This window comes from Ambystoma mexicanum, chromosome 12, assembly GCF_040938575.1.
Source record: "Ambystoma mexicanum isolate Mex_15411 chromosome 12, UKY_AmexF1_1, whole genome shotgun sequence".
NCBI classification, from domain to species: domain Eukaryota; kingdom Metazoa; phylum Chordata; class Amphibia; order Caudata; family Ambystomatidae; genus Ambystoma; species Ambystoma mexicanum.
This window is the reverse complement of record NC_090936.1, coordinates 683,399,116-683,471,204: the sequence shown is the minus strand read 5'-3', so window position 1 is coordinate 683,471,204 and position 72,089 is coordinate 683,399,116.

The following is a 72,089-nucleotide window of genomic DNA, read 5'->3' as shown; positions in this document are numbered from 1 at the left end:
CAGAGTCAGTCCAAACAAGACTCAATTACAGAGTAGACAAAGTGCACAGCGGAATTCAGCTTTATTATCATCAAACCAAATCTACAAATGTGTCATCAATGATGTCATAACATGATCTCAGCCTACAAAACCTATGGGAAATGGGGATAGGTCAGTGGGTTTGGCTGCATATAGATTCCATAAGGGTCAGACATTTCATTGAGTTGCAAGTATCTGATGGCTACACCTGGACCCACCCCATAATTGATACAGGTTAAAATAAAAAAATCTCCATGACAAGTGGTTGGTTGGCATACTACTTTTTGGGCCGCCTGACACAAAGGATTCTAATAGGTTGGCTCTCTGCTAACCAACCTTGGACACTTGACAGGTCATCAAGACATGAGCCAAAAGTAGAGTAGGGGGATAGAGACCCATGGAATGTTCTGTCTTCAATTAAAATGTTAACATCCCTCATTCTCAGGCCATGAGACTGGGCAATCCCTTTTTACTTGGCCTGGTGTGGCAATTTGTGTTTATGTGTGATTGTAGGAAGTATTGTAGATGCCATATCTGTGTTTGCATTTCATTAATGGCCAGTGATTTCCATGTCTAGGTCATTTGTGAAGAGACTGTGTGGATGAATTCGAATTACCTTGTATTTATTAAGGTTTTAGCTAATGTTAACATAGGTGTCATGGTTTCTCTTGCCACCACGAACACCTGAGTTATTCTTCATGGAGTCTTTTGGCTTACTGTTGTACTGCACCTGACTAACAAAGGTTGGTTGCGCTCTTATAATACCTTAATTAATCTGGGAGTGCACTGCTTGTGTCTTGGGAATTGCTTTCTCATGTCTGCATTCCCTGCTTGTGTCTTGGGAATTGCTATCTCATGTCTGCGTTCCCTGGTTCCGATCCTCCCTTATTTTACTCTAACCTTGGCACTAGTTGCCAGCTACTGTCTGAGCTCTGCATGGATATATATTTGTGTGGATTCAGCCTTTTGAGTTTTCTCAAGGTCTTGAGCCCGGTGCTCATTCATAGACATGCTCTGACTTTCATTTTTAAGAATATAGCTGCCCAATTAAACTCTTACTTCTGTGTTTAGTAAGGTATATTTGTGTGTTGTTCATGTTGCATTCCCCTTATATATTGGTCCTGTTAGTGTTAGTCATGTCTTTGCATGCTGTGTTAATTTTCTTCATATCTAAATGCATATTGTGATGAATCTGATGATGTCATCACTCCTTTCCCAAGGATAACCTCACTTCATGTGGCCAGGGGACAGCAGCTGCTACCTGATCCTGGTCCTGGGAGCGGTTACATGAGGGAGGACCACATGGGGGAAGGTGACCCTGAGAGTGGTGAAACTTCATCCGATGAGACATGGTATCCCCCTTCCCCTTTTATGCATATCCCCTCCATTCCGCAGGCCTTGATGGTATATTGTGCTGCTTCCTTTCAACCATTTACAAGACCTACTGGGAACACCTTCCAATACTCTACACATAAAACACCAAGAACTGCCAACAACTCCCATAGAAATCCAGGGAATACGAGGCTGAGAATGGTGTAATGTAGATTACCAGGATCGAGAAACACCAGATATGCTCTAGTGGTTGCGAGCATATGATAAGTGCTAAGACATTTAAAAGCTTTGCCCAGCACGAAGTGGGAGAAAGCTACCTGGGAAAGCCGATTCCTATCGGTGTTGACTGAGGGACTGTGAGGTCATCAAAATGACAGTGGAGCCACCAGGGTCAGGAGGAAGGCAGAAGTCAGAGGACTGCAGAGGCCTGTTCACATAGCAGCGAACGCAAGAGGGAAAGAAGAAGAAACTTCCTAGTGGCCACAGGAACCTGGAAACAGCATCACAGCCACCAGAACATGGAGCGGGAGCCCAGAGGAAGGTGGGAGCAATTAATGACGTAGAAGCTGTTCGATGGAGCGAGGGAGCCCGTGAGTTGGCTCTACCATGAGGGAATCAAAGGACGCCACAAGAAACCAGTGAGTCCTAGGAGGAGAGAATAGGACACTGGGGCGCTTCGGCAACACTGCCAAAGGAAAGCAAACATGTATGAAGTGAATGAGAAGGAATATGGAATCCAATATTACCCAAAAAGGGTTTACAGATGAATGTGAAGAAAAAGCAAGTTTGCAATTGTAAATCAGAAGAAAAGCCCTGGCAGGAGAATAAACCAGTCAAAAGTAAGTTTGCAATGGTATAAAATAAATCAGATGAAAAGCCCTGGCAAGTGAGTGAACCAGGCGGAAGCAAGTTCTCAAGTTTTTTAAAGTCAAGTTTTCAATTGTATAAAGTAAATCAGATGAAAAGCCCTGACAAGAGAGTAAACCAGGTGAAAGCAAGTTTTCAATTGTATGGAGTAAATCAGATGAAAATTCCTGTCAGGAGGGTAAATGAGGCAAGAACAAGTTTGCAATTGAATAGGGTAATCAGATGAAAAGACCTGGCATGTGAGTGAACTAGGCGAAAGCAAGTTCTCAAGTTTTATAAAGTCAAGTTTGCAATTGTATAAAGCAAATCAGATGAAAATTCCTGTGAAGAGGGTAAACGAGGCAAAAGTAAGTTTGCAATGGTATGAAGTAAATCAGATGAAAAGCCCTGGCAAGAGAGTACATCAGGAGACAGAATGTTTTCAATTACATAAATTCAAGTTTGAAATTGTATAAAGTAAATGAAAGGAAACGCCCTGCCAGGAGAGTAAACCAGGCGAAAGCAAGTTTGTATAAAGTACAAATAGATGAAAAGCACTGGCAGGGAATCAACCAGGCACAAGCAAGTAAAGCAAAATCTGTAAGCGGATTCAATTCAACACTACAGCTAAATCAATGCCTAGTCTGGGATGCTGATGTAAACCCTTATTAATATATTTGTATGTCCAGTTCATGTACACTGGATGACAACCCGTATATCACACCCCTCTCTTAGAATCCCCCTGACCCTACTGAGCCAAGAAGTAGGTTTGTTTCGCAAATTAAAAGGTTTTATTTGAATAATTAAACAATATATATATATATATATATATATATATATATATATATATATATATATATATATATATATATATATCACACTTCTATAGTAAATTAATATTTGATAGCACACTTGAGAGGATGATAGTGATCAACAATGGATAATGTTACAGTGGTACACTCTTTGATGGCTTAGAAGTGATATAGAGAGGATGAAGTAGCTGAGAATGCTTTTATGGCTTCAAGGACAATGCAATGATGAATAAAATGCAGTACAGAAATAACTTGATATGATTTAGCAAAAGATAATATAATCACTTTTTCTCTGGCAATTCCCCCCCCCCCCCTTTTTCAATGTAAGAAATGGAAGGAGAGCACACAGTCTTCAAGAATCCCAACAAAATGCAATACGAAATGCAGTTCCCCCCTAGCAAGCTTAGAGAAAAACAGGTATGATTTTAAAACACAGGCCCAAAATGCTTTGAATGTGGTGGCAATGAAGTGAAATTATGCTAAAATTGATTTTAATTCCCTATAGGAGGTTCAGGGTGAGTGATATCTTGTTTATATTAGTTCAGGCTAACTTTAGCAATGCTCTATGAGTAACTAGCAGGTTAAAATGAATTTTAGCAAAGGAAAGCAAGGAGCTGCTGATTTTTACACGTGGCTGAAATTGTGCAAAATGTCAAATCAAATTGCGGCAAATTTAATCGTGTGCGTCAAGTGTAATTACGGAGGCCCTATAAGGAGTAGCAAGTCGGTTCTAGGTTTGTTGGAAAGCCTAGAATCTTAGCTTTAAGTTAAAAGTTAAGATACATTTTGCTCCTAGCACAAACGATTCCGGAGATACGGCCAATTTAGTCAAGGTAGTTTTTCGGATTTGAAATTTTAAAGCTCAGAATGACAGATGACAGTTTTCAGTTTTAAAGATGACAAAATGACACGATTCTAGGAGGCAGTACTAATAGGTTAAAATAGTTTGGATTAGATTATTTTAAACTAAGAGATTAGTCTGGCACAGTGAGTACTCACACTATATTTTTGAAATAAGCCGTCCAGATCTGGTCAGGTTGGACGGGACTTCCGGCGGGTGGTTCTGAAGTCCCGGCTATCTGGGTCAGTTCTGCTCTCTGTGTCTGTCAAGCACCGGTTCTGCTCACAACGGTCTGGTTTGTGGTTCTCTCTGGTTCCGGATGCAGCACTGCTTTCTGGATACTGCTACAGGTTCTCGAAAAAAGTTATTGGCAAAAAATTCAAACAGCTCGCCCGGCTGTTGAATAGTTTGGTTGGTTTTGAGGCCTGCTGAAGAGGATTCAGCTTGTGGATTCAGGCCTCTCTGCTACAAATTCTGGAGTTAATTTCTGCTACAGGTTCTGGAGATTGATGGATTTGAAGTCTGGATCTCTGGATCTGAAGTCTGAAGTCTCCCGGCAAAGCGTCCCGCAAGAAAGTGGAAAGTGAATGTCCCTACCTGTCCTGCACGGTCTGCTTTTATGTGTTTAGAAAGTGGGTGTGTGCGTGGCATAACTGAGCCTGCCCCTCTCTACTTGACATTGGCCCAATTGTCCCCTCTCCCATGATTGGGGGAAGGAAATGGATTGTCATCATGATGAGGTATGTTTATGGGTCAGAGGACCCTCCCCTGTTCAATTTGCCCACAAATCTATATTTGATTCAAATACATGTTTCCCAGATACACAAGTGGTTGACATTACATGTACATATTACAGATGAATTAAGACAGGTCTCTGTTCAAGCCCCATGTTCCTGCGAGCTGGGATTCAGAAATGACAACATTTTGCGCTTTTTGGTCGGTTTACCAATATTGGACATTTACCAAAAATTACACAAATGTGCGCAAGGAGTATGGACATTAATTGATGAAGTGTCAGAATTTTAACATGCAGACATTTGGAGTAACAACCTTATTTCTGCTACTACTCCCTAGAACATACCACAGGGTCCCAACACCTCTTAAAATGTGCACCGAAAAATCACAAGAATAATGGTATTAATTATATAATGTTGACAGGTCCGTACTATGAATTATCCATCTTTTTAAAATTATGCTCTGGCCCAGATGGGCTTGGTTTAGGTTCCAAAGCACATGGGGGAAGCTTCTGTCTATCCCCGCCTCCAGCTCAGGTGGCTCCCAGAGGCACTGCCCCTCCCAGTTTCTCCCAAGAGGAAGCCATTTTACGACCCCCCAATATAACATTTGCCTGAGTCCAGGACAGGGCTTTGTTCAACTTCCTGCAGTCCCCAGGTGCCCCTCCCCTTACCCAATCAGGGAGGTGTCATCTCCTTTTGGCAGGGGCAGCAGGATGCAGCTGGGCCTGGGAATAGTGGCTGAGCCAGATTCTCCTGTCGGGGGTAGTTGTCAGGCAGAATTCAGCTAAATGTCACTTTAGTTCCCAGTTTTCTACATTCAAATCCAATTTACATGCAGCTATTTCTTTATATATACATTAAATAATTACTTCCTTCAAGTCATTTCAGAATATAGTTTTACATTGTATCCACCTCTTAGCAAGTCTTTCCTTGGCCTGGTTTGGGTTCATCTGTTCAGTTTTACACAAAAGTCTGGTGGTTTTAAAACGCCGGCTTCCTGATAGTGGTGAGCACCAGTATTGCATCCATTTTTGGCATTAAGAAAATGAATTCCCCACAGTTCTGGGTTGCTTTTGGCAATCAGCATTGCCATTCCCAATGGTTTCAGGCTACTGTGTGTGTAGCCCAATGGTGGTTTTAGGCAGTGCCCTCCTGTGCACACAACATAGGCAAAAATGGGTGGCAGCCTATTCTTCATGTTTTCCTTGTGCACTCTCTGGGGAGTTCTGGCCATCATGATGTTTTCAATGCCAGTAATGCACAGTTTTATGGTAGGGCTTGGATGCATGGGTAAAAACATCCCACAAATCAGATGAAAAGCTCTGGCACAAGAGTAAATCAAGAGACAGTAAGTTTTCAATTGTATAAATTCAAATTTGAAATTGTATAAAGTAAATTAAATGAAAAGCCATGTCAGGAGTGTAAACCAGGCGAAAGCAATTTTGAAATTGCATAAAGTACAACCAGATGAAAAGCACTGGCAGGGGAATAAACCAGGTGCAAGCAAGCAAAGTAAATTCAGATGAAAAGCTTTGGCAGGAGAGTAAACCAGGTGAAAGCAAGTTTGCAATTCTATACAGTAGAGGCAGCAAAGCCCTGACAGGAGAGTAATTCAGGAAAAGTCAGGTCTGCAAGGGTGTGTAGTAAATCCCACTAAAAGCCCCAGCCGTAATGTACACCAGGCCAAGGTCACGTTTGCAAGTGTGCAAAACCAATCACATAGAAGAAGACCTGGCAGATGATTTAACCAGGCAATGTCAAGTCTGAAAGCAAAGTTAAACAAAGTGAAAAAGAACCTGGCAGGGGAGTATACCAGGTATTCCACCAGTTTGTAACTTATGTCCACGTTGGATTTTGTATACAACTATTTTGTTGAACAAAGAGGCCTAATTGAGATGCTTGCACTTAGAAATGTGCAGTGTCTTGAAGAGAAACCTGGGTTAAAAGAGTAGCTCCCTGGAACTGTGAACTTTATCCTTAAGAGAAACCTGGGTTAGGAAGTTGTCTGCTGGTACTGTGACCTTTATCCATCGGGAACTTTTGTGTTGGAGTTATACATTTCTTTTGAACTTGAACTTTTTGGCACTTACAAGGCCAAAGACATTACCCTTCACATATTAGAGTTGTTTTGTAGACCGTGAGGGTGCGGATAGGGTTTCAGACACTGGACATTTTGCTTTGGACATTTTGACACTGGACAGACCTTCAGTTGGTTCTATGCTCTTTTATCGACAGCTATTTTTTGACTGATTTTTTTACAAACATTTTTCACTGAAAAAAACCATCAGAATGTATTTTGTTTTGATGGGGTTACCTCACACAGCTGCCGCTAGCCTATCATTGTTTTACTATTCCCATCCCCCCAACCCTTTATATGCCCTTTGCCACCCTCACCTCCTATATTTTTCGAGTGGTTTTTGCGTCACAATATTTTCATTAAAAAACCCATTAAAAAAAGCTGTTGAATAAAGAACGGTATATGCTTTTGTTTTGGTTGAGGTTGGGAAACACCTCCTAGAGCAGGGATAGTGAGGCCTTATTCCAACCCCCCTTTTATTTTGAATAAACGTTTTAGCCAAAACTATGAGCTCACTGTCTCCGCATCTCATTCCTGGCTCCTCACAATATATTACCTATTATACGTGTTCTTTATGTGGAGTACATGTTTGCATTCTGTCTACTGCATGCTCTTTTACGGTTACAACGTTAGTTTGAATGCTCTTATCTTCAGCTCATATTGCCTCCAAACCCTGCAGTACCTGTGGGGGATAAGGGCAGAACGGCTGGCTCAGTGAGTAACGTCTCACACCTTTGCGGTATTAGAGGGGGTGGAGCAGAAGTTACAGATGACACATTCATCTGCCTCCCAACACTAGGACACTGGAAATCCAAATACAAATAACAATTGCTAGCCAAATACTATTGCAAAAGAGATGCCAGAATGTAGACCTATGTTTCAGGAGAATGATCCAGCAGTGGAGGTAGATGTCAGGGAAGTGGGCAGACCTAAGGTTCCACAAAACAAGGAAAATCTGGCAGTTAACCAGACCTGACGACACATCGATGCAAAAGATTGCAGGGTGGTTACAGTTCATAATCTGAAGGTAAGAAGACAGAAAGTTTACAGGCTGTTGACAGTCGAGAACCTGATGACATGTGGACAGAACAGTTCTGGAGTCAGTTGTGGAGTTCCAATAATGGAAGTTAATGGAAAAAGTAAAGTTAAAGAATGAAAACACAAGGAACAAGAGTGACACTGGGACTGGGATGGGACAGATAGTGGGCGATGCAATAGAATCAGATCTGGGCAAATCCAATCAGTTTATTAATGTGGTGAATGACTGGGAAATATATAGGCTATTCCAGGAAATGGTAACACACTGGAAGCAATGGCTGAGGCCAAAGGAATAAGAAAGGCCAGTTCAAGTGTGCTCCGTGTCACCTACATTACGGGCCCTGACAGCAGATGAAGCGATAAGACAAGGCAGTCCAGGATCACTGCAGTTCACAGACACTATGGACAATACTAGTAACAAGTGAGCATGACTGAGAAGGTCTAAGCACACTTTGAGGTCCAGAAACAAAAGATCTACAAAGATCAAAGGAATAGGGAAAAAATGGCAGCCTCTGAGTAGCACTCTTGGAGTGCTGCAGTACAAGTCTCCTGAATCTAAAACTATGGTAGTATGTCTGAGTTCCGCAAATTTACACTTTAGGTGAGACATGTTAGAAGTTGAAGCCAGATGTTGTATGGTGAAAAAAGTCTGAAAATGTAACTGAAGCCACATAGGGAGACATGCTGCACAAAATGCCACTCCAAGTTGCCATACTGCTTGTGAGGAAAGGCAGCCCATACTTGGCCATGAGGAGCAAGATTCGTGACAGGACATCACTGAAATTCTCTATGAAGATGTGAAAATCCTATGTCTGATAACAACTCAACATTTGTGGTTCATCATTTGGACTATATCTTGCATGGATTCTTTCATCAGAGCAACCTCTGTATGAGACATCATTACTGGTTCTTCATGGTCTTTCCACACCTCACACCAAATTATATGATGAATTTGAGACTGTTGTCTAAGATATGGTTCTGTGATCACTCATTCCATCTGTTACCAGATAGGGTAGAGGCCATTGGGATAGAAGCTTGTTCTGCAAGGATAAAGCAAGGATACGTCAGCACCATGGCTTTATCACTCATCTGGAATTTCCAAATGTATTCTCTTTTGCTTGCCCCAGGCTTCTTGTAGGTGTTTGATGACCAGATATCATACCAAAGACATTCTTCCTTTGGTTCCCTGCACAAACCAGGCTGTGTTCAAGGTGGTGTCCACTCGGCTCTACTAACTCTCTTTTAGCATATCCAACGCAGGTTGGGATTCAAAAGACTGGGATTCCCTTTTGACTCTGTGCCCTGACAGTCAAACAAAGTCATTTACATTATTTTGGGTTTTACTGCAAAGATCTAAAAACCTGGCTGTTCAGCTGGACTGAGTAGTCTTCAGTCCACATGCCATCCACCTTGTAATGTCTTTATCACCTATACTGACTCTGCATTTATATCACAACTCCTGTAAACTGTATAAAATGACTATGTAATGACACTGTAACAGCACTGGGATGCTCTTGGGCTGCTGTGTGCTTTATAAATAAACACATCAAAAAGGGGAAGTTGGTTGATGCGTGTGGTATCTTGCAGATGGTCAATAAGGCCCAAGGCAGCAAGCAGATCAACCCAATTCTTACATCTCTGTCCACAGGCTTCCTTAACAGGTTACTCAAGGTCTGATTTATAGCATTATAGTAAGCCATTGATCTGCAGCCTGTATAATGAAGTGTGGAGAATTTTAATATGCAGTAAGCATTATATTCCCCCTGCCGCCCTCCATGTTAGTCGGGTCATAAGCGTAAAGCCCTGATCCATAGCGATTTCTTTGGGAAATCCCATCCAGGAAAAGGTGGCAAAAGATGATGCAGAATTTTCTGGTCTGTATCATGAATTTGCGTGAAGGCCTCTGGACATATGGTGTCATAGCTGATAGCTACCCAGGTGTAGTGGTCTCCAACGTTGTAGGGGCATAGCAACTCTCATATCCATGCCTTGGCAAGAGAAGTGTATTTCAATAATGAACAGAGGCTGCAATGGAGCATGTTCCACAGCAATATGGGAAGACTTCTGACATGGGGTCAGCTTTCACAAACTGTTTAGTCTGCTGGCAAATCCTTGGACAATTAAACCAATGAATGACATGCTCCTGTGTTTTTAAATGTGGTGTAAAGTGAGGTAAAAATGTGCCAGCTCCAGGACAGTTTGTCTCATAGGTGTGACTACCAATATCTGATACCTAGTGACTAAATTCCACTTAACATTATTCTCCACCCTGTATAACAAATCCTTCCATTCAATAAAATATGCTCCTTGTTACTCCCAGGAGACTACCTGTGTAAAGGTATGACAGAGAGACAAATAATGTACTCCAATTTCTATAAAATAAGGAGTTGATGTTAAACTGAGTCCCACCCACCCGCACTTTGCCTACAATTGGGGGAAATACTGGGATGGGCAGAACCAAGTATTTTGTCTGAACTGTTGGTCGGGCCCACACCTTGTAACACCTCTACCTTAGCATGATAGATCATCTGACAAAAAATATGTGCAGCTGGGACCCTTATTCTTATTGGAAAACAATCATATTCCCAACTGATTAGTATAAGCAACACATTTATAGTGTAGTCCTGTCACTGATCCCTGCTCCACATCAGTCTCATTATGCATAGCTATACCTGATTAAAAGCAATTAATCAATAGGCTCCCCGGAGGAGCACAATCCTAAGTCTCATGTGCATCAGGGCCCTTCCACCTGTAGAAATTGATGCATTTTCACAGCTATACAAATCATACCTTCAGGGACACTGTGGTGTCTCTATGAGACAGTCTTGCTTGGGGTAAATTCTAACTCACTTATGTCACCATTTGTCACAACGGTGGGGTCACCAGGCAACTCAACACCCAAAAAATGTGATGAATAGGAATTTATTTTACAAAGGAAATGTGCCAAGGGTTTAGGGTTGGCTTAAATTAGGGTTGTATGATACCGGAAAAAAACAAGGATTGCAGTTTGACTAAGGACCATAGTCTGCCGGGCATTCCCTATATCCCTTTTGGCTCTGCACCCTGGCAATCAAATGAAGTCACTTACAGTCTTTTGGGCTTTAAGTACACCAGCACTTCTTCTTCAATGAGGTGTCATACTTCATTTCACTTATCAAGATAATGCTCCACTTGCCGTCAAGTTCCATCAGTTAGGACTCAAAAGGGCCTGTAAGTAATGGGCAGAGGTTCTCACTTGCGTCATGTTGTGCCAGATCACGGTCGGCCTAACACTGGCAAGTCTCTGTCACAGTTTTTGCCAGCATAGTGTTGCAAGGTGTCTTACTAGTCGGGTGACCCTTGAATTAGACACTTGTTTTTTTTAATAAACTCACTTACCCTCACATTTGCTGCTCCACCTTCTACGGTTATTTTGTTTATGACCTGAATCGATTCACTTCTTACCTTGGCTTTCAGACCAATCACACTGCTTTCTCCTCATCATTTCTTATTTCCTTCTTCCTCCTCTTTGGAATACAGATGGTTGTTTATAGTATTATTATCATTCACACTCTTTTCTCCAGCACCTACTCTCCAACCTCCTCCACTCTTATATTTTCTCTCCCCTTTCTCCTCCTTATGCTCCATTAAGCTTCTCTGATCCAATTCTCTCAGTTCCCTCTGTGTACCCCTCCTTTGGTTTTAGAAACTCCTCTTCCACCGTTACTGCTCTTACTTGTTTACATTCTTCCTCCTCCTTCTGCTCTACTCTTCCCGGATATTTGTTATGTTAAGGATTTCAATAAGGCACACACCCGGGTCTGGCCTAGCATGTAATGCACAATTGAAATACTTATTTATTATGTCTCTAGGTTCAATATTCTGAGTGATATACCACTCATATCACACCCGTCTCAAAATACCCCCCAGGTCACAGTGGACCAGGAATCAGGCTGGTTGATAAAGGCAAATATTTATTTATTTATTTAAAATTCAAATCAAATACACATTTTAATATATATATATATATATATATGGAGGGGCAATCACCAATGTGGTGACAAAACAATTCAGAAATTAAGTAAAGCAATTGAATTCACCTATAGTAATGCAGAATAGAAAACACGGGGAAAAAGAACAGTTATGGCTTGTTAAATTATAGCGCTTAGATTAAGGTTTCCGCCTGTAAAGTTCTCAATTCACAATTAAGCAGTTCTACAAAGATGTCAGTAAGCAGCAGGTATTTAGGAAAGAACAACATAATGCAGTGTTTCAATGCAGTCTTCCTTCCCCAAACAAAAGAGAAAAGCGGTTTTGGGAATTGACTCTTTTTAAACTGACAGTTGAAAATGGCTTTGTGAAACTTTGAAAAGTGTGCAAAAATCCTTAAGTTGATAGAAATTCTTATGAGAGCAACACAGAGCAGGTCCTAACAAACATGAGCTACAAGATGAGCAACAGAACACATAATAAATCAGAATGGAAGTTAAGAAATACTTTGAATGGGAATTTACACGTGGAAAACCTTTGCAAAATGCGATTTTGCGCCTCATTTCTGCTATGCAATTTTTAATAAAAACGGGTCAAATATACTGTTTAGTAATGTGGTTATGGATGTAGCTAAGGGTCTTAGGTTTAAGTGAGAGTTGAAATTACGTTTCTATCTATAAAATTGAAGAAGTTATGTAAGTTTTAATGAGAGGCATTTTTGAAAAAATAGAACAGAGAAAAGCAGAAATTCTGTTTTAAAAATGACAGATTGGTTTGATTTAAACTATATTAATGGCTAAGAAAAAGAAGAATGCCACCCCTGAATCTCCACAGTTACGCACGGCCGCTTGTAACTCTTCACGTGGCGGATACTACGTTTTCTTTATGGGAATTACTTTGGGATTGTAAACAGGGTTGCAAGAATGGTTCTGACAAAGTTAAAGATTCTTAAGTTAAAGATGGGATAGGATGAGATTGGGATAGGACAAGCAAGTATACTATGGGTTACTATGATTCCTGTTGATACTTACAGTCTCCTGTAAATTAAGATTGGACCGTTAGGGTTCTGGTCATCTGGATTGGGTCTACCGGTAGCAGGGCACCTCTGGAAGATGGTCAGCTGGGCGGTTCTGGTCAATTGGACTGCACCTCAGATTGGATTAGATTGTATTGGCCCTTCTGGTCACTGGATACGGTAGATTAGCGGGATTGCAAGTTCAGTAGGCAAGCATAAATGGTAGCAAGCCAGACTGGATCAGTATTATTCTTTCCTGAAGTTTGGGATGGTTCAAGAATTGGGCCTAGCTGAGGAAGAGTTCAGCAATCGCTGAGGCCTGGGTTTTGCAAAGAAATCTGGAACAGGAACAAGATGAAGAGTTCGAGAACAAAGCACTGCACGGAAATCTGGATGAAGTCAGGAATCAGTGTGTTCCTGTGTGGTGATGTTCCTATATTTCCAATGCCAAATGACATCACAAAGTTTATGGTAGGGACAGAATTACAGTCCAAACCCACTCGGCTGCCACAGTGGCACTTGCCTTGTTCTGGTTGGAAGCCAGAAAGAGGTGTCATATTTTAGGAGGTGATTTAGGAACTCCCACAGTGGTTTTGACCAAAACTTTACTTTTCCACACATTTTTATAATTATGCCCTCTACTAAAATCAGACACATGCATGACCTATTTTATGAGTTATCTTTATATCCAATCTCATCTCAGTGAGAGCTGGCTTTGTCATTCTGTGGAATTTCGTCACTTTTAATCATAACGGTTTGGCCTAACAATTCCTAATTCAAAACATATCTGGGCAATCATGGGTATACAATATTAGACTTGCAGCGATAATAGTTTTGGTGCAATCAGTGTTTTGGTGTATCTTTGGTTCCTTATGCAGTACAGGGTTCACTCACGTCTCCGAAGAAAGGGCATAGAATTAGATTTACATCTACTAATTTTTAGATTTGCCCTCCTTCATGTTGCAAAGTTAAAGAGTTTCAAAACTTAATCACAAATAGGCATTTAAACAACAGATATCTTTCAGCAGTTTTTTTCTCTCCTTTCAACAGGCAACAGCTGTCACATTCCTTTGATCAGGGTGGGTTGTCCTCTTCCTTGAGAGAGAAGCTCCAAGCCCCTCCCCTGTAGGGATCAGTAGGCAGCCTGCGTTTGTCCTTGGCTCAGCCAGAGACAAATGTATAATCAGTTCATTGTTGTCAATATGCGAGAACCTCCAGCATCAATTAAGCCTTCCTGTAGCAGCAAGATGTTAACATGAAGTGTCATCTTTCCCAGGCTCTGCACTGTGAAGTCAGATTTATTTATTTAATTCTAAACTGGGTTTTGACTTTAAAGAATTACCTACAGCTTTCATTACAACATATAACTTGAACACAGTTTATAGGTAGATTTTGATATTTAAAGAATTAGCCTTTCCACAAAAACATACTTTTAAACAGGCAATTTTTGCACTTTCTTCAGGTAAAAAGCACATTTAAACTGAGTCTTTTACATCAGCTTTTCCTCTGCAGCACCAGTTCTTTCCTGAATTGCTGGGATTTGTTTTTCAGATTGGAGATATGTATCCAGCCTTTTGTTTGTAGTTTCTCGGTACAGCTGAAATTGTTACATGTTGCTACTTTTAGCCGCATTTTCCCATGTAACTGAACCAAATGTTATTCAGCTGGTTTTTCATAAGATACATTTCTTAGCTGCTGTCATTCAATGAGGCCCGGCTTCTCTGGCCACACTGGATGATCTGTAATTCTTTTACTCTCAATGATTCACTTAAAAATGAATGGATCTAGTGCCAAAACAGCACTGTGAAGGTTGCAAAAGCTGCATTTTAAAGGCATTTTTGGTTTTTAGCCAAATTCTGTGGCCTTGCTTCATGTTAACTGTAACAGTACCCACTGACATTCCCCTTCACTGAGAATTCTGTTGTCACCCCCACTTTGACTGTGTGGCAGGGGGGTGCAGCCTTTGGTGAGTGTGACCCATGCGCAGTTTTGCAGATTTTTGCGCGCACCAGGGTTAACGCATCAATTTTTGGCTGTTTCTTTCCCCATTTGTACAGGGGTGCAGTGGGGCAGTGGGGCACATTGGCATGGGCAAAAATATCCTACAGTTAGCTCAAATGGAAACCTTTGTGTTCAGAAAATTATCTTTGTCTAAGAAATCCCTAATAAGGGTCAATCCAGGTACGTAGGTGTCCTGGCAGCCTTGCAAATGTCTGTCTTGGGTTGATTAAGTTATGTATAAAGTAGCACTGCCCTCTTAGACAAAGACAATTTCATGGAGAAAAAGGTTTGCATTGGAGCTAATTGGCATACCCACAATGCCTTGCGGTTGTGGCTCAGAACTGGAGGTGAACTTCCAGTGATGGCTACTGGGTGGTGCTGTGGAATGGTTGACTTGGCTCAAATGGACTTTCCTATATTACAGTGATATATTTGACTTAGTGTGCTGAGGAACAATGCTGTGTGATGCCACTTACTGTTCTGTCAAGGAGTGAAAGGTCGTGTGCCATCAGTTCCCATGATGCCACTTGGGGGTGGCGTCAAATTACATTACTTCCTGTGATGCCATCAGCTACCCCTGGCATTTTGGAGAAATGATGTCGCTGACAAACTGCTGCATTGAGATTTTGTGAAAGGGCCACCCAGCCATAGAAGAGAGCCTAATGTTACCAACGAGGGCCATTGCAATTTTAGACTGTACAAACCCTTGGTGAGGGCTTCGTGAAGGAAACTCCAGCAAGCCTTTAATAGGAGTTCAGGGTCCCACACTGGATTGTGTGGTCTCTGGGGCGCTTATTCCCCAAAACAGATGTTTCCCAGATGGTGTGCACTAAATCTCGGATACTTGATGGTCAATCATTAAACCCTCCAGAGCCTCTTTGTGTGGATGCTTCGGCCATAGGCACAGGAAAGCTGTGCACTCACAATTAAGTGCAGACCAGCAACAACATTATGCACGCATTTGACAAGACCACGTCTGTAGCGCCTAACTCCTGTCACTTTGTGGCAAACGGCATCAGGTGGTGTTTGTGCAGTCTGCTGCTTTGATGGTGCAGCCTTTGATGTCCCATTACAGTACACCGTTACTCCCACTGTAGCATTATGGAATGTTGCCCTCACATGGTGCTGTCTGTGCTTAATGTGAGCACCTCTAGTTCAGCATAACACCATCACGTTTTCACAAAGTGGCACCGCTCTCGTCATCTCTGCTCTGTGCACGCCATGGGTGGCTCTCTGCACCTTCTGTGCGCAGACAGATTGATATGCAAATGACACAGATGGCCGCAAAAGGCACAGTCAATTATAAAAGGGTTTTGCCAGTGACATTAGTATTTTATCTTAATGTGTTATTAAAATAGCACTGCCTGGCATTCATGTAATGCACTCCGGCAGCCCAAAATACTCGAAGCCCTTTTAAACTATTTTTAGTTTGCTAAAACCATATGCAAAAATAAACAATTAAGTTGTCACGTGATCTCCGTCGGCAATTTCTTTTTGAAGCATCTTTCTACCCAGCACCCTTCCTGTCCATTTCCAAGGCAACATAGGGGGTTCAATCATGGTCCTCTTTTTTTACTCAGTGTTAATCCAACGCTCACGTCCTGATCATTGATGAACATTAAGCCAGTTGGATCCCATTTACACGCGTGCATGTCCCATGCATAATCAAAGATATTTCATTTGTATTTATTTATAACAGGCTTAATACTGCAGTTCGGCTTCTAAGCACGGATGCAGGATTCAAACCTCTGCTGCTCTGCATGGTTTTGTTTCCAAGACCAGCACACTGCCCCTGTGCTATCCTCTGTTCACACATAGACATGTATGGGACCCACTGCTAGCAGTTAAAACAAAAGTTATCCCAGGCCTCTACAAGGGCAGTCATTATTAATGCGGTAAAGCAGTTTCTGATTCAGTATTCTGTCAACCTGCTAATGGGTCGTTTAGTAAACGCTACCTCCCTAGAAAATAATGTGCTCGTATAACCCACTAGCACCAAGCCACTGGGCCTGATTCATGGAAGTGTTTTATAATCGCACAATCCCATAGGAAAATGTTCTGTGAAACAGGGCCACTGGGTCAGTTTCAGTGTGTGGCAGCTACTTACTATGCGGATTTTTTGAAGGTACAGTAAACATTTCTTGCCTATTTTCCTCCTTGCAAGGTACAGTGCTTGCATCATTACCGTCTGCTTTTCTCTGTTGTCCTTTACAGGGGTGGGTTTTTGACAGTTAAGTATACAATTGATTTGTGTAATTAAAGTATATATTTTTTCAGAACCTTGATTGAACATTCTTTTGTTGCAACACTGCTGAACTAGTGCTGTTTGGTTTGCTACTAGTACTAGCTCACAGTCTCCCCCTTCTGAGAGTTTCGCCTTCGCTCGGCCCAAGAATCCACAGAAGGCAAAGGAGGTCTACCTCTCAGCTGTGCCTGGTTTAACTGTATGATTGGGATCAATGTTGGATTGTCTGGGCTAAGTAGGCATTTTAGCTACTCACTACTCACTCTTGTACTCCTCCAGAGCAGGGGGTATTGTGATACTCCTATGGCGTAAGAATAAAAGTATACGAATAAAAGTAATGTGAGTTGTTTAGATTCCGGTGATAACATATCGTCATGAGTATGCAAAATGAAAAAGTCCAGCAAAGGTTCCACTGTAGACGTTCCATCAGAAGGGGCTTCGCAAAGTTTTACACAGAGGTGTTTGAACTTGCTGTATGCAAATCATGCAGATGGCATGCTCTCTAAGTGGGTCTTTTTTCTGATATATTCCCAAATAATAAGCATATGTTTCACTCTTTACCAGCTAGAATATCACAGATTTGTACCGTGATAACAAGCTTGGGAACATTCATCACTGAACATCCCTAGTGCTTAATTTGCCATAAGGAATAGGGAATGGTGCTCTCTCTTTCAGCATGATATTGGGGGAATAAAATCTGCGATTTAGTCTTCTGTAAGGATTGAAGTACAGTTGTTGTCAACACTCTGCCACAACATCAGTAAATATTTTTAAATATTTCTTCATTCCAGATTTGCACAACTTAATTGAGCAGTGGCACACATTAATTGTATATGCTTGCACTAAGGGTACTTCCAATTCCGATAATGTTTTTATCGAAGCACTTGGAAGGAGGATATTGCTTGTTGAACAATTGTCAAATTTCATGACCTCCTTAACTGCTGGGTTATTATACCTTTTTATGTGCAGTGGATGAAAATACACAATCTTAACATTTAAATCGGATGTACTAGTGAAAGTCTTTTAGCTGGCCCTGAAGTCTGGAGGACCTGCCACACTGCATGCAGATCATCTTGTGACGAATCAACTTCCGGGGCACCAGTAGTCCAGGGATGAATATCGGTTTGTAAACCATCTATCAACCCCACACCTCTAGTACACCAGAAGGGATCCAAACAGATTGGAATACAAGTAAATTATAAGAGCTCCTCGTCCAATTTTGGTAACGTGGATGGAACGGCAGGCTTATCTCCGCAACGTCGTGGATAGTTGGTTAGTTGCAACACAGCAAAAATACAATTCTTAGCCAATAATAAAAGGGACTGTCCAGTCAAGGTTGTATAGAAATATCTACTTTGTTATTGCTACAACAGACAGTTGTAGCACACTACAATTACAACCCACACTGTAAACGAACACAGAGGACAGACAGTTTCACAAAGGAAAGGGATGCACTCTGGATACTGACAGGAAGGTGGTTGGTAAAGTAATCAGTCTTATAGTTCAAGATTATTCGTTTTCAATGCCAAAGGGGCAAACGGTTGTAACTGTCTCTAGGGGCCTTCGGAGAAGGACCAGGGGGGCAGAACCACAATGTACCTGGTACTGAAGAAGTTCTTGGTGCTCAACAGTGTCAAGGCGATTCCAGGACGCTTTGCAGCCGTGAGACAGAGTTAGTGGTGGGAGACAGCTGCAGGTACCAGGCGGCAGGCAGTTCGGCAAGCAAAGCTGAATGAATGTCTGCAGGCTGTCCGGCGCGGTGGCTCAGGGCCAAGAATCATTGTCTCTGTGCTGGTTGGCGGATCTGGAATGCTGGTCGAGGCGTCTCGGACAGCTCTGGTAACTGTGGCATGACAACAGTCAGAGGTGCAGCCATATGCGGTTTGAAGACTCGGCTGTCTCAGAATTGTCCTTAAAAAGATGGACGCTGGATGATGCTGGTGTGGCACTCCTCCTAGCTTCTTCACAGGTCTTGTGTCCTTTCAAGGCAGACGGCCCAAAGCTCTGGAGGGTGTTAGCAGGCAACGGCCTTGTCCTTTGTCCAGAGACTCTCCAGCACCCAGGAAGCTTGCTGTCAGAACCTAGCAGGGCATGCTGTGTGTCGGCTGGCTACCGGTTCTGGAGCTGCTGGACGGGTCTTCTGAATCTGGTGTCTCCCTCTGTTCCCTGGGAGATGTTTAGGGGAAGGATCTTGCTTCCCTCTTGGAACTCCTGGCCTTTCTTCACTGGTGGAAGATGTAAGGTAGACTGTACCTTTAGCTTGAGTCCAAATGAGTCCTTCTTCTTAGTCCTTTCAAAGTCTTCAGATGATCTGATCAGTGAAATGCTCAGCCCTCTTTTAAACCCAAACTGGCCCCAGTGATTGGTGTAGGCTAAGCGACCTTAATGAACCAATCCTGGATGCCCACCAACATGCTTCAGTGATGCTTCAGGTCAGAATCAGGGCACTTGGCAACAGACAGGGGAAGGATGACAAAATATACTTCGAAGTCCCACCCATCTTCCTGTCTGCTGTACATCAAAGTTTCTCCCTAATTAACTGAGCCCTATGCAGCGCTTGGTCACAACATGGGCCTTCTCTGAAGTAGGGGTTGCAGTCAGACCTTTGTCTCCTACAATTCACATACTTCCCTGCTCTGAAAGGAGTGTTTCCAGACAGGACATTCACTGCCTTTTCATACCAAGGAGGTGTGTTAGTAGCAAGTTGACACATTGCATTACAAAGAGGTGTTGGCCTTTGGTCTCCATTGTCACTTCCTGCACCCTGGCCTTCCATGAGACCTGCTAATTAACATTCTTCAGTATTCACCACCACCAGCAAGGCATAACAATGGAGATGATATTCCATGTGGCCTTGAAATGCTAATAAGGCTGGCCACGGCCAGAGGCATTTGATGTACCCACAGCTGTCAGGTGTCTGCTACACAGGACATGACAGGACAGGGCAGCGCTGGTAAGCTGTGTCCTCCCAGAGAGACTCGTTTTGTAGGAATTAACTTGGTTGTGACCCAGGGCAATAGCCATCCCTTGAAAGTTTGACATACACAGCACACCAAAAATTAATTAAGAAAAGTCAGTTGATTTTCTCGTACAAGTGGGGAGGAATCCAACCCAAGATAATGTACATTCTTGATTGTAGCTGTTTTCTTTAAATACTTGAGCATGAAAATATTGTTTGCTCTAGTGCTGATACGGAATGGTATTAGCACTACGACAAAGTTTGCTTTGATGCAAAAATGCATCAAAAATGTATCTTTTTTGCACTAGGGCATTTTTTGACTTTTGGTAATACTATATCAAACTGCACTTGCCATGGTGCAATGGTTTTCTAATATGTCCCAGTGTTTTTAGAAATAGGGCAAACTTTGCCCTAGTGCTAATACCGTGCAAATGTGCACTTGCTCCAGTGCAAAGTTTCTATAATCTGTCCCCTAATGTTCAAACGTTTGGCTAGAAATAGACTTATTGGGTTGTTGCAGTTGTCTACACGTTTTGTACGGTATCGGAGGATAGCTCAGCATGCGCCTTACTTCAAAACAGGTCATCTGGGCCAAAAGAGATGTTGTGAGTATTATGGGTTGCAAAGTCAGGTTCACACTCATGGGGCAAAACGGGTATGCCACAGTTTACAGAGCTGGAAAGTAAATGGGAAAGGAACAATATGGGTATAAAGATTAAGAAGGACAAGGGTTGAAACAAAAAACCTGTTGACATTTCAAGAATTAAAGTAGAACTTTTTATTTCGAGCTCATGAGTTTCATAAATATTTACAATTGCAACATGCTATACAGATGCAATTTGGGAGACATCTTGACTTGCTGCATGATTCTAATCTGGACCCCAATTTTTATAAGATGCAACCTATGAGATACCAACTTTGACTCTCTACTGAATAATGTGCTTCACTGTCGGACCATTAAATAAGCTTTGGGGTAGGCCTCAAGTTGTCTTGGGCCCTTTGACCAAGGACGACTGGTGGTCAATAAGGAGATAGGGATTTCTAGCAGGTTTATGTCTGTAGGGAGCCCCCCTTGCACTTGCCATGCTGTTTAAGCGGGGGAGGTTCCTTCTTCCACCTCATATTGGAGTGGCCGCAGATGCAAACACACAGGGAGAGATTTACAGAGAGATCATGAGAGCATGTGGTCCTCTGTTTGCAAGGGATGCCAGGTTAGGTACTGGGGAATCTCAGGTGAGCTAATCCTTCCTACATATGAGAATGCTTCATGTCCAAAATATGTCAAGAACTATAATGAATGTGATCTGTGGTGAATCAAAACCAAAACAGACGTCCATAAGAGCACAGGCTCAACGGAAACATACACATCACGATCAAATAATTGGCTCGTTGTTAGATGTGTCCATGGCATATGCACTTCAAAACATGTGAATAAAAGAGCTTATGGGTTGTGCTTATTACAATGTTAAAAAATGCAATCGAAATCTTTAGAAAAATGTCCATTTGTGGGAAAATGTGCTGGCAGATTTAGAAAAAAAGCACTTGAAAATATTTTCTTCTCCACCACCTCCTATGTTTTTTACCATACCCACCTTTAGTATTCTTGCCTCTGACCAAGCCCTGTTATATAAGTCGTGTTGTAATTTGCCAATGCTATCAGGATTCTTGGAAGTTTAATTAGGTTGTTGCACAGAAGTGGGCATGATCTTAATCGAATACGTCTGTTGATGCATGTTATATATGACTTCTTTCTTTCTTTCTTTCTTTCTTTCTTTCTTTCTTTCTTTCTTTCTTTCTTTCTTTCTTTCTTTCTTTCTTTCTTTCTTTCTTTCTTTCTTTCTTTCTTTCTTTCTTTCTTTCTCTTCCCTGCCAGACTTCTTAGCTACTGATTGTTATGGAGTTTGGCAAAGGAGGCAGAAGCAGAGGTCTTGACGTGATAGTCGTAGCTCCTGTTTGTATTGACTTATTCCAATGGCTGCTGGTGAAATGAGGGCCAAGCATGCTCATCTCTGCTAACATTTCAGCCCCTACCAACGTTGGTTGCAAGGCCAAAGTGGAAGAACCAGGATCTAAAACAAAAGCAGGGGAAAGGAGGGCCCCCACCGCTCCCTTGCCTTCATTTCAGTTCCTGCTTCTGCGTCAAAGTGTGGCCAGGGCTGGGCAGTAGCAACAGTCTTCCACTACTTTGCAACCCGAGCTCAAGCTAGCACTGGATGACAGTTCCAGCTCAAGCTAGCACTGGATGGCAGTTGCAGCTCAAGCTAGCACTGGATGACAGTTCCATCTCAAGCTAGCACTGGATGGCAGTTGCAGCTCAAGCTAGCACTGGACGGCAGTTGCAGCTCAAGCTAGCACTGGATGGCAGTTCCAGCTCATGCTAGCACTGGATGGCAGTTGCAGCTCAAGCTAGCACTGGATGGAAGTTGCAGCAGGAACAGCGTACTGTCATGCAATGCTCTGCAGTAACTCATTTTGAGTTATACTCAGTCCTACTCCTGACATCATCTTAGGCTCCCAGATTTCCCTGTTCCAAAAGTCTTCATTGAGGGATATTCATCTTCACCCTTGTGAAAGGCTCTTGCATTCAAATCAGGATGGCTAGCCTTTGAAGCAGCCCCTCTCCCATGACACAGCCTGTTGAAAAGTTCACCATGTCTTCAATACTGTTTGGTCTCTGATTAAAGGCATTCTCCACATAGATAATGATCTGAATATGTCAAGTACAACGTTTTTGTGGAAACAACTAGACATGCTTTAAAGCTAGTGACAGATTGTGAGTGTAAAGATTAAAAAATTGCGGCGTTCAAACACATTCCTGTTTGCACGTTCTAAAATTCATTCTGGGGAATAGGCACCCTTGAATAAAAGCAAGATTTAAAGACACATCTGTAGTAATCTGCCATTAATCATCGGATGCTCATAATTAACTTTTAACACAGTGAATGTAGCAGCACAGGGCAGTCACTACAACACATCATTCTTCAATAACATATTGACACATTTTAAGCCATTGGATTCTTGCTTTGTTGCTAACCCAGCAGTCAGCCCCTAATATCCTAGTAGTGTTTCCATGCCCACCAATCCACTTATTGTTTCCCACAAAACCATGCACATTAAATGTACCTAATAAATACATAGTCTACCTAATAATCATGGATTGGAGATATGGCACTGTTGCCTCTGCCCTTTATTGAACTACTCCAGCAACCTCTCATCATCAGCTCCAACTGAACCAGTCTGACATTTGCTACAAAGGTGAGGGAGGCAAGACCTGGCTGTTCCTGTGATGAGTTATGACTATTTTATCAATCCGGAACCCAAGTACCACCAGCACATGGACTGTTCTGCCTGATCCCACACTCTCAGGAGCACTGATCAATGCATGATTGTTAGTCATTAAGGTAAACACATTTCATGATAGAGAATTGTCAAAGTTTGCAGGCAAATGTCAATCCATACAGCAAAGAATCTTCATATGCTTGGGGGTGCCGTCGCACAGTGAGCCTCTGGGGGAAAGTAAGAAAAGGAGGAATACCTCTGAGGAGTTGCAGCTGTAGTAGGCCTTCTTGGCAAGGTCTGTGAGGAGAGAAGGAAGGCAAAGGAAGAGGGCCCAAGGAGGGCAGCCAGAGTGAGAGAGGGAAAGCGGGAGCAGAGGTTCCAATGAGAAGGATCTCCATTTTAATGGCATTAAGGCAGAGATCATTGGAGGTGCACCAATCCTGAATCGTGGGTAGACAATCAGGAATGAGCAAGAGAGAAGGGGAGGCTAAGGGGAGCCTGAAAGAGAGCTGAGTGTCATCAGCATAACATGTTATGTGGGAAGCACATTTGTCAAAGGCCAACTAAGACCAAGGCCTAAACCTGAAGCCTTTACTCAAATATTACCTTATTAGTATGACACTTGTTTGCCAAGTGTCTAAAATATTGGGAATTCTCAACCATACCATTCCACTTCTACTACAACCATGAAGGAGCAACGTCTTGTTTCCCTCATAGTAGTAGTAGATGTCAGGCTGGTACAGTCTTAGCTGATGATAAAACATTCATGGAAAAGGTCAATCAAGGGCATACTATGAGGCTTTGGCTATTGCTGTATTCATCAAATTCCATAAGCCTAACACTGTATTTGCACGTGTGTGAACCCAGCTGTAACACAGCACAGCATTGTGCAACAAGGAGCTTCAGTATTTGGACACAGTAATATGGAGGATCCGCAGCTATATGCCAGCTAAAGCTATATTTCTGTAAGTTTCTAAAGGCTAGATCTTCCTAATTGCACTTTAAAAACTCTGGGTTTGAATCAGCAATTCCCTCCCATGCCTTCGCCGGCTCTAAAGTCCAATAAAGCCAATGGCAACAATTGATTTAACAAGGATTAATTGAAGCATGGTAGGAGGGCTCAAGAAAAGATGTGGAGGAAGTGCAAACTCCTCTCATTGCACATGCTGTCACATAACAAGCTTGCCACGTGCTGAAACAAAGCATGAGTGGACTGCTTGGAGGAGCATTTGGAATAACAAAGCCTGGGCAAATGACCTCTTCACTGAACCCACATGCCGAGCCAAATCCCGTAGGTGTGATTCGGAAGGCTCACAAGATTGTGGGATCTGCTGGCAGTGCAAAACAGGTCCCAAATCTGCATGAAGTCCAACTTAAGCTGATTAATCCAAGCAACAAAACCTCTGGGAGAAAGTGAACCATATGCAACTCGGAATGTTGCACCAGTGGTCCCCAGAGAGAAAAACAGTGTATCTGAAATCAATATTAATTATCGAATTCCACTGAGTCAGATTGTTGGCCCATGATTGCATGTGGCCGGGATGGTATGCAATAAGAATCGCAAATGCATCAATTGAGAATTTCACATATCATGACTTAAAATGCTTGCAATGACTTTAGATAGTCATGTACATAAACGCACCCGTATAAACCTCAACACTTAAATGTTCATTCCCTTTTCTCTGGCCTATTCCCTTTTTCATTCACCCCTTTCCTTTCTGAGATGTTTCCTGGTCTTTCAGTGACCTCTCTCATTCCCATCTCTCACTCACTGTCACTTCTCGCGTCATGACTCTTTAGTCCTTTCACTTTTGTGTTATGTACATATTTTTATGCTCAGACATATTCCTTATCTTACCAACTCATGGTCTCCTTCTTTGAGTTCAGTTTCATCATCGGCGGATTTGCCTTCTTCTCTTGGCCCATCTGATTACTTGTTCCTTCTCACTGTGTCTCCATTTTCCATATTGCTTCATGTTTTCATTCTCTATTTTGGCAGGTCTTTTCATTTTTTGGTTTTCTTTCTCTCTCCCTCTCTTTCACTTATATTGCTGTTTTTTCTTGGTTTCACTCTCACCCTTCTTATGCGTGCTTTCTCTCTCTTTAGTCAGCCAGAATATTTCTCTCTCTCCTTTTTCCACCTCTAAACATTCGTTCATTAACTCCCTCTCTTGGCCTGTCTGATTATGTGTTATTTTTCGTTCTCTCCACCTTTCTTCGCCTATCTTCCTTTTTCATCATGTCTCCCTTTGTCAGTTCTTTTGTTCATTTTCTTTCTCTCGCCCTCTCTTTTTAGCATCTCTCTCTATACTCGCTTCATTTCAATCATCTGCTGTCTGTTTTGGGGAATAGCCAGGTGCCCCCTTTTTTGTTACATGTTCTGTGTCTCTCCATTTCCTCTTGGCTCTTCCCTCTGCCCTTTGCAATCCCTCACCCCCAAAATCACTCTCTGTGCTCTCTCAACACCTCCTTTCTGGGCCATTCTTCTCATTCCAATCAGACATTTCTTTTTTCATGTAGAATGTTCATGATTTAAAAATGTATACTTCATGCCCCACCACTAGACTGACTTGTGTCAGTAGCGATTGTTTATAATCTTGCTTTTAAAATGGACCGTAAGTTAATATTTAGTTCATATTTAGAATCAGGTGCCTCTTTTGTGTAACTTTGCTTCCGTTTACTGACTGCTCGTTTAGAATGAGACGTGTCTTTAGAATGTCTTTACATAATGAGGATTGCTGCCAACCTTTTGGTGTTGAAATCGTGGACCGTTCCCATGTTATGACTTATTTTCGACCTTTATGACAAGCGATCCAATAGTGTCTAACTATTTGATTGAGGATCTTAAGTTGATGAGTGAAAGATATGCACCCATTGCCACATGGTTATCTGTTCATCTCAAGGCAGACACCATTTGATGACATTCGCCCAGTTGTTATATTTCTGCACTTTTCAACCATAGCTTGTGAAATGATTCCAGTTAGGTATGGGCCAGTTGCAATATTCTTCAGTCAAGGATGGAACAAAGCACAATTCTATGATATGATAGATTATTTATAACACGCTTAATACCCAGAGGTTTCTAAGCGCAGACCGGGTTTCGGACCCGTTTTGCTTCTAAGGGGAGAACGTTGCCCCTGAGCTATACTCCCGAGAAAATGGTAGAAACGTATGGAAAATGCATCAATTCACTGAATCAAATGTTGATGTTAACTGGGATTATTGAAAAAAGGTCAAATAGGCTGTGAGGTGATAGTTACAACATGAGTTAGTCTATGCTGCAAGAACATCACACTTTGCTAGTTCTGTGAATTTGCTGTGTTATCATTGGTCAGGTTTATGGTGTGTAATCGGAAGCAGCTGTGAAGATGTTTACATTTCTTTATTTTTCAATTAGCGAGAAAGCCGTTAATGCTGTTCATGAAAATGCACCAGAGAAAAATACTGCAGGTGAAACTCACTGGATTTAAAATGAGGTAATGTGGACTAACAATATGTGATTGACATGTTTTGTGATAACAAAGTAGCACAAAACTCCTCCTAACATGTGTGCTCCAGTACTGGCCATACTTCGGTGGTCATGTGTAAACCTTCATATTTATGGCAACATGTTCACAGATCTCATGGACCAGGGAGAACCCCAAAAATCTCATGTTCTTAGCTTTTGTTTAGCAAGAGGAATCCAAAAAAAGTACTTGTTTGCGGTTATCTTTTAACAAGGTGAACACAAAGAATGGTCATGGAAGGAATTCTCATTCAACAGGGAGAGCAACAATTGTCAGGTTTGCAGCCATTGATTGGCAGGGAGAACCCACAAAATGCTCTTGTTTACTGCTCTTGTTTAACAGTGAAAAAGAAAAACATTGCTATGTTTGCAGCTCTCGTAAGACATGTATTAACAGAGTATCCGAGCTTAGGCCCTACTTAAATGTCGTTATATGTCCGATTTGTACACAACTATGAAATGATCAAAACTATAGAATTCTGCCATATTGTTTGAACTCGGATTCCGGAGCATTGCACATTGCACTTTTTAGGGGCTGGCAAAATGTTATAACGTTTTTAAAAATAAACGAGGTAAAGAAAGAGTGAGAAAAGAAAAAAATGAAAATAATGACGGTGATGATTTTAAAGTTGTTGTTGTCTTCAACTGATGTATGTTGATAGATTTATGCGATTAGTTATACATGTGTAAATATTTTAGTGAATAAATGATTTCATACACTAAATTGTAAAAGTTGTAAAAGTTTAATTGAACTAAATACAATGATAAATAAATAAATTGAGGACTGTAGTCGCAGCAGAGCTGCAGAGATCTCTGATGGCCTTATGTAACGGTGTTTGGGAGCCGGCATCGGTCAGTGAATTCCATTTGTCTGCCTTCTGTCCAATGAGCATCTAGGAGAGTGCAGGGTGATGCACTAATGTTGTTTGAGGTGCGGGCGCCGGCCGTTTTATCAGGGGGTGCTTTGCCTACACAGCAGTGGGATGGATCATGCTCCTGCATGCCATGGAGTCCCGATGAGGACTGTAGTCACAGCGGAGCTGCAGAGAGTTCCGATGGCCTTAGGTAGCGGCCTTTTGGAGATGGCTTCTCTATCCGGCTTCGGTCAGTGAATTCCATGTATCTGCCTTCTGCGTAATCAGCATTTAGGAGAGTGCAGGGTGATGCACTAATGTTGTTCTAGGAGTGGGCGGAGGTCATCTTATAAGGGGGTGCATTGCCCACACAGCAGTGGGATGGATCATGCTCCTGCATGCCATGGGGTCCCGAAGACTCAAGGTTTTATATTGTGTTACGCTTATATAACTTTTCACAAATGCACATTGCATAGAACATTTTTTGACAATTCTACAAATAGATACATTCAATACATAATAAATCAATGACTCTTTACAGTTTATATTTGTATAGTATTTGATCCTCAGATGCACACTAAAATAGACATTTATATCTGACATAAACACATTGAAGCAACATTTCCTGACAATTATTTTAGACAATAGGACTAACGGACCTATCAATTTGAATATTTGCTTGAAAAATCTAATCAACATCAGAATTAAAGACACCTGAAATCATCCTCTGAAATGGTGCTAACAAATTCCAATGATACAAAGGTTGGACAATGTACACATTGGTAAAAAACAATTGAGCCTAATTTGTTGAAGGGTGCTACAATGCAAAACGAGATGTTTCAGTGTTTCAGTTGTGTTTCTAGATAAACATAACCTACAAGTTAGCATATTGGCAGGTAGCCTCTGTCCCAGTTGGGAATAACTAAGTCTAAATTTAATAGACTCACTTTTAGCTTTAGGGAATGACATTGTACTGTATAATTTGCAATAGTATCATATTTCTTTTCTTCCTCAAGAAAATTGGCAAAGAGCCCATATTTTGATTATTTTTGTCTGTGCATTTCCAGCCAAATGTCCATAATTTCTTTTATGGATAAAGAATTGTCCAAAAAATTGTGACATTTAACTGTTCCAGTATAGACCCACAATAAAACTTAAAGTCCCTAATGAAAACACAATTTATTGTACACATCAGTACATTTAGAGGCTCATAAATTGTGTTCATCAAGGGTTCTAAATGTTCACCATAAAGTCATAATGATCCCCAAGATATAATTTCTTGAAGGGATAGTAGTCCCAACTCCTGTCTTATAATATTAACTAGCTGTCCCCGGCCACGCGTTGCTGTGGCTCAATCTGGTTAAATGGAAAAGAAAGAAAAGAGAAAGCGCACGTCTGTAATATGTTTAATTTCACAATGCTTGTGGATAGTTTTTAATGGCTCTGGCGGTTCCCCAAGTTGAGGCAGTTTAATTTTCCCGGCGGCACAACACATTCCTTTCGTTTCTCCATCAAATTTCAGAGCCTTTCAATAAGGCACATTTCAGTCATGGTGCCGATGAGAACATGCTGGCTCAAATTATAATCATCAGATGGGTTGTACCAGAATGCAAGGTCAGTGTAATCGCGTGATTGCTGAGCACGGAGTCGTGTTTGAAGCACAATGTTTGTGGGTAGTTTTTAACGGCTCTGGCGGTTCTCCATGTTGAGGCAGTTTAATTTTCCCGGCAGTGCAACACATTCCTCTTGTTTCTCCATCAAATTTCAGAGCCCTCCAATAAGCACACACCTCAGTCATGGTGCCGATGAGAACATGCAGGCAAACTATAATCATCAGCTGGTTTGTACGGAATGCAAGGCAATTGGAGTTGTGTTTGAAGCTGATCTGCTCAGCCACTCTCAGCCTGAAGCAGATCTGAAGCTGCAGAACGTGATCGTCGTGCTTGCAACCGTGCATCCTAAAGTCTGGCTGCATGTCGCTCTGCTGCTTCCTCAGCACGTATTTGAGCCAGCATGTGTTGCTTTTTCATCCAACAGATGGCACTGGTTTTCAGTAAAATGTTTAGTATAGCATGTGTTGTTTTTATGTCCAACAGATGGTGCTGTTTTTCAGAAAAAGCATGTTTTTACCTGTCAAAGGTGTGACATCTATGTATAGTAGGTATACAAAAACACACGCCTATCCAAATGCAATGTTGTGTCAAAATTTCAAAGCAATCGGTGAAGAACTTTCGGAGATTTGAGGTTTTGAACAAACAAACATTTACATTTTTATTTATATAGATTGGTGCACAGGATGGTAGTGACAATACAGGTTGCCAAATTAAGCCTTCTATCTATGCCAGGGCATACCAGTCATTATACAATTTAAATTCTAACATAGAAACTATTTTCGGCACAACTTTCTGCTTGTCTCGGGAGCATAGCTAAAGGGCAACATGCTCGTCTTGGAAGCAAGACGACACGGAGCAACAGAGGTGCGATCCCCGGGTCTGCGCTCAGAAACCTCTGGGTATTAAGCACGTTATAAATAACCAATCATATCATATTATAAAAATGTATCAGTTGGTGAAGTGAGAATTTACAATACTCTGTAAGGAACTCATGGTGGCAACAGTAAAGACAGACACAAGTGATCACAGTTCAAGGGTGTTTATTAAACTGTGGAAATGCCTCATCTAACCTAAATCTAAGATGGGAGCAAGCATCGACCATCAAATGAAAAGTAAGGCAGTCCTTGTGGCATTGTGTCAGAATAAAAAAGGCCTAAACTAAACAAAAACCTATTGCCAATTCCTTACAGCTAATTACAGAAAGAGTGTGGGATAGGGTTTCAATAAAGAAAGAAGTGTTCACAAATAATAAGTCAAGATGTGATTGCCAGGGTTCTCCCTTCCCCACGTTTTGAGCACGGGACAAGGCGGATTTCCTAAGCATAGCACACGCTCAAACTTTCCCAGCACGAGCCGACAGTTCAGCACAAGCTATCAGGTTCTTCAATGCTCAGGTCTCTTTTAACAAAAGTATCTTGTCTTCGAGGACCTGATGCTTCAACAAACAAACATAACATTCTTTTCCTAGTATACTTTAGGTGATGGCTTCAACCCTGGGGCACCCTCTTCCGGGCTTAGACAGCCACAAATCATTTTCCACAAATCAACTCAACAGTTACTTTCTCAATGAACTTTGGGTGATGACTCTTCACCCCTGGATCTCCCTCGGCCGGGCTTGGACCCCAAATGACAAGGGGGACTGTTCACTTCCCCTTATCTTGCAATAGCTCTTGTCTTCACAAATCTTAATGTCTTTTCAAACAATTCAGTGTGGACATCCTTCGATTGGGTTCACTCTTTCCAACCTTTGCAACACACTGTTCATGTGTTTTACTTCACCAAGCGGGATTCATTTCCTTTAGCTTTTCCAATCACCTGTCGGTCAGAGACATTCGACGGTGCAGAGGATTTTACAAGACCCTTATATGACCACTTTGACCTCTTTTACCTCTTTCGCTTTGTTTCCAAGACCTTCTGGTTACGGTAGTCTCTATCATCGGGTAATCGCCCAAAGATTCCTGGTGCTTGACTCCTCTGTTACTGCTTTTCCCCCTCCTTCATCAATTTTACCTTTCAGATTTTAAAAGTTCAAATTAGCCGTTGGCTACTTTTCGTGTAACACAGTTCGGTTTCTTATCGACACTCCTTTCGACTCACTGGCTGTGATGAACAGCGTTGCTTTCCTGCTCCTCGGTTGGTACCACAGAGCCAAACGTCTCTCCCCGGCTTGGTAATCAGCGGAGGAGGATCTTGTGTACCGTTGACATCTGTTGCAATACACGCTGGCTATTTTTCTCAGACTTACGTTTCCTTCTGTAGAGGTTCCACGGACCTTGGTCAGAAAGGGCAAGGTCGACACTCTCCTTGTCACCCTCTCGATCTGCGCCATCTTTCTCCTCCTCTTGAACTGCCGTGCTGAGTTAGCTCTCATGTTGTGCGGTCTGCTTTGCCCGTCCTGTGCTCCATCGTTTATGGGTTTAGGTCGAAATTACCTAAAGAAAATGGTCGCATTGACCAAAAGTTCTAAAAATGCTACCACCAAAGGTTCGAACACCAAAAGTTCGAACCTTTGGTGGTAGCATTGAAAAAAAATCGGGGCTGCTGGGGTGTCCCCCGCATCGCCTCGCTCACTATACTTGATGGTATAGTGAGCGGGGGTTGCTCCTTCCCTTACAAAAAAAAAAGAAAAGGGCCATGCAGGACCAGTTCCCGATCATGGAAGTGAATGGGAACTGGCGCTGCAGGGAACCAGCGTGAAGATGAAGGTAAGCAGGGTTTGTTTATGTTGGGGGTGTGGGTGTGCTGAGGGTGTGGGTGGGGTGTGTGCTATGGGTGTGTTGTGGGTGTGTTGTGTGTGTGTGTGGATGTGAGAATGTATGTGTGTTTGCATGAGAAAGGTGCAAACTTTTGATAGTTCGCACCTTTCTCATGCAAACGATTTGCCTGTGGTACTTTCAGCTGGGGGCAAATCACACGGATTCCCTTTTATGCCTGTGGGGAAGGGAAAGCGCTGTCAGGTGTGTGTGATTCTGATCAATTGCCTGACTTTGCCTGACCCTTGAATTGGAATATGTCAGGTAAACGGCTCTGGTGTTAGTCTGTTGTCATTCATGCTGCGTGAAAGTGTTTGTGTGGTAAAAGGGGGATGGGCAGTGTTTTGGAATATCCTACGTGGTAGGGTGGGGAAAAGGTGTTGAAAGAAGGGGGATGCTGTGTCCCACCCATCAGTCTGCAACTCCCACTCCCCAAGGACCCCCATCCAGGTGATCCTCCCTCATTGGTCCACCCCCAGGAATTGTATCCAATAGCGATGGCATCACCTGGCCACCTGGATGACAGATCCCCGTGGACTAGCTAGGGAGACACCTTCAGGTTTCTCACAACCCAGACCTAATCTTCTTAATTTGTGCAATGAGTGGAAAGACCTTTATTCGTCGATACATAGACAAAATGTTTGATCTTTTTCTAATGAGATAGACCAGATAAGTAAATCCCTTTAACACAACCAGTTTACTGCTATCAATATAACAACTTTGAAAAGCAAGACATTATTATTTTCTTGATGTTAGTAACTAGATCATTTTTACTTGCATAATCCTGAAGAGCATTTAACGATTTCTGCATTCCAACTGGTGTCTGGTCCAATAATATCAAGTCATCGGCATATGCCAAAAATTGGAAATGTATATTCCCCAATCTAGAAGGGAAAGCATGGGCAGTATTCGACACCTCACCGAAATCATAGAAATACAGATTAAAAAGGCACAGGGCCAAAATACACCCTTGTCTTAAACCTCTTAATGTCTCTACTGAATTAGTGAGACACCCTTTTGAATTTAATCTGACCTGAAGCAAAGTGCCTGTATGCAAAAGAATAATCAGTTTAAGTAGGCCATATGGTATACTAAGTGTGAAGCTTTTGCCATTACAATGCACAATTTAATTGATCAAAGGGTCCAGCAAGGTCTATGCTAGCAAAATGTATACAGTGTGACTTCTTCCTAAGTGCCTCCATATGTAACAAATTCATAATCAGACATTAGTCGAGGTGCCTTGAAAACGGCATAAACCACTTTGAAATGTTGAGACTCGGTTGGAAGCTAATATCCATTGTTCAAGATGTTGCAATAAAACAGAAGCAAAGACCTTGCTGGTGACATCTAACAATGTGATTGGACAAAAATGTCATGGATCTGTTCTGTCCCCTTTTTAATATATGGGGCTAATATGGGAAAAATGCCAAGAGTAAGTTATACTCTGTGTTACAATGGTGTTATTGATTGGGGGCTTCCTTAAGCATACAATTAGATATATTCATGTTGTATAGGGAGAGCTCATAAAGGCCACTATCCAAGTATAACTTTTGAAAACTCTGCTCCCAAATAGTGGCAGGTATGGGATTTATTACTTTATCAACTATGCATGTGCCCACTCCGTTCATCAATTTCCAGAAGTGTCTGGAATTTTTCTTTGCTATGACTGCTAACATATGTTTGCTATCCTGCAATACCATTGCTGATCTATGTTGCCTTATCCAGTTTTTATAATTACTCTTCAATTGCTTCATTGTAGTAATCAATCCTTCATATTTCTAAAGGAGCTTTTGGGCCATTAGTTAACACTCTTAAATGTCTCTGCTATTCTTAATTTTAACTTTTAAGCACCAAATCGAATACAAGGTATTGATGTCCATACAACAAAGCATCCCTATCAAAATTAACATGCATATTGTATTTGGATTCCTCCATCACAATATTTGTTACATTTCGGAAAGCGTTGTAAAGTGCTGCATCAGTTTATTACCTTACAGTTTTCACAGACAAATAGCTGATCATTGAATTTAGATATATCACACTATTTTGTTGCCAGCAGAGTTAAGCTCAAGCTCTGTTGGACCATTTCTCCCAAGTCCTTTACCAATTAAGTGTTCAAAACTACTTAAAATTAAGAAGGAATGACCACTCAGAGCTGTTCTCTATATTTCCAATGTTGGAAACTATTAACTATATCACCTCTCAAATTTCCATTAACCATATGCAGGGTCCGACTGTCTATATAGTTGTGCCATCTACGGCTCCTTATCATTTGAGACAGATGGTATCGGAAATTAATATGAGTGATAGTAAAAAGACACGAAACCCTGAATCTAAATTTCCAAAGTATTCGGTATAATCACAATTCAGATCACCTTCTCTATTTCCCAAACTTTGGCCCAATTCAGTAAAAGAGAATTGATTCACATAGGATAATAAATCCATAGTAAGAGAGTTAACATATAGATTATTCAACAAAAAAGATAGTGAGCATGATTTCCAAAGCCAAGATAAAGTTACAACTAAAATACCTTGACGCATATCTGGGCAGTGCAATGCCTTTGCAGGTAGACCGTTATCAATTGCTATCACCAGACCACCATAAGGGTGAACCAATTGCCCTTTTTGGGCTTTATGGACAAATGTGTGTACCCATCTTAAAACTGGAGGATCTCATAGCTAAGAGTCTGGTAAAAAAAAACAGGTTAAATTGTTTTAGATTTGGCAAATCAGCAATAAAAGTCATCAGAGTATAAAAAGCTCTTGAATCCCAAGAGATAGTAAGTTCAAGCATGGTAAACTAAAGAGAGGACAGGTGATCCTGGACCCCGGGAAACCTAGACAGTATTGTAGGCAGCCATGACCAGTCAGTCATTTGTGCTGCTTCCCCACTCCCATTTGTTAGATTAACAGGCCTCTGAGATGGACCCTCAGAGTTTTTATTTTGTGTTTATGTTGGAGCAAGGTTTGTATCGCTCCTCCTATGGTACAGTCCTCATGCATTTCTTTCTCAGATTTGTAGTACAAGGTTTATTAAGGTGAAGAAATATCTCAAAATCCATTTAAAGAAATGCCTCAGCCTCTTGTAACATTATTTTAGCTATGGATTTAGAAGACAAATGGAGGAGTACAAAGTCAACCCTCGCTGAATCCATAAAGTCCACCTGTTGAATATCAGCTGATAAAATTAGTCTTAGTTGGGGTATTTCAGCAAAGAGAGATAAAATATAACAGCGATTTAGAACTCATAATGATGTATGTGAAACAATTGCACAGAATACCCAATGCGTATTAAATGAAGCAACAAAGGAAGATTGTCAAGGCTTAATAATGGAAGTTCCTTCCTTTACAGGTGGTTTAAAGACTGGGGAGGCGCATGTTTGAACTTGGGGATATCCATCACGTTCCCATTGTGATAAAACTTGAATTCAACTTTCAGAACACTCAGGAACTGCACCACTTTGAGATTCTGTATAAGCGTATTCTCCACTGCTTCCATGGCTTCCTTGTTGATATTTGAATCTACCAATACCTGTGCTTTTTTAAAAAAATGTAAAATTCCTTCTGAATTATTGAACTTCTTATTTTTTAATTTTGATTTCGCATTTTGTGCTGTCTTTTTAGGACTCCTAGTGTTGTGATATTCTTGTACTGCTTATTTTGTGATGTACATTGTGGGTTTTTAGTTGGTGAACTTGCTCCGTGACATAGGGGCGAAACAAAGTTATTTGCTAATTCTTCGATTTTTTTATTGATGCTCACCCTTTCTGGTAGGTTTCCCACGCTTTTTCTGCTGAGTGACTTTCTTTATGGGGGACTTCTGTTCACTAACTGTAATGGGGTCCTAAAAAAAAAGATAGGTGATGTAAACATCCAAATGAGGGCTCAAAATAGGGCTATTGCTCCTTTTCTCTGCGCTAAAGTTGTATTGAATAGATTTTGAGCAAGTTCTTCTATTTTTCTTTTAATCACACATGATACTGTTAGTCTGTTAGTGATATATTTAGGGAAGTATCTTGTTATTTTAGTTGCTGCTGGTGGACATCCTTCTGAATGGGTACAAGAGATCTGGGGGCATTTTGCAGGAGATGGACACTAAAGAATCTCCTTTCCCCCTCTTCTGGTATTACATGTCACCTTACTTTGTAAATTATACATTTGTATCAACCATGAGTAATGCAAAGGCTTCCTTACAGTGTCTTTCTGGAGAGCTGCCTTCCTAGAAATCCACACTCCACAACAGCCCCCGCCTACGCCAACTGTTCTGCACTTAGCTGCACACTTCATGTAAGCTGCACGTACTGCACAGCTATTATTAAAAACTCCTCTCCCACTGCAATTAGCTTCCGCTGCGGTCACCTCTTGCTTGCTTATTAGCATCGGGTTTACGCTGCATTAACCTCTTTCTGGCTCAGTAACAAAGGGAGAGTGCTTCAACTGTTCTTCACTTTGCTTCATTCACTGGGATTCTCTCCATTACTAGTCATGAAAAGTTGGCCTATACTATTTCCATGTTCTGCCTAACTGTGATCTAAAGACTGATTTAATGCATTACCTCTCGTTAGATCAGGGGAGGACTGGCAACATTTGAACCGGGGGCAAGTTTACTTTTCTGGCCGATAGTGCAATGGCCCATAATATCTATTATAATAATTTTAGTGTTACTCTATAATTATTATTGAGTAACACTATAGAATATAAACCCATATGAGCGTTTCTCTACAGATACTTAAGGAAAATAAGGTGCCCTGACGAACAGTGATTTTCTCAGGATCACATATTGTATGCAATGTGGAAGGTGGGGATTTAAACACTGTCTGCCTGGTTCAACTGCTTCCAATTGAGAAAGCAGGGGAGACTTCATCTTCTCATATTCTTCAATATTAGAAACAAAAAAATGCTTTCTGCAAAGGTGTTATTCAAGGGCTAAACTGGTATACTGTTCAATCAATCTGGTTTTCAAAGAACCAATATTTCTAAAAGGTGGAAACCTAGTGCGTATCCTGAGGCAAAAACATATGAGAAACAGACAAAGAAACTTATGTTCAGAAAGCAAGTCTGTATCAGTGAGAAAAAAGAAAGGGCGTCAAGCCATCCCCACCATCAGGTGCACTGGCATGCAGGTCAGACTTAGATCTCAACAACAGTCAACCTACTGACCCACTATTCCATGTGTGTAGCTCTGTCTCATTTACCCTATTGTCCTGACCCATCTTCCTCTGGTATCCTTCCCTTTCACCGCATTCTCAATGCCCTTTGTTTTTTACAATGAACTGTTCCCCTTTTGCTCCATCCTTTTACTAATAGCACAATCCCCTTACCTTACCTTGTATGCACCTCCTTCCCTTGCCCACATTGCTCAGTCACCAATTCCTTGCCACTCACGCCCCTTAATTGCTCATCACACCAAGCCTATTCCTTGCCCCTTCTGTGGCGCTGGCATACAGATGGACTGGAGGCCATCTTGATTTGGCAGTCAGCTTCTGCCAGACATGACAAGAAGCCATGGTCCGGGTCTTGCTTGTAACTGTGGCAATGGGGTTTGCACTTGGACAACGCAGACCGAAGGTCAACAAGGGGACATAACCTTTTATGTGCAGCCAAGTTGCACTTTCTTGGAAAGTCGACTGCATATTTCAACTCACGGAAGCAGAGGGAAATGCAAGGGGAAACAGTCTTGTACCTGGTGATGAAGACGGAGCAAGACTGGCCTATTATATTAATGTGTGTTTTCAAATATGGCGGAGTGGTGTGTATTTGTGTTTGTGTTTTTATTTAAGTGCATCAGTGACAGTGTGAAGTATAGGTGTTCATGTGACTTTGTATCTATATATTTGAATGTGGTCTTGATTTGTATGTGTGTCTTTTGTTGGTCACATAAGAGAAGAGTGTTCTGGACAAGGCAATGGAAAATAATCACAGATTTAGGGGGTCATTCAGAGTTGGGTGATATTTGACAAAAACTGTTGATTTTAATGTCCACGCAGTTCAGAGTTTATTCAAATACCATTGTTGGTATTCCATGGTAATACATGCAGTGGTATTTTAGATGGCCTTTTTGCAGAAAATCACTCTATTTTCAACTCTGCATCGAAGGTGGAGGTAAACAAATCCAAACGGACCCCAAATGTTTAAAATCCTTCTTTTTACTGTACAGAATGGAAGCACAGGTGCTTCCCTTCAATAGAGTCAAACAAGTTTTTACAACGGGCATTGTTGAGGGGGTAAAAAGGTGTACATCTCTGATTGCCTCCTCTTACTGCCTGACCCATATAATGCATAACATGGCCATACCGTTTTGTTCATAAAGAAAATCAACAGTCTTGATATAAGCCAATACTGTATATAATCCTTTTCTCTCTTCACATTGATGCTGACAACGGCTGAAAATAATGTTAAAACACCTTTTAACATTACCACCATTGGAGGTGGTTTTTCTGAAATAGCACCAGAGGTATTCCAGAAATGCCATCTCTGCTGCTGGTAAACTTTGAGTATAGTGGATTTTCAGAAATACCACCAGCAGAGCGGTTAACAGTTTTTTCAGCGGTATTAAAAAAACTACCAAACTCTGAATGGCCACCTTCATTTGTAGTCTTCTAATAATTAATACCTGAATATTACATCTTTCTATGTGTGTTTTTCAACTGTGTAAAAATGTAAGTACCAGTCGGTTAGTCAACCCACTTTTATTCAAAATAGAATCTTGAAGTCAAGTACCATAAACAGGCCAACATCCATTTTTTAACCACTATATAAGTAACATCCATGGGTGATATTCAGGGTGCTATTAAACATTCACCAGAACATAGGGGAAGAATTCATACAGAATCAAGCTGAGGACAAACTCTCATAAGATATGGACCCTTATTTCCTTGGCAAATAGGCGTTGTGTAGGCTGCTGTGTATTTTCACAGGTCAATGCTGTGATGTCAACATTACCATCTGGGGTACAAAAGCTGTTATTTCAATGCATACATTGCCAAGGGGTGGTATGAACATGCCCCTGCAGCCTACACTCCTCTAACTCTCACTCACTGTTTTGATCCATGTTTGGGGGCCACCCAGGCACATCTACAACATTGCTGATGTCAAGATTAATGACTCGCCCCATCACAATAAATCTGAGCAGGTTTTGCAATACTCAGGGCCTCATTACGACCCAGGCGCTAAGTGGTTAACAGCGCCGTAAAAGGCTGCGGCGCCGTTAACCCCTTAGCGCCTTACTACGAGGTCCCTTTGCGGGACCCAACCTGAATGGCTGGTCTGGACCAGACATTAAAGTAGGGACCCGCAAAGGGGGCTCGCAGGTAATTACGGTACTGCAATTTGCTGTACCGTAATTGCCGCCTTCCCCATTCCCATTGAGCCCTATGGGGCAAAAATGGGAATGGGGAAGGGCCATGGTGAAATGGGGAAATACCGCCCTGCCAACCTTGGAATGGGGCGGTATTTCCCCATTTCACCAATGCAGACTTGTTACAACACCGGCACCAACCATGGTGCTAATAGCGCCATGGTTTAGCACCGGTGTAATGAGGGCCTAATTAGTCTTTTTTTATTATTTAGTTTACATTTTGGATCTCTAACCCATGGGAAAAAGCCTGGGGGACAATTGCCCCTTTGCCCTCCTTACTAGTCCATCTCTGTATCCAACCAAGTCCTCTTTTAATGTTTGTACATCTCCCTCACAATGATTTTACGAGAACTTGCTAGAAAAAGTTTGCCTGAATCCTGGAGATAAGTAATTGGATATGTTTCAACTTACATCAGGGTGCACAACTAGATAAGCACATGAGCACATGTTCTTGATTTATCTTCTTATTTAGAGAGGTGTCAACATCAGTTGCTCTAAAATGTCAGGTTATAGAGAAGGTAGGGATCAAGACATTAAGGCATTATTTGCCCCATGGTGCAGCACAGAACATGCATTTACCAGTAGACTTTTCAAAATGACTACATTAAGGGACAGGTTTCACAGCCAAGAAAACTTAGCTAAAAGAGATATGACCAGATTTTGGGAAATATGAAGCCTCAGACCATATTTAGAGAACAATATGATCCCAAGATGCTTAAGAAAACATATATTTCCCTGCTTCCATGAAGATAATAATATGGAACTAGCAGAACTTTGGGATGATAATCTTACACAATCATCCATGACAATGTTAAAAATGTTAATCAGACATGCAGACATTGTTTATGAAAAAGTGGAGGAAGAAATCAGAAACACTGAAGAGGAAATTGCTAAAATGTATAAACCAGATACTATTAAAAAAACATAATATGATAGAAGAGATTTTAATTGTTTTTAAGACGAAATAAAGTTGAAAAAGCCGAAATAATTATTTAGAGATGAAAAAGACTATTCACTCAACAAAGTATACACGCTTCAACCAAAATAAAATTGTTATGTTAGAGAATTTATGAATTACAGTATTTATGTAATAGGTACTTTAACATTTTACATCAACACTTGGAATTGTGGGGTGAGTACAGTGGGGCAAATTTACTTAGTCCATGCATACAGTAGCATATTCGCAGGTACATAAAAAATCTAGAGTGCAGAAAACCCATGGAAAATTAAAGGAAAAACAACAGTGCTTCGTAAAGGAAAGATTCATAGAGGGCAGTGCATGTAACAGAAGTGAGATGGGCCTTGAAAAGAAACCACTCATTGTTTGTGCAGAACACGAGGGAAATTAAAGGAAAAGAAGGATATGTAAAAGTAACATTATTCTGTAAACAGCATGAGATGGTGTCAACTGGATCCCTGTGCAAATGTCGTTATTGAGAGAGGTAGGATCTTGAAAATTACAGGAGCTGACATGTGGTGTGGTGAAAGGTGACATCATGAACTAGGTGGACAAATTTAAAGAAAATGTACATAGGGGCATATGGAAGAGGCGCAGATGAATGAAGGGTTGACATAGAGGATGAAAATGGAGGTGGGGGATCAGAGACTTAACCTGAAGTGGACTGTGAGGTTGGAGACAGAGTTTGCTGGCAGCTACATGGGCAGTTAAAGTTTGCTGAAGGCCTTGGCTGGCGATAATTCAAGGTCTGGTTCAGAGGCATTGATCAAGGACGGGCTGAGGCATACCTAACAGTAGGAAAGGAGATTGTGGGCCTTGGGCATGAGCACGGAAAAGGCCCCAAAGAGACCAGAAATCATTTGGATGGTATGAAAGATTAAATAAATACATAAAATCCCTCCTGCAGGATAATTGGCAAAGTGTCAGATAGGACACAAAGCAACACTTCCTCAACCTTTACGGTACCAAAATATTAATGAAGTAAGCTAGATTTATAATTCCAAATGGGAGCTTGTCCCTTTATTGCAGAGGATTAGAATATAACGAGCCATCCAAAGATAGCTGAGAAGCAAAGGGAAATAGACGGTTAAAAAAATAAAGGTATATATGCATCATTGTAATAACTAATAAATGCAGAATTATAACAAATTGTACATTAGAATGCCATGCTAAACTACATTTGATTTGCTCATGTGCCTTAAAGTAACAGTTTTCATGTGTTGGTGTTTGTGTAAAACGACTGTATGTAACCACAGTGATTGATTCTAGCTGATGAGATTGCTCGTATAAAGTGTATAATTGTCAATGAGTGTAGCAGTCTTTCTTTGCATCTAGAAGTGAATGACCCTCATTACGAGTATGCCACTAAAACATGCGAATTCCTGCTCAACTGGAACATCTGGAGGCTCCCATGGGAGAAGAAGAAATTATTGAAGCCATCAAAGCTCTCAAACCCTCCGCTACAGGACCAGATGCCTAACCGCAACATTTTATAAAAGATTTGCCAGAGTTCTGGCCCCACAGCTATCCACCTTATTCAACTCCTTCCTATCCACGAAAGCCGTCACTAAATCCATGGCCGAATCAATCACGATCCTGCTTCACAAACCCGGAAAAGACCCTGAACTGCCAGACTCATACCGGCCCATATCGCTCCTGAACAATGATGGGAAGATCTTTGCCAAAGTGCTAGCCAGAAGACTGGGCCCAACTCTTCCAAGCCTAATCGACAGTGACCAAACAGGATTTATCCCTGGCAGAGGGACCCATGACAACATTCGGCGAGTACTAAACCTAATTGAATGCGCTCACAAATCCAAAACAAAAATGGCGGTAATCTCATTAGATGCCCAGAAGGCCTTTGATCGGGTGGACTGGGGATACATCCACAAGGTCCTCCAACGCTTTGGCTTCGGCCCTAACTTCACATCATGGGTCATGGCCAACTATCAAATCCCCACTACACAACTCTGAGTTAATGGCGCGAGGTCCGAACACATCCGCATCACAAGAGGCACTAGACAGGGTTGCCCGCTCTCACCCTTGGTCTTTGCTCTATCCATGGAGCCCTTCGCCGCCAGAATTAGACGAAATGAAGCCATAAAAGGAATCCAGGTGGGAAAACACGAGTATAAAATTGCACTCTATGCCGACGACGTGATGTTAACCATGACAGACCTCCCAGCCTCCTTGGGGACACTATGGAAAGAGATCGAGGCGTTCGGCACCATGTCAGGATTCAAAGTCAACTTAACCAAATCCTCAGCACTACCCATCAATCTATCCCAAATGGACGAGGCCGCGCTCACTCCACTCTCACCAATTCCCTGGGCCAAAGATGCCATAGAATACCTCGGAGTCCAGATCACCAGAAATCCAATGCGCCTGTACTCAAAGAACATCCCACAATTACTCAGCGCGCTGCAAAATGATCTCAAAAGATGGAAACAACAAGAAATCTCATAGTTCGGACGAATCTCAGCCATGAAAATGATCCTGATACCCATATGGCTATACCAATGCGCATCCCTGCCTCTACAAATCCCACCCCCGGCCATACGAGCACTACAGAAGAAACTAATGGAATTTGTCTGGGGAGGGAAGAGGCCTAGGATCAACAAATGAATCATGATGAAAGGCAAACCACTAGGAGGAATGGGTGTCCCTGACCTAGCCAGATACTCGCTAGCAGCCCAACTATCTCACGCATTTGCCTGGGTGCAGGAAGTAGACCCCCCGTTATGGCGTCAAATCGAGGAATCCTGGTGCCCGGTCCCACTACATGACCTCCCACACCTACCACTACTAAAACCACAAGCCAACTCCGGGCCACTATCTGCCACGACCATCACAACCCAATGTTGGAAAACCGCAGCGCGGAAATGGCGACTTCGCGGCTCCCTGGGACCCATGACTCCTATCTGGAACAACCCGGAATTCACCCCTGGAAACCCACCTCGAGACTTCCACGCCTGGATAGCAGGGAGCCTGGCAAAAACTAGCGATTTCATGGAAGAAGGCTTTCCCATCACCTTCGAGAAATGCAAAACAAAATTCGGAGTGGGGGAACGGGAAAGATTCCGATACTCACAAATTAGGCACTGGATGTCACACAGAAGGACTCGGGACAAATGCTCGAGAGAACCAACAGCCCTGGAGCTCACTTTAACATCCCCGACCAACAAAGGTAGAATATCCACCATATACCGGCTCCTAGACAGATCAGACCCAGCAAGGAAAGATAGATATATGATGGAATGGGAAAAGGATATTGGCCGGGAAATAGCAATAGAAAGCTGGGAGCAAATTTGGTCCAGACTACATAAAAGCTCACAATGCGTCACGAATAAGGAAGGAGGCTATAAATTGCGCTACAGATACTACATCACCCCCACCCAAATCCATAAAGCCAACCCAGACTTTCCCGCCACATGTTGGCGAGGTTGCCAAGCCCCCGGATCCCTCTATCACTTATTATGGACCTGCCCAAAGGCAGAATTATACTGGAAAGAAGTGCTGAAACACATTAAAGAAATCTCTGGCCTCTCAATCCCATGGAACCCAGGAATTGTCCTTCTGGGCGAAACCGGCGATGGAGCGTTCCCAATTTCAGGTCATATCTCCAGCCTATGCAACCACCTGCTATTAGCTGCGAAGATCGCAATGGCTCGATTATGGAAAGACAAAAATGGCCCCTCGATCGCCGTATGGTGGGCCAAATGCTGGGAGATCGCAGTATCAGAAAAAAATCACAGCAATTCGCTCGGACTCCTTAAATAGAACCCTGAATATATGGGACCCATTCTTTAACTATGCGGCCAAATACCCAACCCTCACCAGGAGACCTCCACTCACTAGATGGCTCAAATGCAGTCCCCTCTACTAATCCCCGATCGGACCCCGATCACACCGGAATAGAGGGGAACATTCACCCAGAACTTTTCCGCCCAACCGCCACATCCAGGATCCACCCACCATCTCCTCCACCCTCCAACTCACAATGGACTATAAAGGCACTAACTAATGATTAATTGATGTTCAAACTGAAATGTATTGCATTGTTGCATGTAATATTCCACCTTGTAAGATCAATAAAATGTTGTTATGAAAAAAAAAAAAACATGGGAATTCCAGCGTACCGTAATACCATCTCCGGTAGGGCGCTGCTGGAAATTGTCAAGCATCACAAGTCCTTGGCCGTGCGTACACATACCTGCTGGAGACAGTAATACCGGTGTGACAGTATTACCGACATTGGCAACAATCCGCCGGTATTACCAGCATAAATGCACCCAAACTGCTGGAATAACCGGCACTGGAATTAGCATCACCGCCGGAATGAGAAGCTCGCAGGTGGCCATCTTGAAAATTCAATCCACTCTAAATCCCCCACTTTCAACTGCCATCCACTGACACAGGAGGTGGCAAACAAGTCTGGAGACCAGAAGCCACAGTCCCCGACATCAGAATGCACAAACCTAAATTCACAGAGGCAAAGCTGACTGCACTGGCAGACACTATGGAGCAGCACTCAGCCAGGAGAGAAAGGCTGACATATGGCAGGAGGAGGCAGAGAAGGTGACGGCTGTAAGGATTGTCCCCACATGAAGAGGGACTGCCAGAAGCACTGGGAACATCTGCGCCTCAGGGTACGGAAACTCATCTACCAGCATAGGAGGGAAACCGCTGCCACAGGAGGTGGGACAGTGCCACTCCTCCACCTCATGCCCTGGAAGGAGACATGCTGCTCCATACTGCACATGGAGAGCATTGAGGGGATTGGGACAGCCAAGGCAGAGCTGGGACCTAACAACAACAACTACAACAAACCCCATGTGAAGGCAAATATCTTGTCCAAATACATGCATCCCCAAGCACAGACCACTTAATGTGCAAGTGAACTGGGCCAACACGTCAGTCACAGCAGATAGGAAGACCACACACACACACACACACACACATGCACACACCAGGGGAGGCAGGTAGACTTAGCCATGCCCAGGCCTCATAGCAAAAATGTATAGCCCCACACATGGACACATGAGAAGAACCCATGAGTGGCATGAATCGTTGGCCCACCGCACACACAAATAATGCATCTTGACACGCCAACAGGCAATCTGTACTCCCACAACCAACATGCTGGTTTTGTCTGTAGTTGGGATTGAGCGAGTTGTTCCTAAAGAGAACGTTTCTCACGAATGTGTGCTAACAGGGATCAAGAAGAAACTGCAAAACATGTTTTAACTGAATGCCATACTATGGAAACAGTGTATATTAGCCACCTCAGTGAATTTGTACATCGAATGGAGACTATTCGAGAAGTAACATTCTGGAATCAGTGTACCAACATGCAGAACCCGAGTCTGCAGATGTCTCTGTTTCGGATATGGCATGCAGTGGTAAAACGTTTGGAATGAATTAATCAATTTGATGAAGTATGATAAACAATTTGTTTGGATCTTCCCAGATATAGCTGCAAACATTGATTATTAGGGTGTGTATGACCTGACAGACATTTCTGGGAACCCTTTTGAACACTGTGGAAGAATATGATGACTATTGGGTCCATCTTATTTGACTTTTGCAGTATATTGTTGAATAATATTAATTAATTGGAAATAAATGCTTTTTAAGTGATTTTCTTAAGTGATGTATTCTGCGAATATTGGATATTAGTCTATGTCGGTTGTATATTATGTTATTTTTTATGTGTAAAGTTTTATAAACTGTATCACATTAAATAAAATAAATAAACATGTAGGAGCACACATTAGGCTCAAGACCCCAAGGAGGCCACATAAATAGAGCTGGACACACAGCATGTTGCATGGTTGTAATGCAAGCCCAAAGACATGTCTCCCAGATGACTAACAGCATGCCTATCTCTCCACAACAGGCATACAGTCCACGAACAGCAATGGAGCAGGGCTGTCAATATCAGCCAGACAAGCAAAGTCCACACACCCTGCCAGTAGGCCCATGCAGCACAGCAGGGCCACAGACACCATGATGCTTGCGCCAGCAGCCCCACCAGCAGCTGTGTCTGCCACCCCACCAATAGCTGTGTCTGCTGTCCTTACCACATAAGTGGTCAGTGGACCGACCACCAGTCAGCAGGGAGACGCACAAGCCTTAAGAGCCACCTCTAGCAGTCCTTACAAGGCCGCAGTCTGGGAACCCTGTGCTGCTGTCCCTCCTGCGCCCTCAACACCACCACTAGCAGTGCAGACACCAGTCCTTGGTGGCAGGGTCACCATCACTGATGAGAAGGATGATGACACGTTCTACCCCACCGCCTGCTAGAGCTGGCCCATCACAGAGCCCTCCACCACTGCCACTGCCCAGCATCAGAGCGCTCAACACATGCCTGCATGTCATCGAGGACAGGCGGTCCAAACTCACTGATATAGCATGCCAGCACCTCATGAAGATGCACCTGATGCGGGAGTGCATGCAGTTGTTGAGCCGCAGGACTGCCAGGTCCCTTGTACATGCCACTGCTGCCCTCGTCTCCTTTGCCTAAAGGGTGTGTGAGGGCAATGAGGTAGCCTCTGCCACAGCTGAGGCCATAAACCAGAGCATAACATTGACCTTGCAGCACATGCAGAGCCAGAGATCTGTCCCACCAAGCTCTGTCACCGCCACCAATGAGAGCTCCCAGCCTGGAACCCCATGGCACCACTCCCAGCGACTCCTGGCAACCAAGGAGCAGGAAAAGGGCTTCATGGCATGGCGAAGAGACACCACATGTGACAATAAAGACTGGCAGGGTGCATCACTGAGGGCACGGGTTTGGGGAGGGCGGGAGCAAGGGGGGTGTTTGTAGAGGGCACGGGTGGGGGTGTTTGGGGATTGGGGTGTTTGGCAATGGGGGTGTTTAGGGATGGTGGGGGGTTCTTTGGGGTTGCCACTGTTCATGATTCAATACATAACATTTCACTTGAAGCAATGACTAGACATTCCTTTTTTCGAAAGAAGTGTTTACTATGATTGTGTAAATTGACTACAAAGGTGCAAGGGGTGCAGAGAGTGGAGGGGAAACTTCAAAAAGTCCTCAATCAGTTTTTGGCAGGTCAATGCACCCATCCCTGGTCTCCATGCACATTTACATGGGCCTGGCTGGTGCTGCATCCTCATCATCCTCCTCTGGTGGAGGAATGTCCAAATCTGGGGGTAGGGGTATGTTCTACCCGACACAGATGTTGTGCAACATTGCACAGGCTAGGACTATCTGGCCAACTTTCTCTGGCCTGTACATGAGCGCACCCCCAGACTGGTGTAGGCATCTGAAACGTTCCTTCAAGAGCCTGAAGGCCCACTCGATGGTCACCTTGGTCCTCACATGGGCCCTGTTGTATGCCGCTTCCTGCTGCATCTATATGGATGATGACCTTTGTGTGGCCCTTGTGTGAGGGATCACTGCACTCCTCAGCCTCTCCACCTGCATGCCCATCATACTCATCCAGCTCCTCCTCCTTCTCTCCCTGATCCCCTGTTGCCTCTGTTGATACTCCAGCCGATGCAGCTGTAGATTGGCGTGTTGCGCCTCCACCTCCATGTTTGCAGCAATGTGCGGCAGCATGGCTGTGTTGGGAAGTTTATTTAGGGGAGCTGTGGCCCTTTTGTATTCTTCCTGTGTGCCTAAGGTGCACCTGGGTGGATTGGGTGCACCTGTGGCCTTATTTTCTTCATCTGTGTCCATATTCCGGTTGCTCTGATTTGTTATCTCAGCCTTGGATGTGCCAGTATTACCAGCAAATATCAGCTGTTAGTACCAGCACATCGGATTTCGTAATATGCTGGTGATACAATTGTACTGGTATAATCAGTATTTTCATTGCCAGTATTACCTGTACTGGCAATTCAGAATGAGGTGAGATCAGCATCAGTATTTCTGGCAACTGTGTTCTGGCAAACTCATACTTTGCTGGACTGATAAAAGTGCTGGTAAACGGTATTACCGGCACTTTTACCATACACCGGCAAACTTGTAAGGAGGGCCAATGAGTCTAATTAAGAAATTGTTGCAGTACTAAATCTGATTGTGCATAGGTAAAGTTCCAAAGGGAAACAACAACATTAGTAAAACTGAAGAGATACTTATTTCTTCCTACATATTACACTTACCAGAGCCAGTGCATCTAAAGATGCTAGTGGTCAAACAACTTCACGAGGTTCTGATGCAGATAGTGCAGAGTGGAGAAGAGGAGGAACAGAGTAGTACTTTAAGACCAAATTGACTGAAATTAAAAGATATAGGGCCTCATTACAACCCTTGCGCTGATGGAATGAAGGGGGCAGGTGAGGGCTGATTACGAGGTTCCCTTTGCGGGACCCTGATCAGACATCTGTTAAAACCAGACATCTTTTCCGGGTCCCGCGAGGGGAAGAGGGAGGTAACAACGGGACACTTGTAATGTGCCCGTTGTTACCTCCCTCCCCATTCCCATTGAGCCCTATGGGGGCTCGAATGGGGAATGGTTCCTGCAAGGAGGATTTACCGGGTCCTCCTATGGCAGAATGACCCGGTAAGTCCCCATTGCAGGAACCCGGTAATGGAGCCATGGCTACCTCCAAACTCGTAATGAGGCCCATAGACGTGCTAAGACATATCAAACATAGTCTGAGCAAAGAGACTTTTTTAGAGACAGCTGACCAGAAAAGGAAACCACAGAATGTAGAAAGAGAGGAAGGAGAGTAAAGGGACAAAACAGGAAACAACGGAAATGCACATATTCAGGAGTAAAAACACAAGCTCAATTAAGAGTAGAGAGACAACAGAGATAGATGAGAGAATAATCATAAATCCCTCTTCAATAAATATGACAGAACATGAGAAACTATTATGCTGTAAAGGATTATCTTTTGCACCAAGCACTTGATGTAATCTTGTTGATTTATATATAGATACATACAAATTCTGTAGACAATTGAAATTGATTTTTTTTACAGAATAGAGCACAGTAGGAATTAGAATCTACATCATGCATGGTTATATCTAGACAAACAGTACAAGACATTGAGCATAAACAATGATTGCTTTTGTTAGAAGTAGGGGAGGAAAAGAACTACTGTTTAGAAGAGTTTGGCATGCTACTAGGCAACTGTTTGCAACCTAGTTTGAAAATGTAATCCTGCACTACCCAAAAATAATGCTGAAGAGATTTTCTTCAAACAGGTCTTTAAATTAAGTGACAGGTGGAGGAGAAAACATCCTTATGGTAAGGATATTTGACAATAGCATAAAAAAACAGCTTTACAGAATTTGATACAAGATAAAAGCCTTATGATTAAAGAATCTGATGAAGGGGGAAACATGTTTCTTGTTAATATACAGGATTACATCACAATGGGAGAGTTCAATCTTAACTCAGATGAGCACTTAAGACTCACATATTTTTGACACATTAAACATGTGACGCAAATATTGAACCAGAAAGTAGAATTTTGGTGCTTGGAGGGATCGAGTACGAAGAAAATGAAATGGCAATTTGTAAAAAAGCAACTGTCAATACCCACAATGTACTTTCTCCCAAAGGTAGATACAATATTTCATGATCTACCCTCAGTTAGACCCATCATTAATGGGATAGATTCAAATACAGAAAAAGTCTCCAAATTCATGGACGGCTTTTTAAATCCTGCAGTCCAAAAACTGTCATCATATACTAGAGATAATATGCACATCATACAAAGCTTGAATGATTTAAAATAGTATACCAAATATACTTTGGACACACTGGGTGTAATTGCCTTATATACTTCCTCAGATAATAACTTAGCATTAGAAGCTATTTCGTTCTACTATTCAAAAAGATCTGTGAATTTCTTTTAGGAACCAGAAATGATCAAAAATTTACTAGAGTATAACATGAAAAATAATATCTTTATGTTCAACAATATATGATACACTCAAACACAGAGTGACAATGGGATGGAGATTCTCACTGTCAGTGGCAAATCTGTTTATGGGTTGGCTTGAGAAAAGGTATATTAGACCAACAGAAACACACAAGATAGTATTGTGAAACCCTTTATTGGTGACATATTTATGATCTGGGAAAAAGAGTCATTGAATCTTTTTGGTGATGATTTGAATCATAATGAGGATCATATCAAATTTACGATGACTAAAAGCAAAACTGAATATGTTTTTTGGTATTTATTTATTGTCATAGAACAGAAGGATTCAAACAAGAGCTCATTAAAAACAGACTGAAACTAATCCAACACTATTAGTTACAAGTTGTCACAAAAAAAGTGGCATTCATAATACACCAATAGAGGAAACTATTCCAAAGGATTGTAGTATATTGAAGAAAAGATTTCAGGACAGAGGATATCCCAATCAGATTCTTAATACAGAATAAGAGGACCAAAGAATAAACAATCAACGCAATTCAATAACACCTAAGAACAAAACAAACTTAATGAGTGACAAAATACTATTTATAAATACATGTAGTAAAAACAGCCATGTGGTTTAAGGCGCTTTTGAGAAATATCAGGAAATACTAACACAAAACAAAGATATTAGGGATTGCATGGCTAACAAAGAAAGAAATGTGTTGAAAAGGGCACAGTCCTTACAGAACATCTTGAGTCCCAGCCATTTGGCCAAAATAGAAATGGAGAAATTAGAGTTGTGGTTACCACAACCAGTGATTGGGTTCTTTAAATGTGGACATTGCACAATGTGTAACCATGCCATGAATACAATAATGAAATTCACTGATGCAAGAGGTAAAACCTATTCCATTAAGCAGCACATTACCTGTAAGAGTAAACAGGTTATTTATGTGAGCAAATGCATTTGTCAGGTATTTTTTGTTGGTAGTACAAAGAGGAAATTGAAAACTAGAACTTATGAACATATTCAAGAAATTCTTACAAGTGACAAGAGAAGTCCCCTATTTCAACATTGGCAGAAAAAACACTAGTATATGTGGATGATTTAAAGTTTGCTTGAATAGACACACTGTGCATAGTGAGCGAGGTAGAGATGTGGAAAATGCTCTACGGAGAAAAGAGCTGAAAATTGTCTTTTATTTCGAAGCAGTTATTCATGGACTGAATCAAGACAACAAACTATATAGTTTTCTCTACTATGTGAATCTTCACATGGAGCAATTTACAATACATGATTAGATCAGATGAAATAAAAAAAATCTTCCAAAGACTAAATAAGATATATAAAGGTTAACTAGTAATGGGTCAGGTTGAAATGCATTTGGATTAGCTAGTTTGAATATATCAATTTAAATTGGTTCTTTTGTGCGCCTTTCTATCTCCTTTCCATCTGAAAATACTAACAATACTGCCTCATCACGAGTTTGGCAGTAACCCTTAAATGCGGCGGTAACGCTATTATCGCCGCATTTAAGGGTCTGCCAGATCATGGCCTTGGCGGATTTCCCCCCAGCTGTGAGCTGGGGGGAAATCTGCTGCAAAATTGCTGATTTTCGGCGCTACTAGCAAGTTTTCCCCTTTGGGACCAATGGGGAATGAGGAATTCCCGAATGGGCCCAATGGGGAATGGGCACTAACCGCTCCACCAAACCTGTGATCCGGCACTAATAGCGCCGAGGGGTTTGGTGTTACCGCCGGCGTTACCGCCCAACTCGTGATGAGGCCCTTAGTATTTAACTACATAGATTATTAGATCATTCTTGAACATATGTTGTAGCTATAATAAATACTTGGGCCAATTCCTTAAATACTAACATTACTTAGTTAATATTTAACTATATAGATTATTAGATGCTTTTTTAACATATACTGTAGCTATAATAAAACACCTGGAGCTAATTACTTAAATAGAAAATAAAATATGGATATAATTTTACCTATACCACCCGACTATGAGTCACTTTTAGATTCAAACAATAGCACTCATGTATACAAACTGAAAGTATACATTTATTAGATATTATACCATGCCCTATGATAAGAGGGGAAAGTAAATAAATCAAATCAAATAAAATACACATTTATCTAAGAGATAAAATAGCTTCCAGAGTGGGACCGAGCCCCTACATTACCTGAATCTGAGTTAATTAGTCCATTTTCTATTATTACAGGAGATAAGAGGGCACCTACTTCGAACAGGTCATTCAAATTTAGCCCTATTTCTATTATTACATACAGATAAAAAATATTTAAAATGGCACCCACAACTGTCAAGATGCTATAACCAGAAGGAGTTACATCGGCAGCTTCAATAATTGTAAATCATATAGAATGTATTGGCTATCTGTTAAATGCAGAAACAAATTACATTATTGTTGAGACCTGATGATTGGGATCGATTCATTTTTTTTAAATGAGTTTGATTCATTTCTATTTTCAATCAAATTAGATCTATAACGACTATCAAGAAATGCTCTTGACTTGAAGGATAAATTGAATCAGAAGCAACCTCTGATAAACAAATACAAGATCTACCTAATTAGGTTAGTTATTTTACTTAATACCTTATAGGAAGTACATATTTAATAAATGTAAACTTATTAGGAAAAGATATATGTGTCTGCATACATAAAATAAAAGAACATAGCAAATGAGTTCGACAATATTATGAATCAAGTTTGAAAGTGATGAAATTCTAAGTTAGTTTAATTCATTAAATGTGTACTGCTCATGAACATACACTGGATTGGTGATATTTCGATTCAAAATCTATTAGTAGCCCTTTGGGGCTGGCAGCCTCCCAGCCAACCAGGAGACTCAGAACGGGGGCTTTAACACACATTAGTACCCGGCAGTCCTATCCACGGGATTACACTGAAAGATGATTGGCTTTTATCCAAGCCCTACCTCAGTGTAATCCCGTGGATGCACAAACGTCGTTCGTGTGCCGGGTACACTCTTTTTTCAAGGCAACCTTGGAAAGGGAGAAGGGACCACACGTAGACCCTTCTCCCTTTTCCAAGGTGGCCTTTTAAAATGTTTTTGTCCCATTCATTAGTAGGGAGCAACTTCGCACAAAATGGCGCCCTGTTGCTCTGTACTAATGAAGCAGTATCAGGCCCTGATCCATAAGTAACATGTTCCAATGTCGTTGGACAATTTGAAAAAGAGTATCACTATCATTAGAATATTGTGTTATGATGTCAATCTTCTCCGTTGTATGATTCCGTTTGGTATGTGTCTGTAACATGGAAGCCCTTTCTTTGGATCACATTTTGTGATATGACTTTCACTACACCACACCAGTTGAATATCCTCTATCTTTAAATCTCCCATTCAGTAACTGTCAATTTTTTGACAAATAAAACACATTTCATATTCACACGAGCACCCACTATCAAGACCACTCTTTTTCCTTCTTTTCGTGAGATGGGACAACCCAGGGGCAGTGATTGGCCCACAAAAACCAAAGGATTCCACAAATGTAGCACATGCAATATGTGCAAGTATGCACATATGTACTGCCAGGAGTTTTGAGATGAAAACAGTGTTGTAATTCCAATCAAAGATCGCATCAACTGTAGAACCACCTTCGTGGTGTACGCCATCATTTGTGTCTGTGAGAAAATCTATGTGAGCAGTACACTCAGACAGTTACTGGTGAGGATCAGGGAACACATGGCGAATTTAAACAGCCAGGACAACAAGCTACCTCTGGCCACACACTGGCAGACATGCCATCAAATGGACAATGAAAGTGAACTAAGATTCATAGGTCTCATGCACACACAATGTGGCAAAATAGGGTGTGACCTTATACTTAAACTGAGAAGAATGGAAGCAAAGTGCATATGTCTCTTAGGATGTGTTAAACATGGACTTAATGCTGAACATGAGATGAATGTTTTTTATAAGATAGACGTATGCTGTGAGCACATGTGTGGGGTGACCATATAGCATTGCAAAGGCGACTTTTCTGGAACTCAATATTGTCGAGAGCACTATACCCGATAATATAACACAAGTCACACACAATCTCATTACCATCAGGAATGCCAATGGCAACTCAACAACCCATCACAGCAGTGAGCCAACTCCCAGAACACGGGCACAGATACATGGACAACCAACTAGTCACTAATGAATATACAGCACACAATGACCAATTCAAATTCATGTTAAACATCACGGGCATGAGGATGTCGGTACATCCAAGGACTCTAATGCCAACAGGTCAATAGAAGCTTAGACCACAGGTCAAGAGACGGCCTCAATATCACCTAGTGTCATATTAATTCCATTATCATGAACACATATTTATGTTTCAGCCTTGCCAACCACGAACTGACAGAGTTAATCTAGAATTAGTGCATCCAAAAAATTATGTGAAGGTTAGCTGCAAGAAATTGGATTTGTATATGAAAACCCACGCAGATCATATTCGCATGACTATTAACCACGCCTAGTATAGGCTGACAATTACCATTTTTAATCTGCATATTAAAAATTAAGCCTAATTATGAACAGCTATGTCATAGGATATACTGACAAACGCCTTCACAATTCTGTGTATGTAGAACTTTATAGTGAATCTACTCTTATCACCACCAATCACGCCAACAACAGGCGCCCCAATCGGTACAGGAGCAGGTAATATCTACTTGTACAGGCTCAGACCTGGGTACTATCAACCGGCCTTAATTCGTCACACTTATGAATCTTGTTTAACATCGGATTCATGTCACATGCAACCATTACCATTATCATGCAAATTCTATTGGTTCAGGGGGAACTGTGCACAATGTGTCAGTTAGATTATGCGATCACATATTAGAACTAATTCATCATTATACCTTACATGTAAGTGTCATCACATTTACGACACTAAGTAATCTATCACGACAACGTGTCGTCAGGCGCATTGACGGTACAGCTTAACGAGCAAGGGAAAGTGAAACTGTTTATTGACACACGCCGGACATGGTGCTAGTGTCTAATGACGAAATGTGGCTCCAGGGATCTAACTGGGGACTTTTCCGACAATATCAGGTATGCGAGATGAGGAAGCTTTCCACAGGCTCATTCATTTATTTGTTTAGTGAATTCTTGACCAGAGTATTATCGATAGGGTCATCACTGTACATGCTGATTGAGCAGAACATTTTACATGACAGATTTTACTTTGACAGGAAAATCTTTTCCGTGAGATGAGCAATTCTTCCAGCCCTTTAAAAGGGCTACCCAGCATGGGCGAGAGCACGATATACACAGAGAGGTAGTCTCGTGCACGGCAATCAATGATAAACACGTCTAACACATAGCTGCAGCTTCTAATGGTTCTGCACCTAATTTGTCAACAGGTACTGCCAATACAGAACATTGGTAAGCAAAATCATGTCTCCTCAAGTACATGCCAAAGCAGGCATTCACAGGTGGGCACAAACAGGCAACATTTGCCAAACATTGACTATGAAACTACATTACCAACTAAACATGAGGCAGGGGTTATAAGGTGCCACACACTACTGCTCCCAATCTGATATTTTAAGTCACACTGTCACGAGTAGCATGTGTACATTCTCAGATAATCTGCAGAACTGTGCTACGATGATTATTATACTTTTCATGCATTGCCAATAAGAAATAATCTTTACTATGACTGGCTTCCATACTCACTTTTGTCTACCTGCGCGATTCTCTTCCATGCCCACACAATGGCCCATCATGCTATGTTACCCTTTCTTTATAAATCATTCAATCACCTTCTCCATTCAATTATTTAATTTTGCATCTAATGTGAACAAAACATATACAATTGTGCTGTGTTTTTTTCTTTTACGTTTTTGATGTTTTTCCTCTTGCTTTTTCATGTATACATTTTACCCTAATTCTAATTTTCACACTTGCACGTATATGTAATTCTCTGTTGATAATTCATGAATGGAATTTGCTTACAACTGTCCAGCCTTGAAAATGACCCAGTATCAAAACATGTGTCGGCTGAATTTAAGAATAAACTACCACGCATAATTTGGAACAAACTTTGGTCATACTCATTACTGATCACCAAGCATACTGAGATAACATTATTGGATTGACTGGCTGTGCGCGAATCGCTTCATAGCAACTTCTAACATTTAATAATTTGGGGTGATTGGGTTTCTACCGCCCAGTGGAGGTAACACTGCCAGCCTAAACAATAGACTAAAGGGCTTGAGCGCACCCACCATATGGTGACAACTCCTACCTTGTTCTACTCATTTATTCACCAGTTGGGTGCTGCCAACAGCCGTACAATAAAGGGCATATTGGCCAAATATCTACTAACCAGGGACGAGGACAGTGCTGCATTGTTTGCAACAAAGGGGAGCACTGGCAATGCTTCCAAAAATACCTACAGTACAGTTGAGTCTCTCCGACAGAAATTCATCAGATTAGAACATCTTTCCATAAAAGAAATCAACAAATGTTGGTATCAAAAATCATTAACCAATGCATTTACAGAATGCTTTAAAAAACTAGAGGTTTAAGAATATTAATTTTCACAAACTTTGAAAATAAAGATGCCAAAGGTCTGGCAGAGAAATGGGAGGGAAACCTCAGCCAGAGCTCCAAGTTAATGTTAGAACTTTTAGTGGAGCATGCTAACAGGGAACACGCTAGAATACAGGAACAAATAACAACTGATAAACAGGAAATAACGCACATGAAGAATTCAGAAGCTACCAAGGAAAATAAATACACTAAAATGTATGAAATCTTAGGGCAATATCAGGACGAGGTCAAACTGAGAACATTCCGAAAGTACTTCCACGATGAACAGGATTATCGGGATGACAGGGTGTACACCTTTCAAACGAAATTTGATGATGCCCACAGAAAATCAAGAGATCACACACCTAACACGTCAACGGGGCGCTCTGACATAGAATCAGATGGAGAGAATATTATCAGTACGGGGACAATAGCTAACAGCAGTACTAATGCTAATACACAAGGGATACGTTTTTTAGATCAAATCCGATGATACAGAAAAGGTACACAATGCAACACAAAATAAGTAAGGTTTCAAGATCCTCTCACAATCAATTCCCCAATATGCAATTCCAGTCAAAGGGCAGGAGGGGGGCAATAGAGGAGGCACAGGTGGCAGTGCGGACATGGACATGGGACCTCCAGGAATCCTACCAGGTCAGGTTCCTAAAAAACTTAGGAAAATGATTAACAGCAACTTAGTGGTCAATCTATCAGACCATCATCTTACAGAGCCAGAAGAAATGGTTCTCAATAGAGGCTTAGCTTTTGTTCCCAGCATTGGGACAGACTATACCAATTTTTAGACTGACATTTATAAGTTTACTAGGAAATTGAAATTAGAAACATTATTTGCATCATAGGTCAAGACCTATGCATCTAGAACCATACCAGACACTGAGTTCACTATCCCTAGCAGATATAGAGAACACTCACTTGCTCATGTCTCTGGAATCCGGGACAGAGGTCTCAAATGATGAGATAGGCATAGATCTAGAGACACATGCACACAATGTAAAAAAAACAGAACTTAAACCCAAGTCGAAATGTTCAATCAATTTTCAAACGAAAGCTTGATAGAAACATTCCACCAAGCTGTCATCGATGACATACACTTACATTTGGATAACAACAAGACTAATCACAAACCCATCAAGAACAATTTGAGCAAGAGTGAACGACTGGCTTTATCAAATCTCGCCAAAAACCAAGATATAGTTATCAAGGAGGCTGACAAGAGCGGGAACATGGTTGTCATGAACACATATGACTACATTACAGAATTATCCCACCTGAGCACACCAGGATGCTATAGAAAACTGACAACAAACCCAACATCAGCAATCATCAAGAATCTTAACTCACTCATACAAGAATGGTACACCAAGGGACTTCTCACCAATGACGAGAAACTGGTTCTAACCACAAACAATCCGACCATGCCCACCATGTATTTCTTGCCAAAGATACTCAAGACATACGTCACACTTCCAGAGGTCAGGCCCATTATGAGTGGGATAGGTTGGGCTACAGAGGGCTTGTCCAAGTACATCGACAATGCCATCAAAGAACATGTTTTGCTTCCATCTGATATCAGAGACATCACACAAGTGTTGCAACTATTGGCTGAGATCCAGTGGTAGGAAGGATACTATCTAGCCACTATGGATCTCACAGCATTATAAACTTTCATCAGCCATGACCTAGCAATGAAGACAATAGATTACACTTTTTTGCTTTTTTATTTAATTATACATTTTACCCTAATTCTAATTTTCACACTTGCACGTATATGTAATTCCATGTTTTTAATTCCATGAATGGAATTTGCTTACAATTGTCCAGCCTTGAAAACGACGCAGCGTCAAAACATGTGTCGGCTGAATTTAAGAATAAGCTACCACGCATAATTTGGAACAAACTTTGGTCATCCTCATTACTGATCACCAAGTATACTGAGATAACATTATTGGATTTACTAGCTGTGTGCGAATCACTTCCCAAAAACTTCTAACATTGGATAATAGCAATAAAACCCTTGCGTGAGGGGGGCATTACCGGGAGCAGGTAATGCCTCAGGCTATTGTTAAGGCCCTCGCTTCGCACGGGCTTCTAACTGGCATTCATTCCCTGGCTTGGTAATTACCCCCGCTTGGATTATATTGCTTAAATAATACATATTTGCTATGCCCAGCTTTAATGTCTGGTAGAACGAGATTATTGGGAAAGTTCATAACTGGTTCACCTATGACCACTATCAATGAGTGGTGGGACATTCTAAAACAGAGGGAAAGAATTTCCCTGGCTTTGCTTCTGCTTGCTTTTATTAAGGAAATATTTCAAATTAGCTTGGATGGTTGTAAGGGTGATTGAAATGTCCCTGTTTTTTTCTGTTAACATATGTAAAAAGGTAGCAGATGTGTTTTAGTTTTGAAAGGCTTAGACTACCTTATCTTATTGGGACTGATTTTATTATGTCTTCTATTTATCACCCTTCCTCTCTTGATTTTTTTTTTCTTGATCTCTTTTTTTTGTTGTAGTTTTTTTCTTTCAATGCTGTTATTTTAAGTAATGTGACTGTAGCATAAACAGTTTCAATTGGAGCTAATTGCTAATAAAAACATAAATACATATGTCTCTCTATCCTACCCTTTCTTTTGTGTCTCCCCTTTTTTAATCTATGTTTTATGTATAGGTTATCAATTATTTTTGTTACAAACATAAGCATAGCTCCCAACCTTTTGTGTCACCAAGGTGGGTGAAAACACCCGATTTTCTATTTGGCGGGTGAGAGGCCCATAGAAATGAATGGGCGTAGGAGGGGCTTGGCGGGTGATTCATCAGCTTTCAAGGCGGCTGACACCTGCCAAAAGCGGGTGAGTTGAGAGCTATGCATAAGTAGTTTATTTTTAATTAGTACCCGGCAACAGCAGCGCACCGGGGATACAATGTGTGGATTGGCTCTTTTGCGAGCCATACCACACGGTATTCCCTTCAACGCTGGTGCGTCCTGTGCGTGCCGGGTACTCTGTTCCCAGTGAGGGGCGTGGCAGCCCCTCAGCCATTGAGGAGGCTCAAAACAGGGCAATCCCCGCTTCGAGCCACCCCATGGCTGGAGGCTGCCTTCGTCCCCCGCCGGGGATTCAGGTAAGACTTTTTTTCCCCTTTCCTCCCACCTCCCTGCCCTCCCCACCCCATTTACCTTTTATCGTTTGGTCTCCAGAGGGGGACAATGGAAGCCTCCAGCCATGTGGAGACTCGGAGCGGGGCCATCCCCACTCTGAGCCTCCACACGACTGGAGGCTTCCATCGTCCCCCACCGGCGTTTTTTTTTGTTTTTTCCTTCCCCTCCCTTTCACCCTCCCAACCCCACTTACCTTCTTTTTTCTTCTCGTCTTGGGAGCGAGTACGCTGGAAACACTTATGTTCCCAGCGTGTCTGCTCCCGATGGCCGACATTGGAAAGGGAAAATGGATTACGTTTTCCCTTTCCCGGGGGTCATTTTTTAACTTTTTTTTTCTGAATGTCATTAGTACCCCGGTCTAATGGGCTGGGGTATTAATGGCAATAAGACCCGAGGCGGCGGGCCAATACCGACTCTCGGGCCTGTAACTATGGCCCCGGGGGCATTACCTGGGGCGGTATTGGCCCGCTGCCTCGGGTCTTATTGCCACGGTAGCCCTGAAAAAGCTTGAATAAGTGGTATTGAATGTGGTCAGTAATGAGCAAAACAAGTGTAGGATTCACTTAGAGTAGTTAGGTTTTCCTGTGTTGATTACAAAACAGCACGAACATGTGAAATTAAATGTTTCAAGTTCTTATAAATATTTTGGGAGCATTGTTAATTGAAATAATTATAGGCGAGATTGTGAACCAAAGGTTAACATACATTTGGGGGAGTTAGTAAACTTGCTTGGATTATAACCAGTATTTGACATAAATGATTTATATGTTTTTGTTTTTGAGAAACGTGGATTAAAAACAAGTGCTTACTGCATAGCAATTACTGAAGGGAATATGTCTTTTTCTACATAATGAATCCTGAAGAAGATTGGGAATGTTTGTGGTAATTGTAGCAATTTCAGAGACATTAGGTGTCAAAATTCGGATTTTAGTGATTAATTGCCAATATGCTGAAGGATATTCGTTCAGACAGATGTCTAGTGGCTGGTATGGTAAGGGGCATAGCTGCTTATTGTTAAAAAGTAGGTTCCAAGCTCTTTAAGATTTCTTCAGGTAAGTTTATTTCCAGATACTAAGTTACAATCCACATGAAGACATAAAGGACATTAGCTTAGACAAACACCGGCTCCCATCACCCAAGGCCAGCCATCTGTAACTGCCAGTAAACAGAACACTCACTCAGAACATTCCATCATCCACTCATAAACCTTCCAATGACATCACAAGCTACCTCACCTCAGACAGGCACAATACAACACACCTTCCTCCTTTACTAAACCATACACACAGAACAAGTCACATTCCAGAACAACACAACTACCACCAACCAAGAAATACGCCCACATGACACTCAACTAGCAGACGGACACTTCCACGGCCAAAACCCAACCATCAAAACATCAGACCCTGACAAACTACATTCGATGAACCAATCGTAAAACTACTATCATCCAACTGCCTGTTCCTGCCACAAACAGGCAACTGGGCTCTCACCCCAGGACCTAGCCAACCCTGAAACTGGGCTACTTCACCTACATTCCTGAACCACCACAAGACTGCTTCACCTCCTACCACTGCCTACAACAACGCGGGTGTCCAGGCTGCCACCATGGAACCCCAGCAGTCCACTAGACTGCCACTCTAGAGAACTGAGACCTCAAAGCCTCCAAAAAGACAACCACAACCTCACTCCAACAGGGATTCACCGAGTGGAAACATACAACATCACTGAGATTACAAACACCCATGGGCTCAACACCATACACGTTACACCAGACCACGTTGTACAAACCTTCCAAACACATTGGGAGCAGTGGCCACGCTCTCCCAATGCCAACATCAATGACTGGTAACAACTCAATGATATTTTTAGCAAGGATGGCATCCTCACACAAGTCGAACTGTGGAACCCATGGATGAAACAAAATCCACAATAAATGCAACAGGTAACACAGAAAACTGTTTACTCATCATCGCAGGACATACCACACCCGATACCAACGGGTCATCACCAGGCGTCCCCAGCTACCACTTTACCACCATCTACCAACTGTCCCGTAAAATGAGAAGGGTAAAGAACCCTAGCGGAGGCGCTACCTCCCTTCAGAACAACAACATTGCTGTTCGAAATTTACCAATTCGAATGAACTCCATAACCAGACCAATACCCAAAAATGGATTGGACAAACCGAACCAAATCGCTTTCTCCTAAAAGAGCCGAGGCGCTACCTCGCTCTAAAACAAAGTATGGCTACTACTAAACTTTTACCAAATCAGTTAAGCTCCATTAACCTGACCGATATCCAAACGGAGATACAGTGGCTCAACATTTGTATCTGAATTGTCAACACTCCATACCCCATCCATTACCAAGCACACACTGGCCCTCATTACAAAACCGGCGCTATACCATGGCGCTATTAGCACCATGGTTGGTGCCGGTGTTATAACGGGTCTGCCATGGTTCAATGGGGAATTACCACCCCATTCCCAGGTTGGCAGGGCGGTAATTCCCCATTGAACCATGTCCCGTCCCCATTCCCATTTTCGCCCCATAGGGCTCTATGTGAATGGGGAAGGCGCTAAGTACGGTACCGCAAAAATTGCGGTACCGTACTTAGCACCAAGGTCCCTTTGCAGGTCCCTACTTTAACGGCTGGTGCAGACCAGCCGTTAAGGTCGGGTCCCGCAAAGCGACCTCGTAGTAAGGCGCTAAGTGTTTAACGGCACCGCAGCCTTTTACGGTGCCATTAAACACTTAGCGCCAGGGTCGTAACGAGGCCCACTGACTCTCTCTCCATCCATACACAAACATTTCATATAATATACAGCATCACCATATTCAACTATGAACGCTATAACTGTATGCTTGTTTTAAATTATACAACAATGGAATGGAAAATGCATTTCATCATGACATACCATACCCATATTTTGTTGCAAGTAACATGCATCACGAAAACATGGTTTTAAGAGCCTGAGACTCCATCAACCTTATTAAGTCTCTTCAGCATAACTAAAAGTCCATACTATACTTCTTTGCATTTAAATAAGCAGATTTATCTATAATTTCCAATGATCATAGAACCTGCAAATCCTCAAATGTGTTAAGTGTGTATATCATCCAAACGGACACAAATGCGATACATACCAGCATTTAAACTACACTGAGTCGAATCAACTTTCCAAACGTTGTGCATAACCATCTAACTCAAAATACATTCACTATGTGTATTTACTTTCCCCCAAGTACTAACATGGTTAAGAGCTCATTATAGAACTCAAATGCATGCAAAAACCATAACACAGCACAACACTAGAAACTTTTACTATACCAAACAGTGAAAATGAGAAGTTGCAGAACTTCCCTTATTGTCCTCGCCGTCAGCCGCTCCATCGCACCTCACCACCCGAGGCGGAACAAATTCTGATGAAAATGAGATGTAGCAGAACTTCCCTTATTGTCCTCGCCGTCGGCCGCTCCATTGCACCTCACCATCCGAGGCGGAACGATGTCAGATGAAGCAAGACTTTATTCCTCGTTCCCATAATGTCCAGACCAGTCGTTCTTTTTTTTTTCTGAATGATGCAGACACGTGATACGTCCACGTTGCGTCCATCCTGTATGGTGCTTTACTCGAGCCTCACTCCACCTCACACGGCTCCTTTAACAGTGTACAGTTGGCTTGCAGAACACTGGGGATTCAGCGTTTCGCTCCATCGCCAACTCCCTGTATCCCTTGTTCGACGTCATCAATCATAACCAAGTAAGAGAGCAAAACAGAGCTCCTACGCTGTCGAATGGCCTAACGGTCAATTAATTTGCGTTACCCATGCGGCCGCAACGCCTTCCTCGATAACGACAAATTTATCTGAGATTCACTTTGTTTCAAAAACAGGGCACACCGACTACTCCTGCGCCCATATAGAGCAACACCTCTTCACACACAGGGTGCCGTTATGTGGCTTACACTTAGCTTAGAGTGCACACATTAGGAACCCAGCTACGGCATCACTAATCAAGACTTGACACAGGTCTGCTATATGAAATTGCAGTTCATGTATCTCCATCAGTAATTTCATGGCGCGGACCTCGCTAATAAAGACTTGACTAACAGGTTGCAATTCTATATCTCCATCAGCATTCGTGTGATAATACGTTCCTCACTCGGATCACCGGACCAATTCCAAAGTCTCAAGTTTCAGAGTCAGCATTCCCAAATGCTATGGGCTACTAGTCAATCACGGGTACCCATCTCACATGGACCACTTATAGCCTTTAATGATATGATATGATATGGCATTTGTAACGCGCCTATACACAAGTGTTTCAAGGCGCGACGAGGCGGGGGGGAGCAAGGGGACACAGACAACGATCCTACTAGGCCAAGTGTCATTCAGATCGCGGAAGTGCAAGGGTAGAGGGGACTGGGAAAAAGTGCAAGGGGAAGGGAGAGGGGGAAGTGCTGTACATGGTTAGTAGAATACAAGATAAATAATAGGGCCAGCTGGTGGCAAGTGCAAGCTTAGTGCCGGGAGAAGGGGCTGTAGGATACAGAGACAGTCCTGTAGTGCAGGTAGGCAGTTGAGGGAGGAGTGGCTGGGCCAGGGAGAGAGATCGGAGAGTGGCCCGGTAGCAGATTCAGTCCAGGTTCAGTGTTTTTAGCAGGGGAGAGAGGGAGAGAAGGCAGAGGCAAAGAGGAAGGTTTTGAGGTGCTTCCTGAACCGGAGATGGTTCTCCTCAAGTTTCAGGGAGGCAGGAAGGCTGTTCCAGAGGGAGGCCCCAGCTGCAGAGAGAGATCTACCCCCAGCTCGTTGCTTGGAGAAGTGGCTGACCCTGAGGTAGTTGGAGGTGGATGAGCTAAGAGCTTGAGAAGGAAGATATTTCGGAAGAGAGAGTTGAAGGTATTTTGGCCCAAGGCCCCAGAAGGCCTTGTGGACAATGCAGAGGGTTTTGAACTTAATCCTCGCAGCCACTGGGAGCCAGTGTAGTGATTTCCGTCCTGGAGAGATACGGTCCTTGGGCTTCAGGCCAAGGACAAGTCTCGCAGTCCTGTTCTGGATAAGTTGCAAAGGGCGGAGAGTAGAGGCAGGAAGATTTAGATAGAGGCTGTTACAGTAGTCCAGCCTCGAGAGAACCAGGGCTATGGAGACAGTGAGCTTCTGGGGGAAGGAGAGGAAGGGAAGGATACCTCTGAGGAGGTGTAGCTGGTAGTGTGGCTTCTTAGAGATGTCAGATATGTGAGGAGAGAAAGAGAGTGTGGAGTCGAAGATGACTCCAAGGTTTTTTGCTTTGCAGGTAGGCGCAGGAAGAGGGCAGGAAGAAAGCCCTTAAAGTTTACGTACAGGTGCTGCTGATTCCTATAAGTCTTCTTTAAGCCTTCTTTAAGTCAGTTAACCCCTGGGGCTCAGTTTACTTTAATCACCTGGCACATTCCCATCTGCAGTTCAAAGGGGTCAGCTCTCCCTCTGGGCCATACAGCGCCAATCCACACGAGGGGGGGAGGCATTCACCAGCAGGGTTGGACTGGGACATGAAATAGGCCCGGACACCCAAAAAAAAGTGGCCCACACCTCGCCTCAAAAAAGTGGCCCACCCCTCGCCTCAAAAAAGTGGCCCACCCCTCGCCTCAAAAAAGTGGCCCACCTCTCGCTCCAAAAAAGTGGCCTATCCATCGCCCCAATCCATCATCTGTGAATGGCGTCAATTCACAACTTTACAGAAAATGCTGCTTATGGAGGCTTCATGTGTCTGTTACATTACAACACAACTCATAAAATAACATAACTTTGCATGCAGTTCTGTGAGAGGGCCACAGCTCGTTGAGACTCCATCCAGAGCCATAACGAAAAGAAGACCCGGGGCTACAGCCTCCCCAGATCCCCCACCAATCAGCAATGCCCCCGCTCATGGGAACTCCTCGAGCTCACCCCAATCAGGCCCATCAACAAACCTTGCACGCAAAGTGCCCCCGCCAGCACGTTCCTCAAAGCCGTCCTCTGAGAGCCAATAGCTCAATTGGAGTTGCAAACCGCTACTGGTGCAATAAAAATGTCTTAACCAGGTCATCCCAGAGCCACTCGACCCATAGGCATTCTGTGTGACCTGCTCTGAAGTCCTGTCGAAAACAAACACTGGCAAAGCCAACAGCCCTGACCTGTGCACAAGTGGCATTTCTCAGGCACTGCTATTATATGCCCAAGTACTCGCTCGCACCATTTTGCACCTGCTACCATCAATGGGCAGGTAATACCACTACTACCGTGCCTGGCAAGTGCCTTGGCCATGCCTACACAGAAGCCCAAACTGTTGGTATTGCCAATGTCTTACACTTGCATACAGAATGCAGCCCAGGACTACTCCTATTCTTCAAAAGGCCTTTGAACATTTCACTCAAATCCAAGACTTGTTATTTTACTGGCTGAAACCCTCATGAATGCGATTGGCAACCGCATAAAACAACATTACAAATTCAAAGAAGCAACACCCCGTGGGCCACAAGAAAGGGAGCACCCTCCTGCCCCCTAGGTCACAACATCCGACCACATCTCCTTCAGAATATCACAAGGACAAAATCTTTGCCTTTAAAATGACTGTATTTGTCAATGGGGGTCTGAGTAAGTATTTTTGTCCGATCCAACCACTTTATTCTCATGTTATCTTTTCACTGTTAGCACGTCCCAAGGCACCAATGGTAGCAACCACTGGCACCCAATGACCCACTTGGTGCCCCGTCATTCCCCCACCCGTATCACCTCCACTGTACAAAGATCCATGCCACCTGCCTTTTGCCACAACTGCTGCACCCGCCCTACCTATGCACGTTCTCCACACAAGCACGTCACCCCACGCTCGTATAAATCCACAATAAATAAATACAGCGTGGGATTTTCAGCAACCACAGCTGCACTTACTCCGGTGATACCAGGGTGACTACTAGCTGCATTCCCTCTATTGATAGTGAGTGGCTCACAACTACACTCACTACAGTGGCACCCGAGTGACACACAGCTGCACTCACTCCAATGATACTAGGGTGACTCAGAGCTGCATTCAGTCCATTAATAACCAAGTAACAAACAGCTGCACTCACTCGATTGCTCACAGCTGTTCTCACTTCAGTCATACCTGAATTGCTCAGATCTGCACTCACCACAGTGGTACGTGAGTAACACACAGGTACACTCACTACAATGATACCAGAGTGACTCCGAGCTGCACCCACACCGTGATAGAGGGGTGATTCACAGGCGCATTTACTCACAGCGCTCAGGTTTTCCGTGGTCATGCGTGAGAAGGCAGTCCAGACCTGTTTTTACTTGGAATTCTGGGGGTTGTAGTTTTCCATCTTTCAAATCAGAAATAAAAAAAACGAAAAGTTCCAGAACTCAATGGGGAAAAAATGGGACTGGATGGCCAGGGGGATCTTGAGAGCTCTGGTTAAATTGCACTGATGTCCAAATAACTGCAAACTCACTGGCTGACTGAAGTCACAGCTGATCAAACCACTAAAACAGAAGTATCCCACAAATACTCTCACTAGTGCCCCCTCCCTCACCTCCCACAGTAGTGCCAGAGCGCCTCATAGCTGCGCTCACTCGTCCCAGTGATTCTGAGGGGACCCGAAGCTTCCCACACTCTGCAGTGATTTACAGCAGCTAGGAATATACCAGCGGACCCAACCCCCCCACCTTGAAGGCTGGCATCAGCTGAAGGCTGACTACTACCCCAGTGCTGCTTCAAGTTGTTTTGGAAACAGTCACGGTTACATACTTACAGTTAGTTACAGTATGCTTACTTTGCTTGCTGTAGGAATACAGGATGGTGATAGCTAAACAAACAAGAATTTTACATACAGTGAGAGAAAATAATTGCACGTATAGCTGATCCTATAGAGATATAGACACACAGAGCAAACCATCTGTGCAGATTGTGGCCTCAGCGCACATGGCCTTTTCTCTGCAGTCTCCTCTCTGATGCAGCCTGCGTGGACCTGTTCAAAAGTCCTGCCAACATGCCCCATCCTACTCAGATGGCAGTCCAGTTCTGTTTTCCCCCTTCGATTTTCCTGATTTGTGGTCCTGAAGTTACCCAATTTCAAATCAGTGCTACAAACCATCCCCTGAATGGAATGGGTTGTGTTGACATGTATGATGCGATTAGTCCACACTGCTATTTAAAAGTCTCGAAAGTCTTGCAACCTTGATTCTAGGGACATGGTGAGCAGCTATTGGCCTATATTTACATATCAATAGCGTAAAGTGAGAGTTTCGATTTGGGCAGAAAGTAAGAGGCCACAGCCCTTGCTTCGGCAGGTAATAAACATTTGCAATATCACCAAGTTAAGAGGTCGAAACACGCCTAGCCCTCAATCAGCGCGCCACTCTCCTCTGCATGTAATTACTGCTTTCTCCCTTGGAACCAAAGCGATTTCTCATAACCAGTGATTTGCACTAGAAGGGAGCCGCCCCCTCCCTCCTCATGGGAACAGCCTCCCCGGTCCAGTGCTTGCCGCATCCCCTGAGGACCACAGGCCAGGAACCGAAGGGGAATCCTAGAGAGCCTGGCCTATGGGACAGTGGCAAGATTGCATGCCAGGCCTGTGTTTCTGACACGCTGGCATGCCAGGCTAAGATAAAGCTATGGTTCTGGCAAAAGTTTGCAAAGAAGCTGCCTGTAAATTCAGCTCAAGCCACACTAGCACTCACCCAAGCGTCAGTTCCTTACAAAAATAAAAAGCACCTCTAAAAAATAATAAACAAACACACACACAATTTTCCTGCTCCGGTCTCCTCGATTCTTTGGAAGGGGGAGGGCAATGGTATTTGAGGGCCTTACCTTCTCCTGGCCGGTAGCCTACATTTCCAGGAAAGAAGCAGGCCCAGGAACAGCAGCTGAGGCATCAGCTGAAGGCTGACTCTCTGCACATGGGAATGACCGAGGTCAGACCCTGGGCTCCTGGGTCCAGGATCCCTGGGCTGAAGGCTTGACCAGCGCTCGATCAGGCGAGATGTAGGGGGCCCAGCTGGGAAGCCTTGGATCCTGGTCCACCACGCAGCTCACTGCTTCAACTTGTGGCGGGCACTGGAGGCGGACGCGGAGAGCAGAATCTGTTTAATACAAAACACTGGGAGGGAGCAGGCCGGGCTGAGGCAGCACCGCCCAGCCCTGCAGCTCGCTCCCAGTGTTTTGTAACACTGACTGCTGCTGGCGCCAGGGTGTCGCGGGCCGTGGCAGTTGGCCGCCGACTCGCCGCATTTATCAAAGAAAGGTAACACTTCAGTGTTACCTTTCTCTGCATTTGCGGCGGGCCGGCGGCGGCTGGCGCGGGGCTGCAATTGCAAAGGATCTGTAAGTTAATTACAGAACCTTTGCAACTTGCATTCGTCCGGCGAGGCAGAGGCCCTGGGGGCTGGTTCCTTAAGTGTGAAGCCCACGCCTGGGCCGAAACTGGCCCACGTGGGCTTCAGGAACCGGCCCCGAGGTCTCTCGCCATGATTTTGCATCGGCCACAGGCCGATTGGCCGACGACCCAATCCGACCCTGTTCACCAGTTCATTCCCCCTGACGACCCGTGGGACCCAGGTTGGCCACAATTTATGAGCACTGGTCCCACCAACAATGGGGCTTTCTCCCTCCGTCTCCCTGGGTGATGGGACTTACAGTTTTTGGGGGGCGGTGTTGTCCTTCTCCAGTAGCTTGTCCTTCCTGCACCCCCCCGCAGCAGGATCCTCAATACTCCAGCTTGTGGCATGCAAGTTACCAAAGACCGACTCGTCACCATTGTTAAAAAGTAGGTTCCAAGCTCTTTAAGTTTTCTTCAGGTAAGTTTATTTCCAGATACTAAGTTGCAATCCACATGAAGACATAAAGGACATTAGCTTAGACAAACACCAGCTCCCATCACCCAGGGCCAGCCAGCTGTGACTGCCAGTACACAGAACACTCACTCAGAACATTCCATCATCCACTCATAAACCTTCCAATGACATCACAAGCTACCTCACATCAGACAGGCACAATACAACACTTATGCTTTTCTGCAAAAATGGTTTGAAAAAAGTAGCATGAAGAAGTTACTTTTTCTTTAGTACAAACTTACAAACCTATTATTACATGAAAGAAATGTTGTTTAATGTGCAATGAACAAACTGCAGCAGTTAGGACTCCGACAAACTTGGTTAAACATAGCCTAATTATCTGGGAGCCGTTATGTGTCCGCAGGGGCTTGATTGCCTTCAGCATACAAGTCACACCGTTTCCTTATTGCTGGGAGAAGTGGTTCAGAGACCCTGCGGTAGCCAGCATGTTGTTCAATTAAAGCACATCTGGCGTTCTAATGGTAATTGCACGACTTACTAAAAGCATTAAACTGTAGGTATTGATTTAATTAACTTATACAAATATGATTTTCGTGTGACTTTCACTTTCATCCTGAAAGTCAGACCATGGCATGCAGTGCTGGGAGCAGACCCCGGTGGGGACTTTATGAAAAGGGAAAATAGGACCTCAACTACCAAAAATGTACTGAAAGGCAATCGATTTATTTAAAACAGTGGTCATATGACACATGCGCATACCACGCACAGGTTTTAGAAAGAAACTTGCTTATGCAACACTATGAATGCAAAAGAAACAAGGGTCACTTATGTAATTGCTGGCTGCCAGCTTCTTTAAAATATATTTGCATAGACACAGAGTAATAGCCAACCACACTTCACTGCAAACCAATGCATGCCCGGCACCGGACACACGATACAAATTGAACACATACTAGTTCATGCTGTTATAGGCAGATGTTAGCTAACAGGGTTAGCATTTTTCTCCAACATCCCTGACTCATCTTTGTCGTGCTGTTTTCTGATAGAGGCGTTTACCTCTGCTGCGAATTCACCGTGGGAATGGTCTCCCGCTGCTGCCAGGGCCTCAAACAACACAGGCAGGACAATTCAGCTGAAAAGTAAACCTTCACGATTGTGCAATCTTCCGAGGGAGATGAAGTGTCACCAACACGCGGTGCGACAACCTGTGAAACCCACTTGAGAGACCATATGCGGCCTCACAAATGGATTTCTAGGGGTGGTGGCTTGAGACTGGGGGGGGGGCTACAGCACTCCCTAGAAACAGTAGAGCTGAAAATAAATGTATGAAGATGTAATTGCTTTCATTCGTGCAGATTCTCTGCACAGCAGTGGCAAACCGATAGTTCTTTGCATGACTGCATAGACCCTGGGGAAGGTGTCCTTTTGCAGGTTCTTTCCCCTCGTCCTCTGTGCTCGTGCACAGAATCACTCATCCACCTTTGCCACGTCCAGAGGTGGCTTGGAATGGGCCAGTAAATGCCTGGCTGATGGCAGCACTGCACATAGAAATGACCCTGTACACCTACATCTCTTAATATTTCTCAATTTTCTACTTTTAGATCACACGCGTCATTAGTAAGGATAACATTTGATATAGGAGTGCACTAAGAAGGGAGTGGTACATTAGGGAGGACTTAAAGCCTTCAGAGGGCATTTATCTGGCACATCTCTAGGGAGTCTGTGACCCCGTTAACATGTGTCTGATATTGCACATCGACACCTCAAACATTCACATTTTATTTAGTGTTTGCTCATTGATGGTACATTTCGGCCACGTAGTGAGGCAAAACGATTAGCATGGTGTGTGGTTAGACATGAGATTGCATAGCAAAAGGGGGGCACAGCTTTTAAGTGCCTTTGGGCCTCATTACGACTCAGGCGGTAAGGGGTTTACGGCGGCGTAAACAGCGCCGACCCTTACCGCCTGATTCCGAGGTCCCTTAGCGCCATGGAGGTTTTAACACCTGCTTTTAGCAGGTGTTAAAATCCATGGCGCTAAGGGACCTTGATGTTAATTACGCCACCGTAATTTACAATTTACGGTGGCGTAATTAACGCCTTCCCCACTCCCATTATGCCCTATGGGGCAAAAATGGGAATGGGGAAGGGTAAATGGGGATTTGGGACTTACCGCCCCGCCAACCTCGGAATGGGGCGGTAAGTCCGCCAACCACCATGGCGTAAACGTAGTTCACGCCATGGTGGTAAAGGTACGACCCAGGCGGTAACTTACCGCCTGGGTCATAATGAGGCCCTTTGACTATTTACATAACCTCTGCACATGCTTGGATGCCAGTAGCTAAGTACATCTGTTCCCTCTGCCCATCCATGCTCACCCACAGTGCTTTCCTTTTCCTTGAGCAGTAGCATGGAAGATGACATTATTT